Consider the following 72,089-nt stretch of genomic DNA (forward strand, 5'->3'; position numbering starts at 1 on the left):
TGCCCGAGCTTACTTGCCCTATATGCATTGAGAATACACAGGCTTTTTCTTTGAGTCATTTTTGCCTCGGATGCCGCCTTCTTCTCTCGATTTATTTTTCCCTCTATCTTGTGAGGGTGTGTGAACACACCCTTACACTCAAACTATTTTTTTTTTAAATTCCCTGTATTCTTCTCTGTTGACTGCCAAGTTCTGTTTCCACTATCAGAGTTTTTTTTTTTTTTTTGGGGGGGGGGGGGGGGGGGGGGGGGTAGAGAGGAGCTCGTTTTTGTTGGAATTAGGGTTGTAGAGAAACACACACAGCTTGGAGAAGACGAAGGAAGCTCAAGGTACACAATAGAGAGTGTATTCCTTAGTGTGCAATGGAAAGATAGATAGCCCTAGAGTGATGGGCGTATATACAATGCACGGGGGAAAAAACCTCCTAAAGAGGGAAAAAATGCCCCGGCGGTCCTAGTGTGTTCACACACATCACTACCACATGTATATGGTAACAAATCCCCCCTGGAGTGATGCGGTGAACGAGAGCTGGCACATGAGTAAAGGGAAGTGCCATGCCCTGAGGACAGGATTAGTCCACAAAGGGGAGTAAGCCCAAAGCTTTGCGGAAAGCTTCAAGCTTCTCACGAGACAATGCCTTTGTGAAAAGATCTGCAAGGTTGTCCTGTGTTGGCACATAAGCCAAGCTGATCTCTCCTGCTGAGAGCCTCTCCCTGACATAGTGGTAATGCACCTCAATGTGCTTTGTGCGAGCATGAAAAACTGGGTTCCTCGCAACTGCCAATGCGCTCTGACTGTCAGTGTAGATAGTGTTGGCAGTGTCCTGTCCAACACCCAAGTCAGCCATAAGGCGTCTGAGCCATACACACTCAACCGTAGCTGTGAAGACTGCCCTGTACTCAGCCTCACAACTCGAAGTGGCCACAGTAGGTTGCTTCTTGCTCAACCATGATATACATGAACTGCCAAGCATGAAACAAAAACCACTTGTGGACACTCTCGTGTCAAAACAACCAGCCCAATCTGAGTCCGAAAAAGCATGTAAGTCTGGCGGCAATGATCCCCCCTTGGGATAAAACAAGCCAAGATGTAAAGTGCCACTAAGGTAGCGGAAAATCCTCTTGACAGCCTGCCAATGCTTAGACCCTGGGCTATGCATAAACCTGCTGACCTGCGAGACTGCAAACTGAATATCTGGCCTCGTGTTGCATACATAAATGAGGCAGCCAACAGCAGTTTGGTAAAGAGTGACATCAGCAGGATCGCCAACATCATGTAGACTCAACTTCAAACCTGTTTCCATGGGAGTGGCAATAGGTTTGCAATCCTCAAGTCCAAACTTACATAGCAATGTCTCTATGTAACTTTTCTGACACAAGGCAATACCACCATCACACTGCTTAAACTGTATACCCAAGAAATGATGCAACAGCCCCAAATCTTTCATCTTGAAAGTAGCATTCAAATCAGCCTTAAATTCAGCAATATGTCTCTCATTTGGTCCAGTGATCAGCAAATCATCAACATAAAGAACCACAATGAGAAATACATCATCCTCACGCTTTACATACAATGTGCTTTCTGTTGGACTGTTACGAAAGCCTCGTTTAACCAAATGAGTGTCAGCTTTCTCATACCAAGCACGAGGAGATTGCTTCAACCCATACAAAGCCTTCTTACATTTGCACACTTTGTCCTCTTGTCCTTTTATGACAAAACCGCGAGGCTGCGTTACATAAACTTCCTCAAATATGTCACCATTCAAGAAAGCAGTAACAATGTCTGATTGATGTACATCCCAACCAAAATGAGCTGCCAATGCACATAGAAAACGCACAGTAGTCATACGACAAGTGGGAGCAAAAGTCTCTTCATAATCTATGCCTTTTTGTTGTGCATAACCCTTTGCAACAAGTCGAGCCTTATGGCGATCGATCTCACCATCCGGCTTGCGTTTCAACTTGTAAACCCACTTGGTACCAATGGCCTTTTTGCCAGGAGGCAAATCACATAAAGTCCATGTGTCATTCTCTATAAGTGCATCATATTCTGATTTCATGGCAGCAATCCAATTTTCTGAATTCTGTGCGTCATCAAAAGACAGAGGCTCCTCAACATCATGTAAACTAGACACAGCCAAAGCATAACAATCTGATGCATAAGATGCATGGCGAGAGCCGGAACGAGTACGACTAGATAAAGGTGCATCCAATTTACTGTCACGCAAAGTGTGCACCAGCCATTTTGGCATACCTCTAGCCTGCTCATTTTCAGCCCTTTCCTCATCAAGTACATCATGTACATCTGCATCAGTAATAGGTTGTTCTAAAACATTTTCAGAAACCCCCATAGGCTGTACATTTGCCTCATTGGAACTTACATTCGTATTTCCACCACTGAAAAGAGGCAACAAAGTGTCATAAATGTCCTGTGAGCTTACATTACTGTCTCTAGTACATGACAGCAAGGGTTGAACAGAATCTTCCACAAACACTACATCCCGTGAAACCAAAATACGTTTTGTTTGCGGATGATACAACCTGTAACCTTTGCTTTCAGCACTATAACCAACAAAAATACATTTGACAGCCTTATCATCCAATTTTCTGCGCTGCACTTGTGGCACCAAAGCATATGCCAAACAGCCAAAAACACGCATGTGCTCAATAGAAGGTTTTCTATCATGCCATGCTTCATATGGAGTAATAGACTGCAAAGCTTTCGTAGGACACCTGTTAAGTACATAAGTGGCACACATGATGGCCTCAAGCCAAAAAGAATGCGGCAAAGCTTGACTTTTGACCATACATCGTGCCATTTCCGTTAGTGACCTGTTTTTCCTCTCAGCAACACCATTTTGCTGAGGTGTATAAGGCACTGTACATTGGTGTTTTATCCCACGACTAGCCAGAAATGCATTAAATTCATGAGACATATACTCCCCCCCTCGATCGGAACGGAGGGTGCCCATAGTACATTTTGAGACATTTTCAGCCATAGCCAAAAATTGTTTGAAGCACATAAAAACTTCGGACTTCGCTTTAAGCGGAAATACCCACGCATGCCTGGAGTAATCATCAATGAAAGTCACGAAGTACAGGTAATTGCCCAAAGACGGAGTTTGCATGGGCCCACAAACATCACTATGCACAAGCTGTATCCTGCATGTGGCCCTAACTGAACCATCCTTTGGAAACTTAGAACGCTGCATTTTACCCAAAATACAGCCTTCACAAACATGTTTGATAGGTGCTTCAAGAGGCGGCAAAGAAGCAACCATATCAGATTTCTGCAAACGCAGCAAACTGGCAAAATTCAGATGACCAAAACGTGCATGCCAAAGTTTTGCATCTGAAATAGCCCTTGAATCTGCAACAGCATTTGCAAAATTTTGTCCACACTTGTCATACAAAGTGAGCTTATATAGCCCACGGCACAAAAGCCCAGATGCAACAATTTCATCACCAAAACTGAGATCATGAACTGTACATCTGTCATCCACAAATTTGACTACAAGTCCAAGTCTAGCAAGTGCGGATACAGACAAGAGATTCTTCTTGATCCCAGGTACATAAAGTGCATCAACAAGTGTGAAGGAACTGCCATTAGCAGCAGTGAGCACAATCTTTCCAACTCCCTGAACTGGATAAGAGGCGTTGTTGGCACAAGTGACTGAATTCCCATGAGGGACAGACTCGAGAGAGGTAAACAATTCACGATGTGAGGTAATGTGCTTTGTAGCACCACTGTCGAAATACCACACATGTGAATCTGCAGCAACTGACAAGCATGCATCATGGACAGCAGGATTGTAAGTGCAGTCTGCGCTAAAAGCCCATTCTGCATCAACATCAGCATCACAATCTCCTTTCACAGAAGACTCAACAATGGCTGCATTTGTAGTGGAACCAGCATTTGCAGTGGAACCACCCTCTTTCTTCTTAGCCTCTTTGGCCTTCAACTTAGGACACGACTTGATCAAGTGATCATTGGCTTTACAATAATGGCAACGCATCTTCTTTTTGCCCTTATCACCAGAATTGCCAGACGAAGTGCTGCCAGCAGAAGCATTAGGAACAGAATTTTTGCCACTCGCAGCAGAACCATAAGAAGTGGCTGCATTACTGTTACCACCCTTTCTTTGAGAAGCAATAAAAGCCTGTTCAACTGCACGCTGCCTAGTCCTGTTTTTTCTAGAAAGTGACTCTTGCAACAGCAATGTGCATAATGCATCAAACTTGACAACTTCAGGATTTCCTTGGGTCATCAGTCTCCAAGTACTAGCAAAAGTCTGGTAGGAATCTGGTAAGGCATCAAGAACAGTCTGCACAAGGGAACTGTCAGAAATGACTTCACCTGCAGAAATGAGTTGCTCATTGATATCCTTGACACTAGCAAGGAAAGTGTCCATATCATCTTCCTCATGCATAATCTTCGACTCTAGCTCTTTACGCAGCAAAGCAATTTTAGCCTCATTGCGGCTTGCATAAAGACCTGCTAGAATATCCCAAGCCTGTTTTGCAGATTTTGCTGAACGGATGTGAGGAATAATGGTGCGCTTCATAGACAACGCAATCAATGCATGAGCCTGCGCATCCTTAACATCCCAACGAGCTTGTTCTGCTGTAGGCAAAACAACTCTAACAGCTGCAATCCTTGCAGCAAGACCTGCAACATCCTCAATATCGCCTACATCTTCAGAACCAGGACGTACATCAATGCCCTGCACAATGTTCCAGACACCTTTTGACACAAGAACATGTTGCATCATATAAGCCCACATAGGGTAGTTGTCCCCATCCAACCTGTCCTCAGCAGTAAACATCTTGAACACATCTGTGTTGTTGTTGTCAGCCATGGTAAATGCTGCACCTGATGTGAAAACTGCCCGAAAATAGGAGAAATGGAGCGGGAACAACTTGTGCTATATAGCACAAACCGTAGAAGACTATAAGGCACCTGTTATGCAGAAAACGGCACTGACAGAAAATCTGCACAAAATGACGAAATAACCTGTGCAGTACTGCCCGTAGTGGAAACGGAGGTCGAAATGAGCCCAAATCAAAATTCTGAGCATACCGAGCCCTCTGAGCTCTCCCAAAATATTTGTCGACCTGCGAACGCTCGCCAAAGCTCACTGAAATCGGAGAAAGTGAGCAGGCGTGTGCTGGAGCAGCTGGCGACTAAGCCCGGGAGGTCGTGACCTGCTCTGATACCAATTGTTGGAATTAGGGTTGCAGAGAAACACACACAGCTTGGAGAAGACGAAGGAAGCTCAAGGTACACAATAGAGAGTGTATTCCTTAGTGTGCAATGGAAAGATAGATAGCCCTAGAGTGATGGGCGTATATACAATGCACGGGGGAAAAAACCTCCTAAAGAGGGAAAAAATGCCCCGGCGGTCCTAGTGTGTTCACACACATCACTACCACATGTATATGGTAACAGTTTTTGCTGCAAGGTGTGTGTGTGTGTGTGTGTGTGTGTGTGTGTGTGTGTGTGTGTGTGTATAACATCACCACATGCCCAATTTCTATCCAATGTTGCCCATTGTCGGAGTATGCGTCTCTCCATTGTCGATTGGGAAAGCGTTGGGCTTCTGGTTGTAGACGGAGATGTAGTCTAGGTGCAAACCGAGGGAAACTAGTGTGGCTAGGGATGATTAAGTGTTAATAAGATGATATAGAGGCGTTTAGAGAGAATTGCAAGAGAATAACACAGATCAAAACAAAGTTAATTGGCTAAAATCCAAAATAGAATAGATATTAACACTTAATTAAGCTGACAATCAGAAGACATGTCCATTAAACAGATATTTGGAATCCCTGATACAAATTCGTTGCATATGCCAACATCGTTATGCCTACTGATTTGAGATCACCTATTCAGATAACCCAAACCCGATGCAAACAACCCACAGTTTCCCATAAAAATATCATCCTACTTAGCCCTTCTCGTGCTTCCTTCTCCTCAATATCCCTCTGCTTTGCAAGCTCGAGAGAGCTTCCAAAAAATTTCTTCTTCTTTCACCTGCTTGCTCCCCTTTGTTGCATCAAGCTCTCGAGAAAGAGAGAGAGTGAGAGAGAGAGAGAGTTTTGAGCCCTTCTTCTTCCCCATGCACTTCACCTGCTTCTCTTCTTTCACTTCTTGCCCTCCCTTAAAAAACACACTACGCTTGTTCTTCTACGTCTCCTTCTGCTTTCCAAAAAACCTTCCTTCTTCCTCTTCATCCCCTCCCAAAGAGCTTCCCCCAAAAAAAACATCTTCTGCCTCCAAAAACTGCCCCTGAAACCGTAAAAAAATTGCCCTTAGGGCGTGTGAGCCATCCCCTAAATCTATTTTTGGCTCTCCCGTTCCTATTTTTAGTCCCCCTCCTTGGCGTGTGGCGAGCCCTTTCGCTATTTTTGGGCCATTGGCTTGCCCCCAAACTTCCCACATGCTCTTTGTTTTAGGGAAAACTACTCACCTGTTTATGCTCACAAGCACGACACAGACAACATACTTATCATCCGATGACATGACTAACCCGTAGGTGCTGAGACCAACCTACACATACGCACTTCTATGATGCATCAATCAATAACCCTTGTTGATTGCAACCCACTTTATCCCTAAATGCTCATAACACCGTTTACACATCAAATGAACTCGGAATCGCTTCAAACTTGCTAGGCATCATCCTCTCACTAGGATATACTTACCTATCAGTCTACTCTCACCAAATTTTAACCCTAGTTATCTCGAATACAGCCGTGATAGACTCACAGGTCATAATCTAAAAGTGTGTGAAACCTAAGTCTATGAGTTTCTATGCATAGCTAATCTCTCCCTCATTCCATAAAGTAGTTGATTGTTGAAAACAGACACTGTTTGTGCTACTTACAAGCAAAACAAGCTCATGGAAGGATTGCTCGCGAACACCTCGAAGATGCGAATGCGTGGCGTGGGCGCGTATCTCTCAGAGAGGCTACCGTGATGGTGTGGTCGCTTCGTGAATCCGGTGAGGGAGATGCGCGTAGTGAAGAGGATAAGATCACACTCTCTCTCCCTCTCTCTCAGACTCGTACGACATAGGACTAATCATTCAAATGTTTTTAAAAAAAGGGTTCTAAGGTGACCTTTATACTTTAGTCACCTTAGCTCAAAATGTACACGGGGTTTTAATTGAGTTCTACTCATCATAATTACAAAGTGGAAACGCATCTGGGTCTCGGCCGACTAAATAATCTTTACATAATCTAGACAAGTGGATCAAAATGATAAGACGTCTTTGACATAAAAATGGGAATTTGATAGGCTTTACAAGGTGGGCTCATTACAAAAGTTGGACAAGTTGGGCTCCAACACTCCCCCCCTCCTAGTTCATGTCTACCACGACATGAAAAGCTTTGTATTCAATGTCTTTGTCTTTCTTCCTAGTTTATTTGATGTAGAAACGCATCGTATCTCATAGATTCGCTCTCCATTAATGGGCCAAATTTTTTTGACTTGTACATGAAGAAGCCAGTGTAAAATGCTTCTTCGAATGTCTAGAGATGGTAGCTGGGCAAAAACATGAGCCTTCTGAAGTATGCGTACAAAACTGGCTCTATAGGTGGCCCACTTAAATCATATGATAGCTCTGATATGTTTCTTTCCGTATTCATGAACTCTGAACTCCAGCTCTCTGAAAATACTATGAGACAGGCCAAAAAAGTCCAAGCTATTTTACAAAGTATTTTGCAGGACAGGTCGAGAGAGCCTCCGAATCCCGCAATGGCACCCTGAAGGGTTTTCACCATGTAAGAACCGGATATTCTCTCTCCTTTGGCCGGTCCTGGCAAAACTGGATAGTTCAGCCATGTGGGATTTCTGCTTTGTAAGGCTTTATGTTGGCTGTAAGTATAAGTTCTGGGTGTTGGGAAAAGAGTTCTATCATCTCTGAGCTCAGGTGGTGCATTGACTAAGTGGATCAAGTTCTTAGGATGATCCAAAAGCCACTGACGCCTCCACTTTGGCTGGCTATCTACGATTCTGCTTTGTTGTTCCTGAAACTGTAATTCTCCTTCAAATAGTGGCACTTGTTCTTTCTTTGCTACCTGCCATTGATGTGACAGTGTTTCATATTTCAGCAGAGCATAGGGTAACATCGGGGCATTCCACTCTTTCGGTAGCTCTGTTGTTGTCTTGCCTGATCTGGAGAGTCCTTGTAGCATCTCCTTCTCTAGTTTCATGGCCTTGTACCACATCATCTCTGATTGCTTTTCCATCTCTGATTGTGTGATTGAATCTTCGTCTTCTTCTTGGTTGGTGGAGCCAACTTGATCATTCTGTGTATCTGTGGCCCCTTGGTCCTCTGATCCTTCCTCATATTCATCATCTCCCCCATATATTTCTGCCAAGCCAGCCAAATCCGTGGCCGCTTGCACTATGTGCACCCGCACCTGCCCTTGGGGTTGTCTTGCAGTTTGGAGACTTGCAATTTTTGCAACCATTTTTCGATTATTGATTTGGAGTGTTTGAAATTCCATCTCCTTTTGGGCTGCAGCCTCTTCTAGATCTTTTACTCTGTTGTGTAAATTTTCATTTTCTTCCTTGATGGACATGGAAACGAGGCTTTCTATTTCATTGTCATGAGCTGGCCCTTGTTGTTGTTCACTTTGTAAGTCCGAAATTTTCTTTTGCAATTGATCCTCAGATCTAAGCGCACTTTTGGCTATCATTAATCTCTGTTTTCTTTCCAATCCTAGCTCTCTCTTCAGTGCCGCCACTTCTTCTTGTGGTTGGACCACCGGTGTTTCTAGTAGCAACATTTTTTGTTTCTTTGCTCTTTCTATCTCCCTTGCCTGTATGTCTATTACTGCTCTCAAATCCTTCACTTCAATTTTTAAGTCATCGATTACGACTTGCAAATTTTTTACTGTCTCCATGGCATCTTGCTTTTCTGCCATCAACCTTTGGATTTGTTCATCTTTGTCATCATTGACATCTTCAAGAAACACATTGATTGTATCTTCACAAATGAAATTGAAGCTTTCTGACTCCTGTAAATTTTCCTTGAGGAGGTTTACTCTGCTTTTGAGACCCAAGATCTCAACATCTTTAATGCTGATCAGTTTAAGGTTGTCATCTCTTTGCTCCTGCAACTTTAGAACCTCTTGATGGGTTGTTTCCAATTTCCTTTTGTTTGCCCTGTTCTGATCGGCTAACAACCGGCTGTGCACTCTTGTTTGGTTTAGTAGAGTCTCCATTGACTGTAAATACAGGTTTATAGTAGCTTCCAACTCAATTTCTTGAGAGGAGGAAGCTTTTTCTCTTGTCAGATCTACCTCTATGTGCTTGCCTTTATCAATGTTCGATACTGTTCCAATGTTTAGATGGCCATGTGTCCTTTCTTCTTCTTCTCCATTGGGTGGTGTAGAAACTCTCTCATCACGATGTGAGCTCTCTGAATGCGGAGGAGAGTCAAGAGGTGGAGTTGATTGCCTTTCACTTGTCTTTGGCCTTGGAGATGGAGGTGGTGTTTCCTCATCTCGTGTAGTTGGCCTCAATTGATCTCTCAGGGTTTGCAGATCCTCCTCTTCAAGTGGCAGTTCTGGCTCATCCGTAGCAATCCTCTCTTGGATGTATCTCTCAAACCAGTCCAACTCAAAAGCTGGATTGTGTTTATTCTTTGTTCTTAATGTGGAAGTGCTACTAGAGGGTCTCCAAGTGGCACCTACATCGCCTCGTAGAGATCTTTCTAGTACAAAGCCTTCTAGCATTCTTTCCATATTTGCTACCTTCTGCAATCTGGTGTTGTTCTCCATTTCCGCTTTCCGCTTCTTTAATCTCAAGTCTTCTTCTTCAGCTTTTCTTTCTTCCTCCATCTTTTCCTGTGTACTTTTGGTGACTCTTTCCAGCCTGCGTCCTCCAATGGTGTTAGTAGAGGCCGGTACTCGCCTTTGTGGTCTGTCTTCAATATTCTCTCTTAACATCAGCCAATCGTTCTATTGAGGAGCAGGTGGTAGCTGATCTGTTGCTCCTATAGCACGGTATATCATTCTGATGAGTACTTCTCCTCCTGCAATGTAATTTGGCTTGTCGTGCTGTAGCTTTGTGACTTACTCAAATAGATGATGCATGATCTATATAGAAATCATGTGTCATTCCCATATCCCAGGTCATTGTTGTTGAGATGACCCTGTGTGGTGTAGTGTATCTAGGCGGTCTCTTGCTATAGCTCAACAAACATTGACTATGTACCTGTGTCAGTTCTCTTACTTCTGGGTTTGCTATGAGTTCAAAAGTAGACAGTTTGGATCTTTGTAGGTAGACTGTTAGATTCTTCCTTCTTTCTCTCATGTTGGCTCCCTGATCAGACAATTTTAACACTTCTTTGATGATTTCCTTCGTGATCTGAATCTCCATCATCTCATTATCCATGCCTGCAACCCTGCAACTTCCGTCTTCTTGGATAGTCTCAATTACTTGTTGTACCCTTTTGAAATCTATCCCCACTGGTGGTAGGGAAACAAAGTTCCATAAGCCAACTTTCTTCAGCCATGACCTTTGTGGTGATCTTTTCAGGTAGTTTTCTGCCTCCTTGGGGATCATTACTGTATCCACTAAATCTCCTTTGTCATCCACATAGGCACCTTGGTAGATTTGGAAAGCTGATGCCTGTTGCACTTTTGCAGGTATCCATGTGGTTGCTGGATTTAATGAATTGGGTAGAAGTGTATAGGGTATTGCACCCTCCTCTACCAGGTTCTTGCCTTTTATTTTTCCCGAACAAGCGTCCATGGATCCTGTATTCACAAGTAACGGTTAATGTACAAACATAGTACTTCTTTTCTAAATTTATTATCACTGCATCTAGGTGATCCCTCTTAGTCCCAAGATGAGTTAAGGAAAAATGTTAGCAGATAGGCAAGCTCTTTTAGTGTCTGACTCTGACGGCTTCAAATTAACGTTGTTGATGAAGGAGAACATGTCCAAATGCCTTGAAATTTTGTGTGGTGTATGTGCATAGGGCATGTAAGGTCACCCTATAGTCACAAATTGAAAATCAACTCATTTGCAAATTCTGCCCGGTCTATCGCGATGGACAGACTATCTTTTGACAGGAGATATATTTTCCACATGTGACTCCACCATTTGGTTCCTCATGTCTTGTTCATGATCTGATCCCATTTCCATCTCAAGTGGATGTCAAGTGACGCCCCTTTTGGATCAACTTTCATTTTTTCAGATTCCCTCCAAGGAGATGTCGGTCTATCTCCCTCATTTTGTGTTGTTTTGGGCTCAAACTTAGTGGGTAGCCCTCTTGCATCATGCTGAAGCCAACTGTTGATTCCAATTTTTGATCAGATGGCCCTGTGTCATTCTGCTTAGTCTATCACGATAGACTAGGACTTAGTGTCATTTTCTTATATTTGGCTCTGTAGTCATCTGTCTGCCTTCTCCTAGTTGATGTAAGGTCCCTTGACCCCTCACATGTGAATTTTAACTATCTGCCCTTGAGGTGTCTTGTTCTGACTCTGAGCTGCTTTCAAGTCTATCTCTTCTTGTCATATGAGTCCATCTTGTCTCAAAATTGGTGTACTGCCTCCATATGCTTCCCCAAGTCTATCCTTGTGATAATTTTTGAAAAGCCTCCCCCCAAAGATAGAGTAGTCGGTCTATCGCGATAGACTCAGTTACTTGGTCAAGATAGAGCAATTTTGCACTTTGATTTGATATCTGGGGTCATTAGTCCTTGTTAGTACCCTTTATGAAGTCACAATCAAAATTTTACATGTCTAAGTGTATGAGAAATCCTATCGTGATAGACTCAACATCTAGTCATTTTTACAAGTTTTTTTGATGTTAGTTGACCACAATGGTGTTAGTAGGCTCTCCTAGACACACACATTAAGTTTTAACCAATTTGGAAAAGTGGACTCCCTGTTTGCAGCACTTAGCTGTTTCTAGAGTCGGAGTAGACCACTTAGGTGATGGTCGCCATTATTTTTTGTCATCGTATGACTTAGGCTGACTTTCCTTTCCTTTTGACCTTCCGTCAAAGCAGTAGGTTGTTTTTTTGGTGCTTACATCACCAAGAACGACCATTTGGATGTCTTTCTGGCCTGTTGCTGGCGTTTTCCCTCGTGGAAGAGATTTTCCTTGAGTGACCACATTCCAACTCATAGTTGACCTCTTTTGGATATACCTTGTCAAATTTGGGGTCATTTGGTCACTTGGTCGGCCCGTTAGAGTATCGTGACGCTTTGCACAGTTTTTGTCAAATAGGGACTTTAGGCTCGGTTTTGACTGACGTTTTCATGGTCTAACCATTCAGTTGGTTTTTCAAGGTTATTGGCTTGCTGCCTATGAGTTTTGGCTCATTTCCAATCACTTTGGGTCAACTCCCCTTCTGTAGGCCCTGTGAAATTAGCGTTTTTTGGGAGGCTTCCTTCACGCTTTTCGAGGTTATAGGTTTGATGCCTATGTTGTAGGCATTGTGCCTTTCAATTTTGGTTCCATTTGGTGGCCTCTAGGTCTTCCTAACAACCGGTCTACAGTATGTGTGCACAGGTTGTGATGGTGGTGCTGGCGAGATTTTGCGACTAACTGAAGTAAACAACACGTAGAGTCAATATTGAGGAGCATACCTCTCATATCTGATGTTGATCTGGTGACCATGCGTGATGGATGAGCTCCTGGAAGTCTGAGATACTGTAGGGAGCTCTCTCTCTCTCTCACAATGGAAAATGACTCAAATGAGAGATTTCTAGCCTAGCCCCCTATATGGAATCGAGACTCCGACACGAAATTTTCCCATCTTTTACATGTGGCCATAACTTTTTGCGAGATGTGGTTTAGGCTCGCAAATTTTCTAATTTGGACCTCGTTTGCTCCAGTTCTACAATTTTTGCAGATTTCTCCTTTTGGAGGTCCCGTCATGACGATGGTCATTTTTGCCCTGTCAAAGTCGCACTCCATATTTTTTTTGCGTCTTCTATATCTTGCTTTGGTCAGGCGTCTCTTCTGTTGTGTTTGTATCTGGATTATGGATTTTTTTCTAAATTTTTTGCTAGAAAATTGCTAAAATAAAGCAAATAAATCCCAAAATAACCCGAAAATAGCAATTCTAACCTATAAAAATATCAATAAATAGCAAAACACTTTGTAGCTCACTTTTCTCTCATCTATGTACATTCTCGCTCTCAATCGTCAACCTTGGCCTATTTTTTGCTATTTTTCGACGGTTTTTGGCCAGTTTTGACTCGCTTTATAGTATATACACATCCCTAGGGACTCATATATGATCATTTGGTCCCCAATTCTGATTAATTACGAGGGCATATTCTTTTTCCAAAAATCACACAATAAAACGCAAAAATGGTTGAAAAATTAATCACAAACATTGACCTCTAATATATGACGTGAGTCCGCATTTGGAATGCCTTCCCCCCTCCTGGTTGGAGTCCTCCCGAACGATAGGGTATTGCCAAGGGTATGTGTTGTGCATGGGTGTTAACTCGTGCTAATGCAAGCCTTGTAAAGTAGCACAGTCAATGCATTTAGAAAACATTTATGCGGTGTAAGAGGAAGGTATAGGCGATACACTTATTGGCATTCGTCGCTGAGGTTTCTTGTGGTAACCTAAGGTGGCTGTCAGATTTTCTTGGCGATAAGAAGTTGTAATTCTGCCACTCTTTGTTTGATGGTCCTCCAAGGTGTATGAACTTTTGGTTGTGCCTCCGCTGAAGTCAATATGGTTGTATTCTTTGTTGCATGTTCGGTTTGAACTGTCTTTCGTTTCCATATCTTTGTGGTGACTTTGGTTGTACAGATCCTCGTGTTTGTTGTTGTGGACGCTGCGTGTTTTTGTGTGATGGTTGTATGATCTATCTTGTCATTCGACAACTGTAGACAACTGTTCGTTGGTCTTCTTCGACATCCATACCTATGTTGTTGGCTCGTTCTGAATTGGTAATTTTGGATGCCATACCAATATAGTCCGTTGCGGATTCTGTTTGTTAATAATTGTTCTTTGAAGCTTTGCTAGCTTTTGGTGTTTTGTCTTTTCTTCTTTCGACTCTTTTACAGGAATTAAGTTGTCTTGCTTGAGCCAAACTTGATATTTCTACCCTTGATGAAATTGTGCCTCGGCTAGATTTGTACGTCGTACCCAAACTTGTCTGGTTCCCTGCATGATTGTTGGTTTTTGATAATACATTTCTTGCCATCCAAACTTTGATTGTTGTTGATTAATGCATTGCGGATGTATTGACTCATGTCTCCACATTGAAATATATCTATCATATGATAAGAAGGGTTCTGAAAAGTTTTGATTTCTGAACAGTGCTTCATTAGTATCCAAATCAATGAATACCCTGTTAGCTTTCATCCATGACACTGCTAAGATACACGGCGTTGCTGATCTAATTGGTGGCAGGACATGGAACTTATTAGTGTACTTGTGTCCTTGCACTATGATTGGTAACATAATAGACCACAACGTGGTCACCTCATCACTCCATGCTACTTTCAACCTGTGTGTATCTGATAATTTTGTCATTGGTCCAAGTTTTTGAAAGAGCTCAAAGCTGATGACATTCAATTTTGCTCTAGTGTCAAGCAATGCATAGATTTCTACTTGTTCTGTGCCTGCATATGCTTTTATGTAAGGACTACACCTTGTATTTTCTAAAGTGTCAATGGTGTTCTCGTCATGAGCCATCAAGTCTGTGATTGTCTTGGCTAATTCTTCGTTTTGTATATCCTCTTCAATTGTTTCAAATGTTGAAAGAGGATATTCTTCAGTCATCATTGGTGTGACCATGTTTATTGTCCTTGGAAACTGCTTTCGCTTAGCAATGCATTCCTTGGCCTCTTGTTGTGCTTGGTCATGAACTCGTTGATGTTCTTGTCTATAGGCTTTGCCATAATGCACTTGAAACAACATCCGAGGAGTTAGAGGTAGATGATACTTTTTCAAACGACACCCACTAATCCAATTCGGCATTTCTTTTCCATCTAGTGTCGATAGTTTTACGGCTCTGCTAGACGAGATTTCTTGGATCAAATAAGGCCCCATTCCTCTTTTCTTTAGCTTCTTGGCATGTTGTTTAAGGGTGTATACCAAGACATAGTCCCCCATTTTAAAAACCTTGTTTTTGACATGTTTGTCAAAAAACTCTTTCTGTTGTCTTTTTTTTGCATAAATGGCTGCTACTGCATTGAGTCGTAACTCATCTAATTTTTCAAGGTCATCTAGCCATTCTGAAAGCTCATGGCTCGTCCAGTCCAATTGTTTAGCTACCCTTATTGTGGAAATCAAAAATTCAATAGGCAATATTGCATTTAACCCATACACCATATTAAACGGTGTAGCATTGAGGGTTGTTTTATATGCAACTCAATAATCCCACAATGTTGAATATAACATTTGATCCCAATTCGTCCTTGTTTCACTAACCAGTTTCGTAAGAACTGTACACAAGATTTTGTTGGTGGCTTCCGCTTGGCCATTGGCTTGTGGATAGTAGGGTGCAGATTTGCGATGAATTACAATAAACTCAATCACTCACAAGAGATGTTCGATAACTTCATTTACAAAGTGTGTCCCTCTATCACTCACCAGTTCAATTGGAAGGCCATATTGTGTAAACACATATTCATATAAGAATTGTGCCGCGCTTCTAGCATCTGCTTTCGTTGTGGCTTTTTCTTCCACCCATTTGGTCATATAATCAATGGCCACTATGATGTATTGTGCTTGTGAACGATAAGCTGGTGGAGTAATAGGACCAAAAAAGTCCAATTCCCATTTAGCGAATGCTCGAGCACTCATCATTGGTCTTAAATGCATGTCATCTCCTTTAACTGGCACCTTAGTACGTTGACATTCATCACATCTTTTCAGGAATTCTGCTGCATCTTGAATCATGGTCGGCCACCATATGCCTACAACCATAATGATTTTTACGGTTCTCTCCCTGAAAAATGATCTCCTGCTATGCTTGCATGAGCTTGCTCCAATAATGGAAAGTAGTCATTTTCATGAGGAACTAACCTTAACTGGTCATCTGTTTCTCTTTTATACAATTGGTCATTAATGATGGTATACCTATTCGCTTCGATTTGTAAAGCCTTTTGTCTGGCTTTAGACTAATCTCCTGGTAACTCCTTATTAGTCAAATATTCCACAATAGCATGACTCCATGCGGGTGCTATTGTCACTTGGTATAATGTGGCATAATCCATAGTGGTATTGGTTGTGTAGAAGTTGCATTTTTTGATGTAATTATCTACATCGCCTACCATTCTAGGAAAATACACTCCAAGTCTTCTTAATCGTTCATAGGTCATTTGATTTCCTCGATGGAATCCCCCTGTCTGTGTATGGACCTCCTCTGGATACGCGTCGTACTCCTCTGGGCCTATACAAAACCTTAAACTCCCATCATTTCCATGATGATGCATTCTTCCCGCAAGCATTGTGTAATTTTGTGCTTGTCTAACGTCTTCCACCGTGTGTCTGTCGTCAAGATTCATTCCATATGTCAACAACGGAATAATTTGCTCTGACCATTTCGGTACCATCTCTATATTAAACAGGTATGCATCTGGGAGATCATCATCTACACCAATAGCCTTTTCGCCATGTAGTAATTGAGAAAGGTGGTCTGCTCTTTGATGAGTTTTTCCTTTCTTTACTACTACTACCATAAATTCAAACTCCAGCAACACAATGAACAATCTTACAATTCGTCCCGTGTTACAAGGTTTGTTTACTAAGTAGAAAAGTGCTTGATTATCCACAAAAAATGTGAATTTGTTCGCAAGCAAATAATTATGAAATTTCTTTACCGCGTATATCATTCCCAATCCTTCTCTTTCAGTGGTGGTATAATTCTTTTCTGCACTGTTGAGTTGTCTACTAGCATAACTGATGGAAAAATCTGTATTACCCTCCTCTGGTTGTGCTAATATACAACCTATTGCAAATGCCGAAGCATCTACATGTACATGGAAAATCTTTGACCAATCTGGTGCTTTTAGAATTGGTGCAGATACCAGTCCATCTTTTAGTTTCTGGAATGACTCCTCACATTCGTCGGTCCATATGAAGATCGTGATTAGACTATACAAGGGTTTTGCTATTACAGCATACATGTAGATAAAACGTCATTAGTATCCACAATGTCCCATAAATTATTGTACCTCTCATACAGTGTTTGGTCTTGGCAATTCTATGATTACCTTTACCTTGTCTTCATCAGTGGTAATTCCATTAGCAGATACTATGTGGCCTAGGATCTTACCTTGCCGTACCATGAATACAATTTTTTCTGGAATGAGGCAAATCCTATACGTTCTGCATTTTTCGAATACCTTTCTAAGATGATCTATATGGTCTTCTCTCAACAGAGAATAGACACACAAGTCATCCATGTAAATATCCAATAATATTCGCAAGTATTCTTTAAAATCATGTGTCATTAATCTCTGAAATGTGGCTGGAGCATTGGTCAAGCCAAATGGCATTACCCTAAATGCATATATGCCCCATTCTGTTGCAAACGCTGTTTTGTACTGATCTTCTAGTTTGACCCCCAATTGGTTATAACCAGAGAATCTGTCCCCATAAAGCTATAGGCCTTCTTGCCTGCTACTCATTCTAGGACGTGTTCTGTGATAGGGAGAGGATAATTGTCCCTTATTGTTGCTGTATTTACCTTCTTGAGATTCACACACACTCGTAATTTCCTGTTTTTCTTAGGTACCACCACGATCGGCGACACTCAGTCAGTGTGTTCTATCTCATAAATAAATTCAGCATCCATAAGTTTGTCTATCTCGTCCTTGATCCTTTTGGAGAATGTCTCATTGTACGTGTACGGACGTTGTTTGCTTGGATTTCCATCCGACTTCAGAGGTATCAAATGTTCACAAATGTTAGGATCCACCCCCTTCAAATCTTTGTATGACCAGGAAAATACATCATGAAATTCTTTAAGCGTTTTGATTAGTAAGTCCTCTTCTTCCTGGCTTAGATCTGTGGCAATGTAAGTAGGTCAAGGACTTTCTCTCGGCTCTGCTAGGTCTATTTTCTTGGCGTTCTCTGGCCCATCATAGGACTCGTTGGATTTAGGCTCTCTCATCGGTTGCTGGACCACCAATTTTCTCTCTTGAATGGTGTACTTACAATAGTGAGGAGGTACATCTATCTTTTTACTCCCATCACTAGCATTTGATCCATCGCTACTTTTTATTTTTGTTGTCCATACATTTTTCAGGTTTTGTTTCAAATCATTGTCTTTCTTTTTCCGCTCAACTTTCATTATAATTGGATCTCCAAATTCATCCAATATTTCCCTTGCAACTCTTTTTTTTGCCTTGCTCGTTTTCTTAAGTTTCAACAGTCTTGCCTTAAAACCTAGGTCTTCAGCAACCTTAAGAAATCTTGGTGACACTTTATCCTTATCACAATCAATAACATGAATGTTCATAAGGATATGTGTTTTACTCCTGAACTCAGGCATAGGTCTAAGCCTAGTTGCTATACTGTTATGGTGTCACCTACTCTTATATCTTTTTGGCGTCTCACACTTTGGTTTGGGAAGTTGTAAAAGACGTCATTGTCTTGATCCTGATGGTCGTCTTCCTGCGTATTTTCCGACTTCTCGTCATCCGCATTAATTTCGTTTTCACATTGATCAGAAGAATCATAAAATTCTTCTCCATCCTGCTCGATGTTTTTTGTGGGGATGTCCACATAACCCACTATCTTAATATCAAGTTTCGTTTTCGTTTGATTGACCCTTGGATTCTCGGTGTCTCCTTCGTTCTCGTCTTCCTCCACAATTTTTCTCAACATGTAGTATGGTACGATATCATAGCCATTCTCGTCACAAAATTTTGTGGGAGTGACTTCATTGACGCATACATCTAATGTAGCCAAAATTTGAGACCATTCTAGGGGTTCAAGCTTCTCTTCAGGGAAGGGTTCTCGTATATAGGCATCGTCTTCCAATACCCTCTCTAGTGTCCTTTCATTGTGGTCAAATTCACTACATTGAGATGCTCTGCACATCCATATCTCCTTTTTCTTACAGAACCACGCTGGGACTTCTGATCCACTAATGGTGTGGCTGAGTCGAATTCTTCGATAGGTGTTCTCGTGACATCATGGTAGCTATGATTCCTCATATTTACACATGTAGTGGTTTCAGCATGTCTTAGATACAAATAATCATACCCCCAGTCCTGCCCCATCTTGAGTTGCCTCATGAACGGCCTACCAAGGATAATTTCATAATTATTTTTCTTGCCGAAATCTACTATGGCAAATGTATTTTTGTACTCTATGTCACATGAAGATACCACAATTGCCTCAAGAAATCGTATAGGCCTTTCTATGTGCCCATCCGCTAGTTGCAATTTCATTCTAGTTGTTCGTATTGCCGGTTTTCCCCATTTTTCTCATAGTAATTTGGTAGCAATGGCAATGCGAGCTCCACTATCAAGTATGGCCTTAGTCTCTATGCCGTTATACTTGACTGGTAGAATAGTGTTGCCATCTTCACCCTCACAATACTCTCCAACCTTGTTGAGAGGCAATGGTCTAGTATTGACTCTCTTCGGTTCTGTGTCATTAAGCTCAGTTTTGAAGAACTTAAGAGGCGTCCTTATACCAAAATTTTCAAGACATTTGACCACTTTCTTCCACATGCTTGGCCTATTTTTAACAATTTTGTCAATGTGATTGTACATGTGAGGTCCCCACCCCGCCGTATCAACCAGCGAATTTGATGGTGAACCTGGTGGCCACTAGATCTATTGCGGAAGCAAACAAAATGGTTCAGGGTTCGACTAGCGATCGATCTCTCATCACAAGGTGAGTCGAGTTCGAGCCTACTAGCAGGGAGATCTAGCTCCACCTCGCAGGGGAAGCGTACTGTAACTATCTAGCGATCCTAAGACCCACCTTCCAAGAGGAGAAAAACCCCGAGTGCCTTTTTCCCTATGTTTCAGAGGTACGTACTCTCGAGATCACTGCTCTAGGTGCAATGAGTATTACTAATATCGAAGTAATCACTATGGGGACAGAGAGTTCCCGACCAATCAGGACCACCCATCTCGTAGGCATTGGCAACCTGAGCCAAGCCCCCACTTTCCACCCCCATACTCACACTTCCTTGTGTGACCTAATTACCACCACAAAGGTTGTTCAACATAAACATTCCTCGTTTTTTTCTCCGAAGCACATTGTTCGTTAAGACATCCCTTCAACCAATATTGTAAACAACACCAAGACAGTATTCTAGTAGAAATTCTACTCAAACTTATTCATTAAAATTCCAATGTTCTGGAGGTACAACATCCCCCCTCCAACGAGAGTTCACTCCTCCCATTGTCGCCTAGCTGCCCATACAAATAGGTATGTCCACCGCATAGAAAGCACGTCATGGACACTCCCACCGCATAGAAAGCAAGACGTGGGTTCCCACCGCATAGAAAGCAAGTCGTGGGTATCCACCGCATAAAAAGCAAGTCATGGATTCAAGAGTCCTTAACGAGGAACTCTTCTCCCTGTGATCAGTAGGGGGGTCATGACTGATTCAACATTGGAAATAAAATGAACATGTCGAGCTAAATTTTCCCTAGCAGACATTCTTTCCTAATTGCAACCAGCATATCCATCAATCATTTCCTTCCTACTTTAGAACTTAATGTACAATGAATTCAATGCCGAGGTTTCCATCGGATTTCTCCAACATGTTTGGGGATATTTTCATTCCTAACTAAATGTGTGCAATGTTAAATTAAACAACTTGAATGGAATTATGATCTACCTCTTCCATTTCTTCGTGGATGGCCCGTGAGATGGCCGGTACTTGTTCCTCCATGGGAGCTTTTCCCTTTCCATTCACCTTGCTCGTTCCTGCTTCATGGTCGTGGGCTCCACCAAAGCGAGTCCTCTTAACCGGGGCCATTTTAAACTCACTACTTTAAGTAATCAACTTGGGGAAAAGAGCTAATGTTCGTAAGCATCATAACAAGCCAAATGATAGATTAACAACATCAAACAATGCCTGCTACATGAGAGGTTTAGATTTTTCCATATAGCAATCATTATGGATGACACATAATCCTATAGGAACCGGCTCTAAAGATAATTACTCGCCTTACATGATTAAGAATAATAGGATTTCACTAATGGAATTACCAGAGAGATGAATTAAGCACGATTAATCTCTTTCCTAGCAATTAGAGGGTGCAAAATCACCGCATACATAGGTGTGAGAAAAACCACCTCTTAGAGACTTAATGACAGATTAAGCTTACCTTGATTATATTTTAATGCATAACAAAGATGGATCTAAATCAGCTACAATATTAATGCGTGATAGAAAGAGTGATTCTCATCAGTCTACACAATTACCGGCTTACCGATTAATTTCTATGCTACCTAGAGAGAGAAAATTCTAATAATCGTGCACTAATCATTAATTAAGAGTGATGAATGGCTGATAATTCATCTATGGGATGATGATTACATAATAGAATATGGTTAACACTAGGTTGGTAATGGGACACTTTTATGTCCTGTTAAGTGACCATTTTCCTTGAGTTATGTCAAGAGTTTCAAAATGGATTTTGAGGTGCTATCTATCTAGAAATTTGTCTCATGAGCTGAAAAAAACTCGACATTTTTTTGGAATATCAATTCCATCTTTAACCTTGTCCTTGCACAACATTTCACAACCTAAACTGTGTGAAAAAACGGGTCATGTTTTTGGCTTTTTTCAACTTTTTGCAACTATACCACTCTAGAATTCATGTTTGTGAGGTCTACAATGCTAGAGAGCTATCTTTAGTAGTCCTCAACATGTCATGATGCTTCTAGGGAGAAATAAATGTTAAAGCTGTAAGTTATGCCCAAATTACAAAAATTATCAAATCCTATTTTTTAGCCAATTTTAGCTCTTCTATGATTTTTTTGGTGGCTTTCATGATATCCAAATGAAGTTTTGATTTTCTATGTCGCATATTGTAACATAAAGCTAATATTCCTTGAGTTTTGGGGCACCTAATACCCTATTTTACATAGTAGACAACAATGGTTGATTTTTTCAATTATAGAAGAAAACAAAACATTCAAGTATATCAAGTATAGCTTTTTCAATATTGTTAGTTTCTTGTGACAACGACATGCATTTTGTAGGTAGTAACCATATCTAGTCATAAGGATCAAATTTGGCTAGATATTGAATAGTTTCTTTGGGATTCTACAACTCATAATGTTGAACCCAGTTTTTTCATGTTTGTTGTATTTAGCACTTCATCTTTGTCCCCAAGATTCCCCTTGGTAAGAGATGTATTATTCTTTTGACATGCTTCATGGCTCCTTATGAACCTGAAGGAAAATAGGGAACTAAGAAAACATGCATATATTATTTGTATTGAGCGTGGCTATAGAAACTTTGATGATAGGTTTGCAGAATGGTAAAAATTCAACTTTTTTGTACCTATTTCTTTTGGCAAAACAAAAAATAGTAAGTGAGAAGCAATCATATGTTCTGATCACCAACCCGTTGAAGTTAACTAGGGAATTTATCTCAAGTCCTACAAAAATCCCTAATCTTATTTTTATGCAACAAAACATAAGAAATGACTGTTTTGATGAAAATGTACTGGTCCATCAACTTTGGAGGCTTGGTGTGACCAAAAGATGAGAAATTTTACAAGTTTCTTATTTTTTCCATGTGTAGTAGGCCTTGAACTATAACCTCATGAAAGGATTTTACAAAATGAGTGGATCTACTATGGTTTTGGAGGCTTTTTTCAAAACCCTGAAAGGACACTTTTATGTCCTGTTAGGTTACCAACCTAGTGTTAAGGAGAATTTAGAGAGTAATTATAGAGAATTACGACTAGGAATAAGCATAATAGACGAGAAATTTAGATGGTAATGAAAAAAGATTTGCAGAAAGCATTAATTAAACCGTGGTTACCGTGATTAAGGGCTGATAAACCTCTCGATTCTCTGATCTAATCGGGATTCTTGAGGCGAGAATTCGACAGCACCTCCCTCCTTGCTTCTCCTTCAAAAGGTGTGTGTTCCGGCAGCACCTTCCTAGAGTGTGTGTAGGTGTGTGTGTGTACACTGTGTGTGTGTGTGAGCATATGTGTGTCTGTGTGTGTGTGTGAAGGTCTTTAAATAGGCCTCCTCAAGCTGAAAATCGATCTGGGTTGCTAAATGCATCTGGGAGCTTCTCCAATTAAGCATGGCAAGTCCAGTTCCCTGTCCACCAAGTGTCAGGTTGGCTTGGTTAACTGGTTCTGAGACTGAGTTGCTGGCTTGGAAACTCTCCCAGGACTCCCACAAAGCAAGAGGGTGCCCCCTAGCTGCTAAAGCTGATCTGGAGTGGGCTGGAACCTGTTCCCACATAGTCCCGGGCCCCCAGTGCCTTCGCGGACAATTTTGAGAAAATTTGATTCTAGGCTAAAACGGGTCATACGAGTCGGATTTTGATGCTGAAAATTGCTATAGCAAACTCTAACTAAGGAGTACTGTCCCGAGTACCTGCCATATTTAGCAGTCCTCGGGGTCCGAAAATGTTTTTTTTTTTTAAATTCAGGGTACGGGTGCAGTTTTTTGAGACGATCAAAACTGGACGGGTTGGGTGACCAAAAACTTACTATTTTTGGAACTTTTTACAAGAATTATTTTAATTCACATTTCGAAGCTTTAAAACATTCTAAACATCATGGCACTGACAGAATTTGGAAAACTGCTAAAAATAGTAACGTATTCCATTATATTCAGTTCATGGTACAAGGGTGCTCTTTTTGATCGGGGTCAGAGACCTTACAGTACACTTGACCGGAGTGGACAACAAGTCTGTCAAAATTCAACTGTCCAATTGATTTGACCCTCCTATACTTTGAGAAGGTACCCTTAGAATTTCTGACCTTGCCTCGTAGTCTCCCATGTATGGCAGAAAAGTTATGAGTGATGCTGGTCTGCTATCTTTGGATGCAACTGAACCATTATCCCCTTGAAATGATTTAGCGTCTAAATCCTATGGAGGCTTATTTAAGTTCAACTCCGAGAAAGGTGTTGACTCAACTGTTTTTGTCTCATATTTTTCTTGAGCTTTTCTCACCGTTTCCCATAGCTCTTCAGGCAAATTTTATTCCACAATGGGTGTATATGGTGAGAAATATTTCAATGATTCATCAGTGCTATTAGGTACGATTCTTGCATCCTCTACATCAGGCAAGGATTTAATGTTTTCTATCTTGTCAGATACCCTTTGTTCAATTTTGATAGGTGTTTCATTTATTGGTGGTTTGATTATTCTATCCCTCACTTCCATAGGTGGAGGCTCTAGTAAGGCTTGTGCAGTTTCAATTAATTGCTTGCACATCTCTAGTCTCTGTTTTTTTATCTCTGGATATGGATATGTCATCCACCTTTTCTCTAGAGTCTGTCTGTTTTTAAATCTTGCTTCATATGCTTGCAAGATTTCATCTAAGGGTTCATTGACCTTATCTAGCAATAGAGACCCTCTTGAGCTTGCGCTCCTTGGTCCCTCCGTCGATTTTAGAGAGTCAGACTCTCTTTGCTATTTAAGTTGCTCTCGAGCCATTGTTAGCTCAGCTTCTACATCTTTCTGTTTTCGTTCATGTCTAGCTTTCATTTTTTCTCTTCGTTCTTTCCAAGGATTATCACGACTGACGCTAGACTTGTTAGTCTTGATTTCCTTTTGATTTTCATCGTTACTATTGGGCTAATTGTCATCTTTCCTTGTTTGGGCTCTCGTCAAGACCTTAACAGGAATCATTGTTTCGTTTTCTAACCCCCCAATGGAAGGCAGTGCTCCCAACATATTCAAAGTAGTCTTTGCTCCTTTGCTTAGGTTCTTAGGGCAATCAAGAATCAAGTGAGTAATTACACACTCGGTGCAATATGCGTTGACCCTAATGATTTCATCATGAGGACAGCCCCTCAGCCAATGGTCTCCACCACACTTGTAACATGGTCCCTTAGGCTGTTGAGGTGCTCCTCGAGCTCCTCTTTGTGGGTGTGCATGCCTCTGCCCGCTCATGCCTCCGTTGGCTATGAACAACAATGTTCGTTTATCCATGCTATATCTCCCTTCTCCTGCTGCCTGTGTAGCAGTTGGTGGTCCTGTAATTCCTATCATGCTCCATGGTTCTGGTGTGGAGGGTTCTTCTGGTGGATAATAGACAGGATTTGTAGTATATCCATTGGGATCTTCGTAATATGCATGCATAGGCACCAAAGCCTTTTCTTCCGATTCAGTTATGGTTGGTGTGTATCTTATGACGACTGGTTGTAATCCTGGTAGGGGTGGTTGTTGCCCCAACATTGGTTGTGGTCTTTCTACGCTGACAGGTCTTGGTAGGTTGCCTGTTTGATACCTAGTCATCGATGGAATTCGAGGAGATGCTACCTGAGCTTAGGGAGCATATGGTCGTTCTCTCACATATCCCTCCATCCCATGGTTTGTCCATTTTTGTTCAATCGCACACCATTTTGGCTGTTTAGCTTGTGGTTTGGCCTACAAGTTAATCTTTTTTAGCACTTCCTCTACAAGCTGCTCTTGGATTACAGCTACTTCTCCTTTTGGTGTTGTCTTAGCAGACTTGCTTCCACTTTGTTGCAAGGAGGAATCATCCTTGAACTCACCCTCTTTGTAGACCGCACAGTTGTCTACAAGGTAAAGAGCCTCCTTGGGTAAATCATTCAACGTCGTGCTCCTCTTCATATGTAAGTATTTCTGGGGATCTGCATTCCTTATTCCTTGGATAAATATAAGCATAAGTTTGGACTGAGTTTGCAGTTCTTCCATAGGGTAGAACTTAACATATCTTTTTAGTCATAGGACTGCCTTTCGCACAGATTCTCTATCTTTCTCTTTGAATTTATGGATTTGTGAGACTCTATTAGAAGCTATTCCCCTTTGTGATAATTCCTCGCGATAAACTGGTCAAACACTTCCTCCATAGACTCAAAGTCTCTTCGCTCCACAGAGTCAAACCAAGTAGCAGCATCATCCTCTAGGGTTAGTCCAAACCCTGCAAATTGGGTAGGAAATTCTAACACCTCTTCAGCTCTAATTACACGCACAAAGGCTGCTACATGATCCCTCGGATCTTTGTTTCCCGTGTATTTCTTGTTTACCCATTTTTGCACTTGAGAAGGTCTAATTCTATGATGGTCCACAAATCTCATCATTGGATCTCCACGTCCTAGTCGATACACCTCCTCCGGTCTTCTGTAGTGGCCACGTTCCTCTCACACTGGTGCTCCTAAGCCATAATTTCTAACAGTTCTTGCAAGAGATGGTTCATATCTTCGAACTTGTTCTATGGGTGGTCTTCCAGGCTCTGTTGACCCTTGAGTCTTTGGCCTACTCTCTCCTTGATACCGTGAATAGAGTGGTGGTTCTTGTAAATCCCTTAGCCCTCGTGCGGCTTGATAACCATCTCGGTTTTGGTCTTGTTCTAATGTTGCACTCTGTCAAATCCATGCCTGCAATGATGGTTGGGTTGCTGGTTGGTTTTGGTAGTTGGATGTTGGCTGTCGGGTCGAATGCGAGGTTGCATCATACTCGTCTGAGAATGGATTTGTCGACTTGCTAGGGGTGTAGGTGGCTCTTGGCATTTGTTGAGGGGCATATGTTGATGCTTCTGAAACTGTTGCCTTTTGTACCTCCTGTGGGAGAATACGTTTGTATTCCCGCCCGTACCTATCAACAAAAACAATATCCTTCCCCATAGCAGTTTCATAAGAGAATAAGTAAAGAACCTTGTCTTTGCTTAATTCGTTTGGGTAGGGTTCCTTGCATCGAAAGTATGAGACTATTCCCTCGCTCTCATGCTAGTAAATCCCCACATTCTCATTATAGGTTGAGACCCTGGTTGTTTTCTTATCATACATAAAAAGCGCTTATGGTCTATCAATGGCGGTTCTTGGGTTTCTGAAACCATTTTCCCTTTTGCCACGTTATCTCCATATCTGTTGTAATCCTCAGGGTTACTAACTATCACAGATAGTGGTTCCCCTTTTCGTCTCGGAATCTATCTCCATCATCATAGACTCGAATTATCTCCAATCTCTGAGCCGGTCTTTCTTCAATACAAATACACTTGCGTCCTCAATAGTCAGAATAAACTAAGGCTCCCCTCGAGTTTGTTCCTTCTAAGAAGATTATAGTGAACTTGGTATTGTTTAAAGGATTAAGGGATGTGCTTCCCCCTCGCATTGGTCCTTCACCGTAGAAACCTCCTAGCTGTTGACTCCCCATCATGAAGAAGGACTTGTCTGATGAAGTGTCAGTATCACTACCCTCCTCAATGATCGGTGCTAATGGGTCTAGTTTTGTCTGAGTTACACTCTCGTCAGTGGACGTGGTGCTTACTTGACTTTTGACACTTTTAGCTCCTGACTTAAAAAAGGCTCCTGACCTTAAATACATAAGAATGAAAGCTGGGTTGCAAACTTAAAGCTTACCTGAACTCCTTCTTCCTGTGCGACTCTGTGATCATCTCCTTCTGGAGTCTACACAAGTATGGTTAGTTTGTTCACAAGGGTTTTCCTTGAACCAGGAAAAATCTTTCAATTATGTACAACAACCACTTCTTCTTTTTTTTTTAATGACAACTGGTCAGTCTTCTTGTGGTCCAATTTCAAATGTGAAATGATGGTTGGAATCTATGTGAAGAGTATGTCCTAGCAGTATAGTCACAATTTGCAAAAATTGTATGAATCACCCCTTTCTGAGTCTATTGCGATAGACTAACAGATTACTCAGCATAAGTCAATTTAAAATTGTGACTTTACCTTTGAGTTCCCCTTACTCTCTAGAGTCTATCCCTCAAGTTTTATGAAGTTTGGACACTTGGTTTGGGTTTTGGGCCAATTTTAGTGTTTTTGTCAGGGCCTGATTCTCTATCTGGGCCTTAGATTCACTTTCAGTGATCTAAACACCTTGAAATTTGGTGTGTATGCTATTTAGGCTTTGCTTAAGCTCTCCCTAGGAGGAATTTGAAAAATAAGGTCCTTAGCCCCTACTTCCCGAGTCTATCGCGATAGACTCAGCAAGTTCTCCAGTGTTGGCCTTTTTCACAAGTTATCTCCACAGCTGGTTCCCCCACTCCCTGGATAGTGCATTGACAAGTTTGTGCCCTGCTTAGACATTTGGTCAAAGCCTTCATGCCCTTGTCTCTGAATTCAGACTCTAAAACACCAGTTTTGAAGTTTTGTGGTCAAGATGGTGTTAAAATTCACTCATTTTTTGTGAGCACCCTTGTATTGATATGTTAAACCTGTGGTATGAAGGGTTTTTTCTAGTTTTTAGTCTATCTATAAATTCACTAGTCTATCGTGATAGACTCACCAAAGAGAAATTGGGATGTGATTTTTTTACTGTTTTTGGTCAGTTGTGTTCCCTGTGCCGATATAAGTCTATCCCCTGAGTTTCATTGAATTTGGACTTATTTTGACCTTGGACTCAAGCACTTGACAAATTTCACTTTTCTATGGAAATTCACAACTCAAATGCACTTAAAGTGATGCAAATTTGATGACACTTCATCTTAAGCTTGTGAATATCAGTTGTACCACATGACACAATCAGTTTACCCCAAGCTAGTGGTTATATCTCTTCTTGGCCTCTCTAGGTTCACTTAGTGTTTTCTTATGACAATCACATGTTTCTTTTTGTTGGTTTTGGTCGCAATTTTAACGTTTTCTCAAGCGTTGGATCATAAATTCAAATGTCTACTCTTTTCACCCCCTTAAAGAGTATATGGTGTGGGTTTTTCTTTCAAGGCAAGAAAACAGCCTTATTGTTTCTTCTTTTTGTTTGTTTTGCATTTTTATAACTTTTTTCTACACTATTTCTACACAACCATAACAAGCACTCAAAACCATAAAACCATAGCTCTACATTATCCTACATAATTAGATCTAACTAGTCACAGACCCTCGGCAAGACACAGGCTTCTTGGCTATCCACTATACCTTAGGATACCCTATCCTTGATCTTGTTCTAAAAGTTTAAGCTCTCTCTAGTTGAAACTAAAGTAAGCTAACCATCACACGAGTGACATAGATCTCCCTACTTAAGGTCTTGTGTCCCCAGTAGCGGCGCCAATGTTTTAGGGCAAACTAATCCTCTGTTCATGCTCACAAGCACGACACAGACAACATACTTATCATCCGATGACACGACTAACCCGTAGGTGCACAGAGGCAATCTCGTTAGCTTGTCAGGCTGAGACCAACCTACACATACGCACTTCTATGATGCATCAATCAATAAACCTTGTTGATTGCAACCCACTATATCCCTAAATGCTCATAACACCGTTTACACATCAAATGAACTCGGAATTGCTTCAAACTTGCTAGGCATCATCCTCTCACTAGGATATACTTACCTATCAGTCTACTCTCACCAAATTTTAACCCTAGTTATCTCGAATACAGTCGCGATAGACTCACAGGTCATAATCTAAAAGTGTGTGAAACCTAAGTCTATGAGTTTCTATGCATGGCTAATCTCTCCCTCATTCCATAAAGTAGTTGATTGTTGAAAACAGACACTGTTTGTGCTACTTATAAGCAAAACAAGCTCATGGAAGGATCACTCACGAACAACTCGAAGATGCGAATGCGTGGTGTGGGCGCGTAGCTCTCGGAGGGGCTACTGCGATGGTGTGGTCACTTCGTGAATCCGGTGAGGGAGATGCGCGTACAGAAGAGGATAAGATCACACTCTCTCTCCCTCTCTCTAAGACTCGTATGACACAGGATTAATCATTCAAATGTTTTTTTAAAAATGGTTCTAAGGTGACCTTTATACTTTAGTCACCTTAGCTCAAAATGTACATGGGGTTTTAATTGAGTTCTACTCATCATAATTACAAAGTGGAAACGCATCTGGGTCCTAGCCGACTAAGTAATCTTTACATAATCCAGACAAGTGGAGATAGGATTTACAAGGTAGGCTCATTACAAAAGTTGGACAAGTTGGGCTCCAACACTCTTCCTCTTAGTCGGGGCACCGACGACGTCGTTGGTGCTCCCACTTTCCCTTCCAAAAGAGATTTTCCCCCAAGGGCATGTGAACCGACCACCACATAGGCTTGCCATGTCATCAATCACAAACCCCGTCCACTACCGACAACAACAACCAACGCAGGCAATTGGGTGCTCACCGACCCAACGATCGGGCCGTCAAACCCCGGTGGAAGTCTTGGTTCCTGGCTCGAGCATGCCCAAACCTTGCCATCTTTTTACTTTCCGATTCACTCCAACCGAGCCAATTAAAACGGAAAAAATTCACCAGGTACCACCCCTTCGACAACTGCCACCAGCCTCAAACTTTCGTATCTTGCTCATCCAGTCTCGATTCGAGACGCTGTCGCTTTTTGCTAGCTCCATACACCGCATAGATGGCATAGAATCCCTGACGAAGCTCCAAAATCATAAGATGGATCATCTCTCGAGATGGCCAACCTGGCTTAAACGTAACCCCCGAAAAAACACCGGCGGTATCTTGGCATCTAGGACTCTGATTCTTGATCTAAACAGACTGACACGCCCCATAAATCAATCACTACACACCCATGGTTCCAAGCTTTCAAATTAAAAACCAAATATCTTGCAATCCATAGCTCCGTTTGACAAGCTGTCGGACTTGTTCCCTCAATCCTTCAAGCTCTACATATCAGGACCAAAAACCAGCATCTCAAACATTCTTCACTTGCCACTTTGTAGCCCTTTCTATAGCCTTTTGGTCTAGGAAACACACGTAAAGCATACAGCTCTGTCCTCTTACTGTCATGAGAGTTGTTAACATTATTCATAAGATTGGCAAAACCTCGAATCTGTATGCAGATTTGCATCTCTCACCCCCATGCCTGCAAAGCGGCACGACATCCACCCCCTATAAACCTGCACATCCTTCGGTATGTGCCAATCTTTAGAAGTCCTCCAAGGCAACATCATAATCAAAAGACGCTCCTTCATCATCTAAATTCCTATCTTAAGACACATTGAAGTCTCCATCTTCAATTTGAAGCTCTATATCCCTTTTCTTATACAGTTTGATACGTTTTCTTGCAAGTGAAACCTTTAGCTCTGTACCGTCCATTTCACATAAGTTGTAAGTTGCATTAGGAAAATCATGTTTGATTCCATAAAGGTCAAACCACCGCTTAACTATTTTGCTCATAGCTATGTATTGATTATCTAAATTGCTATCATAAACAAGAACCCAATCCCCTTCTTGAATAGCTCTTGGTCGTAGGCTGTGTCGTTTATCAAAAGCATCCTGGTTCTTTAAACAAGCATTTCTCAGTTTTTCCTTTGCAGTTGCCACATCCTCATTGGTCCTTTCCAGTTGTTGAATCCTCAAAGCAAGTAGATCTTCTTTGCTCATTTCTGTATCCCAAGGCAAGATATTCCATGTAGCTACTGTCTCCTCAAGAGTCATAACGGGTTTTTGACCATACATCAACTCTGAAGAAATGAACCTTGTAATAGTACTGTGTGTGGTATGGTCAGCCCATAAAGCATATGGTAGTAATCGAGGCCAATCACCAATATTTCCTTTGCATGCTTTAGCCATTGCCTTGATAATGGGGGGATGTCCCCTCTCACTTTTACCATTTTCTTCCGGGTTATATGCTGTTGTGAGAGATAACTTAATACGTAGATGAGCAAATAATTCTTTGGCCTCATCAGCATCAAGTTCTCCTCTATCTGTAGTAATTTTACCAACACATCTATATTTGCAAATTACATCTTCAAGTAAAAACTTGCATACCGCACTTGTAGCTTTGGTTCGCAAAGCCCTCCCTTCAACTTGGTTTGTCAAATCTTCCCTGGCAAGCACAATATACCTCATTTGCCATAATCCTGTAGGAATTGTATTCAAATTGACTACCCATTTGAAATGCATACACATTAGATATGTTGGATGTAACCCATCACGGTGCTTTACATTTGAGTACATTTGACACGCATTAAAAGTTTCAACAAAGTGTACCACATCTTTATACATTCCCTTCCACCAATATCGATCTCTGATTTTAGCAAAAGTGGCCCAGACTCCCTTGTGACCTGCTCATAATGACTCTGGAATTCTTTAAGTACTTGGAGTTCTGTTACCCTATCACAAACCACTCGTTGAGGGGTTCCTCTTTGCTTCTTTGGATGTTTCCATAAAAGCCCATCCTCTAAGAAATATCCATAAGCCTTCTTACGGATTCGCCTAAACTCTTGCTTGGTCCAGTCCTCCTGCTTCTCCAATGTACTTAAATATTTCCCAATCCACAACCATTCACCTTCATATTTATCTTGTGCAAAATATTGTAATGAAAAAACCATGGTTTTACATTCTACATGTAGTTTTGAAGAGGTAAAGAACCTTAAGCCCACATCTTCATTTTTTAAAATCATAATATCTTCATCCTCAAATCTGGCCCTGGACAACATGTCAAACAACTACCGGATTATCCTTACCTACAATGTGATGAAACTCATGATTTAATGACTTTATATATGCAATCCAATGTAGAATAGCTATATTTGGTGTAGAATAACTTGTAATCATCCCAAGTAATGGCAAGCAATCTGTCTCGTCTATTACAGAAGAACCAATAAAGTACTTCTTGTCGCACCTTAGGGCAGTTTCTACGCCCCAAAGTTCACTTTTTACTTGAGGATATGCTCTCTGTTGAGCACTTAATACTTTGGCACCAAATCTGATAGCACACCTTTTCCCCTCCTCGTCATCTTGTCCAATAGCCCTGTGGGACTCATGTTAACCATCGCAATGATTGTCTTTCCACTTTTGTAATCTATTTTCCTTAATGTAGGAGCTTCTTGTAACATCTTCTTCAATTTTTGAATAGCCTTTGAGTGTTCTTCTTCCCAAACAAATTTTTGTCCCTTTTTGAGCAATTGATATAACACCTCTACAACATGTGAAAAATGGGGTAACCATATCAGGTATAAAACACACACACCTAAAAATATTTGCACTTTTGTAATTGAATTGAATGCCTCTTTCATCTTTTGAATAGCATCCACTTTGATAGGGCTGGGTCTTCTACCAGATGGTCCACATAAGCGGCCCACAATCAAGACTTCTTTTACCCCAAACATAGACTTTTGGCTTGAGAGTGTAAGGTTGACGTTGTGAGCGGGATGGAAACACACACAATGCCTCTATAATGACCCGACACACACTCTTGGGATGATACACACACATATTATGGGGCACCACTCGGCTTACACAACCAGCCTGGCCGAGACAGGAAACACACAGACGCAGTGAGAAGAGAGAGATTTCCCACTTGCCCACTCAACACTCACACATACACACTCACACACACACACTCTCAATTCAGCTCAAAGGAGAAAAATTGATGTTTTTTAGACTCAATGAAGCTCAGCCTAACACCAATGGGGCAAATAGTTTACACAGTATTGAGGAAATACACCAGATACAACCACAAAGTTAAGCAGAGGCTTCACTCACCAGAGAAGATTACACAGAAAAACAGAAGAAAATATGTGAGGAATTTGGCAAAATGGACAGCTCCATTGCGTCCGGAACGCCCAAAAACCCCACTCTACAATGTCACAGTGCTCAAATCCGACCTCGGATGAGCAGTTTAGGGCCAAAAAATGCTCCAAAAACAGCAAAAACACACTTGCGGCTGTTCCTCCTCTCTTCTCCATGTTTTTTTCTGGTCTTCTCTCATTTTTTTCAGTTCCCACACTTAGCTTTATTAGTTGGGCACCCGTGGCCTTTTAGATGACCTCAAACGGACCCTGAACAGGCCAAAAACTGACCTCACAGTGCATAGTTGTCATCCTGCTGCATCCATGCGCACACCTGGCACTCATTTCTTTTCAATAATGTGTCTCAAAACCACGTGAAGTGGCCCCAAAAAGTGGTCCTAATGATGACCTTTCTGCATAACTCTCACAAGAAAACACCCACGTTGTGTCCGTATTCATCCACGTGCAAGTATTGACCCCATTCGTTCTCTTGACGCCACTATATGCCATCTGACGCACCTGCTTACCTCATGTCATCGGTCCACGGATAGCTTCCTCGAGAAGTTTTACGTGCTACCAACTCCTCCTTATTGTAGAAAAAACACACTGGTATTGATAATAGTGAAAATCGTTGTACTATGTACACCCTGTCCTACTTGCACACATGTGGGCCCCACGTAACCACCTGGCTATGGAAATTGGGTAATCCTTTATTCGATGCACCATGCATGTGTATGTAAATATGCACAATCCCTTGCTCAAAAAAACTCCTGACATAATTTGCCCATCCCCTAGCCTGCTAGATCATTCATGATCAGCAACAGCAAAGAGAGATATGAGACTCGCCGCATCACAGGTCTCCTCATCCTTCAACAACATTGCTTGCTGCACAGAAAACTCATCTTGCTCGACCATCATCAACCTGGCATGATACAATTTAAGACGCAATCCATTTACCCTTCACTTATGTAGAAACCCATCCAGGCTAGCCAACTGATATGTACCATTCGGGGAACACTCCACTACCTTGAAAGGGACTTCCCACTTAATTTGAAACTTCTTTTGGAAGGTGTTGTCCAGCTTACTGTTGTAGTGCAAAACCAAGTCTTGCTTCTTGATACCCTTACTTTTGACCTTTTCATTTATCTTTTCCAAAGCCCTATCTTGCATCTGCCCATAATGTTCCAATGCACTCATCCTATCCAGCTGAACCTCTTGTAGCTGTAAGAGCCTCTCTTCGAATGCATCACTAGGTGGCCCAAGCAAATTCTCTAACATCTTGACCGCAGGCAACTCTACTTCCACAGGCAATAGTGCTTCTTTTCCATACACCAAATGAAATGGATTAAACCTTGTACCTGTCTTCACCGAAGTACGGTAAGCCCATAATGCACTAGGCAATTCCAAATCCCAATTCTTTCCTTGGTGCTCTATCACTTTCGAAAGAATCTGTACCAACTCACCATTGAATCTTTCATTTAATCCATTACACTGTGGGTAATAAGGAGTGGTATGCTGGTGCATAATCTTCATCTTTGCACATAAAAAATCTAGCAGTTTAGCTCTAAAGCTAGGCCCCTTATCTGAAAGTAGCTCCAGTGGCACCCCAAACTTTCAACATATTTCATCATACACAAATTTTGCCACATCCTTTGCAATGATTTGTTTTACTGCTATAGCCTCTGCCCATCTAGAGAGATAGTCCACTGCCGTCAAGATATAGCTTTTGCCCCTGCTTGTGATAGGTAACGGGCCTATTGCATCAATCCCCCACTTTTCAAACACATCAAACGCCATAATGGTTTTTCGTATCTCTGGCTTCAACACTCTCTTCCCAAATGCTTGACACCTATTGCAAGACCTACACCAATGGTGAACATCCTTATGCAAACTAGGCCATACATACCCCTCTTGCAAAATCTTATGCAAGATGATCTTTAGAGCAAAATGGCCACCACATGCGCCTTCATGATTCTCTTCCAACACTCTATAAATCTCCTCTCACCAAGGTACACGTCTCAACACGAGATCAGACCCTTTCATGTATAAGACATCACCCATCAATTTGTACCTGTATGCTCTACGCACAAAACCATACTTCTTAGACTTCTGAATCTCCTTTGGAATGATTCCTGTTAGCAAAAACTCCTCTTCTTGAGCCAAACTTTCCCGACCATGATAAAGAGGTAAAGTGGTCCTCAACACAAATAGCTCCCCAATCATGCCTTGAGCTGCTTCATGTGCCTCTCCATTTAGAGCATGTTCAATGTGTCTGAGGCTCCATGCTTCGAACTTTTTTAACAGGCCTTTAATTCTGAAGCACATTTCCTTCAATGAGGTGTTCTTCTCTTCCAAACACCCATCACTTGCTTCACCACTAACAAGGCATCACCTTTTATGCTCAACCTTCGAACCCCATGCTTCAAACAAATGTGTAATCCGGCTTCCACAGTAGCATATTCAGCCTCATTGTTACTATGAGCATCCAATTTGAACCCTCTCTTGCATACTAGCTTCCCCTCTAGATCATAAAGTGCTATACCCCGTGAAGCTGCATCATGGATCTTTCTGTATGAACCATCAAATAACAACACATGTCAATTGCTGATCTGTGGTACTTCTTCAACTACCTTTCTCACCACCTCTTCCTTAACAATAAGGGGATTCTCCTTGTGGGTCAACAAATCAGCTAGGGTAGCCCTTGTACTATCTTCCACTAGAAAAGAGAACTCAAACTCTTGCAGCTCAATTACCCATTTCTTCACCACATTTGACATGTTAGTACCATTAATTAATTGTGGAAAAAAGGAATAACTCGTCAAGAAAACAAAAGACCGTGGTAGCAAGTAATGACGAAATCGTCGACAAGCAAATATTACACTGGCCATCACTACCTCTACTTCCGAGAACTTTCTCTCCGCTACCAACTTCACTCGGCTTGCACAATACACTGGCCTCATATAATGGATGCCCTTCCCCTTTTGCAATAGCATGGCTCCAATGGCATCATCCCCTACTGATGGGTTAACATAAAACACTTTCTCCCAATCAAGAGCCTGCATGGTTGACAACCCCCATAACACCTCTTTCACCTCTTGAAACACTTCTTCACACTTGTCATCCCATTGCAATGGATCATGCTTTGCCACTTGATGTAATCGATAAAGAAGCTGCGAAGACAATGGAATAAATCGTGCCATGTACTTCACTTTGTGTATAAAAGTTGCCAATTGCTTCGTACTCGTAGGTGATGGAAGAAGAATAATAGACTTAACCTTTTCTGAATCATCCTCAATGCCATTTTCTGACAACATATGGCCCAATAACTTCACCCTTGGCTGTGTTAGATGACATTTCTTTGGATTTAGTTGTCCTCCACATTCATCATATCGAGCCAATACCATCTGCATCTTCTCATGGTGTTCAGCCCTACTGCTATAAACACAGAAGTCATCCATTAAAGCTTTAACACAACTACCAATGAATGGTTCCAACACCCAATTTTCTCTCTCTTGATAGAAAGAAGGTCCATTTGACAACCCAAATGGCAATACTGTGTAGCAATAGCAGCCCCATGGCGTAATAAAAGTGGTCTTTGTGAGGTCTTTAAGAGCAATCTTCAATTGAAAATAGCCTGAAAAACCATCACACACACTGTACCTCTCATAACCTTCCACTGAATCCAACATCTGATCGATGAATGGAAGAGGATATGGGTTCTTCTTAGTGGCTGCGTTTAAGGGTTTAAAATCTACACAGATTCTCCACTTCCCATCCTTCTTTGGACTGACTACAACTGGACTCACCCATTCTGTGGTCTCCACAGGGACTATGAACCCTGCCTTCATTAACTTGTCCACCTCTTCTCTCAAGGCTTCCATTTTCTCCTGACCCATCCTTCTTAGTCTTTGCCGCACTGGCTTAGCACCTTCTTTTAGCTCTATATGCATCTCTTCTCCCTTGAACCCTCTGATCTCTTCATATGAAGTAATGAACAAATCAGGAAAACTAGCCAGCATGTGAAAATATATATCCTTCTCCATAGCTGAGAGGTCTCCACTGATCATTTGTGTCATCAATTCTTCTTTGACAACTCAACCTTGGTTTGCATCATCCCTTCAATCACTTCATAAGGCCCTTCACTTTCATCTTCAACCTCATTCGCAAATGCAACTAAACCAAACTCCTAGATTTCTTTGTCCATCAAAAGAAATGCAACATCAGCATCCTCATCACTGCTGGTAGTGCTATCACTATCCTCATCAGTCACCGGGGAAGAGTCTTCATCACTAGACTCATCCTCATCTTCATAAAGCTCCTCTAATCATTTCCTTGTGTCCATATTATAAAGCCTCTTGGTACCTGTCTTTCCATAGAGGCTAATCGTACCATGTCGCCAATCTTGAACAGCTCCCACTGCACGTAACCATGGTCTGCCCAGTATAATAGGATATGCTCCCAACCCTGCTGGCATCACATGAAAATCAACCACTGCCTTTGCATCATATGCCTCCACTTCTAAGCTCTTTACAACACCCAAGCATTTTACTTTTTGATGGTTTTCCAATCTGACCCGAAAACCTAACACCCTAGCCACTGTGAGACCCATCTTCTCAACGCATGAGTGTGTTATGACGCATATTTGGGCTCCGCCATCCACATAACCTTGTCCCAAATTTTTCCTTTTATGCCACACATCTACTTGGACAAATATCTGGTAGCTCATCCATTGCCAACACCTTTACTAAACCTCTCCCTGGCTCTTTCTCCATTGGGTTAACCATCCTCTTCCACTATCTCTTTAGATTAGGCACCCTCTCTATAAGCTGCCCAAAAGTAACATCTGCCTTCCTGCTCGTCAGATACTCCTTCAAGTCATAGCTTAATTGCCCATCCCCTAGTGGAAAATCTGAAACATGAAACTTTCGACGAGCTCTCCTCTTCCTCTTGGCCTTGACATCCTCGCCTTCATGGCTCTTTCCTTTCTTCTTACTAGGACCTGGGGCACTTCTTCCTTCCTTATCCTCTATGGTCCTCTTTCCAATAGGCATCACTAATGTATCCTCTAGCTTTGATGCCTTCTCCAAGGTGACTACACTTAGCACTTTTGTCTTTCCCTTTTCCTCCTGGGTCAGTCCACTGGTTCCTTCATCTCCCTTAATTTCGATGCCATAATCATTTGACCTAGTTAGCACCTGTCTTGGCAATGGATACATGTCTCCCCCATCCTTGGTGGCTTATCACATTGCGGGCTGATGTGACCCAACTCTCCACAATTATAACATGTGGGTGTCTGCCTCCAAAACCTACCATTGCTTTGTCCAACACCATTCTTAGGCCTTTCTTCACCTCCTGGCTGATTTGCAAACCTCCCTTGACCTCGATTATTTCCCACTTGACCAAGCATGTTTAGGCTGAGATTCTTCATCAAATCTACCACTTGCCTCATGTCTTGCCTTAGCCCATCATCCTACGCCGATGTAGTGACCACTGTTGGCATAACCTGAGTAGTAACAGGAACCACTGGTTCATGATGAACCCCTGACATGCGACCTTGTAAAGACTCTATAGGCTGAAATTCAGACCTCATGGGCAAAGACTCCACCCCTAGTTGGCTCATTTTCCTCAACTTCCACTCTTTGTTCCTTGCTACCTCTAGTGCATCTTCATATGTCCTAGGCTTCTTTAGCTCCATTCTCCAACGTATATTCTCCCAAAGACCAGCCAAGAACCTATCCTTCTTCATCATGTCAGGCGGGGGTACCTGTGGTGTTAAGGCCTTGCACATCCGCTCCCATGCCAATGAGAACTTACGTATGTACGCATCTACTGGCTCACCTTCCTATTGCACCAAACCTTGTACTTCTTGCCACACTTTGTCAGGATCTTCTATCTTCACAAACTCCACTTCCAACCCATGCCTTAGATTGTCCCAACTCAATATTACAGGTGGATCAGCCACATGCAACTCCTCTTCAAATGTTTTGGACCAGATTCGTGCATCACTCTTCAAACAAATTTGGAGAAGACGTAACATCTGTGCAGGGTCATGAATCTGGTTGCTAATGCAGGCAACCTCCATCTTTTCCAAAAAATCTTCCACATCTTCATCAATTCTTCCATGAAACTCCAGATAAGAGAAAGCCATGGCTACCCAAGTTTCAATGCTTTGAGAACCCCTTTGAACACACGTGCAAGAACCCAAAACTTTTACTGACTCAATTCCCAGAAACTTCAATGGAGCTCAACTTTAGATAAGGACAAACACATGCACATCAAATGATTTTTCATAGTTGATCATCGGAATTACAACAGGCAAAGGACATTCCAAGATCTCTCTTAATCTTCTTGGCCCGAACATAAAGACTATGCGCTGCTAGAAAAAGATCTTCCTGGACACATGAACATTAATCTGGATTCTTTGAGTTAAATGAAAGGGAGTGAATTGAGGGCCATTTTGATCATCCATTAAATCCAACCATGTAGCTCCCAAGAAAGCACACCTGTCTTATCCTCTGATTTTGCCAAAATTTCAGCAGCATCACAGCATAAATGGTTCAAAAAAACCAAAAACCAGCCATCATAACTTGGAAAAATTTTGGCAGAGTTTCCCCAGAAGTAGAGCAGTAGGAACCCAAAATATAGACTGTATATGTATGCATAAACTGTCAACAATAGAACCCGAGCATCAAATAGGACTCACTAGTACATAGCCTATGGCGAGGTCACAAAAAGGGTGCTCCAGCTACCTGTATCACCGAAACGATCTCCACATTTGAGAATCCCCCAGCTCAATAAAAATCTCACGCTATCGACCCTCACACGAAGGCTTATGCAAATCGCGTATAGTCAAGTCTCAGAAATGACTATCTTCCAGACCAAGTCTCAAAAATGGCTAGGACTACCAAATACAACCAAGTATGGCTCCACAAATGTGTACAATGGCAGTTTCCACAAGTAACGTACAATCCTGCAGACAATGCGCTCAAATAGGCGCCAAGTGATGCATACCCACAACAACTCCAAGTGATATCACTGCTAGTATATCACTGTACTCTAGCTACCTGTACCTATGTGAATCACCTGTACCTGTACGTGTCCCTGTAACCTGCAACCTGTAACCTGCAGCCCCGAACCTCGAATCTTGAAGCTCGAAGCAGAAGGTACTCGAACAAGATCCTCCCTGGGGGCGCCAAAAGAATGTGAGCGGGATGGAAACACACACAACGCCTCTATAATGACCCAACACACACTCTTGGGATGAAACACACACACATTATGGGGCGCCACTCGGCTTACACAACCAGCATGGCCGAGACAGGAAACACACAGACGGAGTGAGAAGAGAGAGATTTTCCACTTGCCCACTCAACACTCACACATACACACTCACACACACACTCTCAATTCAGCTCAAAGGAGGAAAATTGATGTTGTTTAGACTCAATGAAGCTCAGCCCAACACCAATGGGGCAAATAGTTTACACAGTATTGAGGAAATACACCAGATACAACCACAAAGTTAAGTAGAGGCTTCACTCACCGGAGAAGATTACACAGAAAAACAGAAGAAAATCTATGAGGAATTTGGAAAAATGGACAGCACCATTGCATCCGGAACGCCCAAAAACCCCACCCTACAATGTCACAGTGCTCAAATCCGACCTTGGATGAGCAGTTTAGGGCCAAAAAATGCTCCAAAAACAGCAAAAACACACTTGCGGCTGTTCCTCCTCTCTTCTCCATGTTTTTTTCTGGTCTTCTTTCAGTTTTTTCATTTCCCACACTTAGCTTTATTAGTTGGGCACCCGCGGCCTTTTAGATGACCTCAAACGGACCCCGAACAGGCCAAAAACTGACCTCGTAGTGCATAGTTGTCATCCTGTTGCATCCATGCGCACACCTGGCACTCATTTCTTTTCAATAATGCGTCTCGAAAACACGTGAAGTGGCCCCAAAAAGTGGTCCTAATGATGACCTTCCTGCATAACTCTCACAAGAAAACACCCACGTTGTGTCCGTATTCATCCACGTGCAAGTATTGACCCCGTTCAGCCGCTTGACGCCACTAGATGCCATCTGACGCACCTGCTTACCTCATGTCGTCGGTCCATGGATAGCTTCCTTGAGAAGTTTTATGCGCTACCAACTCCTCCTTATTGTAGAAAAAACACACTGGTACTGATAATAGTGAAAATCGCTACACTATGTACACCATGTCCTACCTGTACACATGTGGGCCCCACGTAACCACCTGGCTATGGAAATTGGGTAATCCTTTATTCGATGCACCATGCATGTGTATGTACATATGTGCAGTCCCTTGCTCAAAAAAACTCGTGACAATGTCTTCAAACCTTGATAATATCCTATCACAATCAACAATATATGGTTAGCCACAAACTGTTTGCACCCCCTCTTATCCTTGGCTTCATCTCTTTCACCCTCTTCACACCCTTTTATCGGCACATCGTCAATTAAAGGCATAGTAACCTGAGGAATGAAGTCCCACAACACTTTATTCATCCCATTCATCATGTGTGCAACTGAATTAGTTGCACCCTGTGGCAAGGTACACATTCTTACTAATCCCAAAGGAGTACACATGGTTGTTAGATCCCTACTTTCCATAGCCAATTGAAACTGATCATAGCCCAAATACAAGTCTCCCATAGAATAGATAGCTCTACCTGCAAAGGCCTTTGCAAATTCATCAACCACTAGACCTGTTCCTACATTTTTTATACTTACCTTGTTTATTGGCTGCATGTCCTGTATAAACCTCAATGTACCATTCTTCTTGGAACCATAAACCATCTGTTAGAGTAAGGAGAACAAGAGGGCTCCAAAATGCCCATCTTAATCTTTTCATTTAGCAAATGAACTAGCTTAGGAGGATGGGCCTTTGGAACAGGATAGACCGTAAGTTCCAAGGCAAGTGTGGACAATATATATCACTGTAGGAGCTACAACACTAGGATCAACACAACCGATTTCACCTAGTTGGAGCCTTCCCATGCTTCTTTAAAATTTGTTGAAATTATTCTATCTCTTCTCGATTTAGAAAATATGCATCACTAATCTTTAGTTCCTATAGAGTTTCTTTAGTAAATGAGTGGCCAATTTTACCTGGATCTTGGAGAATAGGTTGTTGAGACGCTTTCTCCATAACTGTATCACTTTCTTTTGGCAACAAAATGGCCACTGGTCTGACCTTCTTTGCCCATTGTTTGTATTTTGTATTCACTTGTACCTCTTCTGCATCTAACTCTTCTTTGAATTGCAAAATAAAATCATACATGTTTAGAGAATTTACCTTAACCATATTTAAAGTAGCTTGACCATTAGATTGTATGACTGCATCCAATTCTCCCATTGTATCCACAAACGTGTATTCTTCAAAAATTCTTGAAATTGTTTCATCTGGATCCAATATTTCACATCCTTGAAATATGCCTTGGACATCGCAAACATGTTTCCTCTCCCATTTGCACAAATCATTGAACTTTTTGTAAGACACCGAACCCTCTGAAGCCAATCCCAGAAATCTGTTGTCAGCGAGAACTTATCCTCCAAAGCACCATCGTAGTCCCGCTTTACAATGGCACTTGGAAAAAATCCTAAAAACCCCTATTCTCTTTGAATTTTTTTGTCAAATTTGGTAATGGATGATCTCTTAAGGTATCAATGTTCCTAGCATGATCTACACAAACAATTAGAAATTGAACTGCTTTCTTAACATCACGCCTTCTGATTTGAGCATATGTGAATCCATTATTTAAAACCTTGGTTTGCATCCTCACTGCCATAATGTAAGGCTATCCTAAGATGATTGGATATGTAGGGTAATCTTGTATGAAAAAAATTTGTTCATTGCTTATGTCCCCTATGGTTATTTTAACATTAGGTCATACACCATACAAATCCCTTGATAGTGCAGTGGAAGCTCAGATACGCCACCCATCTTCCACATCAATAGGCCGCTTTCCTTTCAAGAACAAACTCTTTGACATAAGGTTTACTTCTGACCCATGATCTACCAATGCAACAACCGGCTCTTCCGAATCACCTACCTTTACCAAAGTTTCAATAGCAGCCTTGGCCCAATGATTCCGTGTAAAATGACTGTGAGCTACATCTTCTCCATACTCATCCTCATGAAATATGACATGCTTTACCCGTCTCGGAATCTCAATGTTGTCCACTATGCTTCCCCATTCATCTTCAGCTAGTTCTTCTTCATTAACACTACCCATAATAGCTTGGATTTGTTCATAAATGCTCTGGAGTCCTGTTGGAATTAGGGTTGCAGAGAAACACACACATCTTGGAGAAGATTAAGGAAGCTTAAGGCACACAATAGAGTGTGCATAACTTAGTGTGCAATGGAAAGATAGATAGCACAAGAGTGATGGGCGTATATACAATGCACGGGGGAAAAAACCTCCTAAGAGGGAAAAGATCTGCAAGGTTGTCCTATGTTGGCACATAAGCCAAGATGATCTCTACTGCTGAGAGCCTCTCCCTGACATAGTGGTAATGCACCTCAATGTGCTTTGTGCGAGCATGAAAAACTCGGTTCCTCGCAAATGCCAATGCGCTCTGACTGTCTGTGTAGATAGTGTTGGCAGTGTCCTGTCCAACACCCAAATCAGCCATAAGGCGTATGAGCCATACACACTCAACCGTAGCTGTGAAGACTGCCCTGTACTCAGCCTCACAACTCGAAGTAGCCCGAGTAGGTTGCTTCTTGCTCAACCATGATATACATGAACTGCCAAGTATGAAACAAAAACCACTTGTGGACACTCGCGTGTCAAAACAACTAGCCCAATCTGAGTTCGAAAAAGCATGTAAGTCTGGCGGCAATGATCCCCCCTTGGGATAAAACAAGCCAATATGTAAAGTGTCACTAAGGTAGCGGAAAATCCTCTTGATAGCCTGCCAATGCTTAGACCCTGGGCTATGCATAAATCTGTTGACCTGTGAGACTGCAAACTGAATATCTGGCCTCGTGTTTTATACATAAATGAGGCATCCAACAGCAGTTTGGTAAAGAGTGACATCAGCAGGATCGCCACCATCATGTAGACTCAACTTCAAACCTGTTTCCATGGGAGTGGCAATAGGTTTGCAATCCTCAAGTCCAAACTTACATAGCAATGTCTATATGTAACTTTTTGACACAAGGCAATACCACCATCACACTGCTTAAACTGTATACCCAAGTAATGATGCAACAACCCCAAATCTTTCATCTTGAAAGTAGCATTCAAATCAGCCTTAAATTCAACAATATGTCTCTCATTTGGTCCAGCGATCAGCAAATTATCAACATAAAGAACCACAATGAGAATTACATCACCCTCATGCTTTACATACAATGTGATTTCTGTTGGACTATTACAAAAGCCTCGTTTAACCAAATGAGTGTCAGCTTTGTCATACCAAGCACGAGGAGATTTCTTCAACCCATAAAAAGCCTTCTTACATCTGCACACTTTGTCCTCTTGTCCTTTTATGACAAAACCGCGAGGCTACGTTACATAAACTTCCTCAAATATGTCCCCATTCAAGAAAGCAGTAACAATGTTTGATTGATGTACATCCCAACCAAAATGAGCTGCCAATGCACATAGAAAACATACAGTAGTCATACGACAAGTGGGAGCAAAAGTCTGTTCATAATCTATGTCTTTTTGTTGTGCATAACCTTTTGCAACAAGTCGAGCCTTATGGCGATCGATCTCACCATCCGGCTTGCATTTCATTTTGTAAACCCACTTCCTACCAATGGCCTTTTTCCTAGGAGGAAAATCACATAAAGTCCATGTGTCATTTTCTATAAGTGCATCATATTCTGATTGCATGGCAGCTATCCAATTTTCTAAATTCTGTGCTTCATCAAAAGACAGAGGCTCCTCAACATCATGTAAGCTAGACACAGCCAAAGCATAACAATATGATGCATAAGATGCATGGCGAGAGCCTGAACGAGTACGACTAGACAAAGGTGCATCCAATTTACTGTCACGCAAAGTGTGCACCAACCATTTTGGCATACCTCTAGCCTGCTCATTTTCAGCCCTTTCCTCATCAAGTACATCATGTACATCTGCATCATTAATAGGCTGATCTAAAACATTTTCAGAAACCCCCATAGGCTGTACATTTGCCTGATTGGAACTTACATTCGTATTTCCACCACTAAAAAGAGGCAACAAAGTGTCATAAATGTCCTATGAGCTTACATTATTGTCTCTAGTACATGACAGCAAGGGCTAAACAGAATCTTCCACAAACACTACATCCCGAGAAACCAGAATACGTTTTGTTTGCGGATGATACAACATGTAACCTTTGCTTTCAGCACTATAACCAACAAAAATACATTTGACAGCCTTATCATCCAATTTTCTACGCTGCACTTGTGGCACCAAAGCATATGCAAAAAAGCCAAAAACACGCATGTGCTCAATAGAAGGATTTCTATCGTGCCATGCTTCATATGGAGTAATAGATTGCAAAGCTTTCGTAGGACACTTGTTAAGTACATAAGTGGCACAAGCCAAAAAGAATGCGGCAAAGCTTGACTTTTGACCATACATCGTTCCATTTCTGTCAGTGACCTGTTTTTCCTTTCAGCAATACGATTTTGCTGAGGTGTATAAGGAACTATACATTGGTGTTTTATCCCACGACTAGCCAGAAATGCATTGAATTCATGAGACATATACTCCCCCCCTCGATCGGAACGGAGGGTGCCCATAGTACATTTCGAGACATTTTCAGCCATAGCTAGAAATTGTTTGAAGCACATAAAAACTTCGGACTTTTCTTTAAGCAGAAACGCCGATGCATGCCTGGAGTAATCATCAATGAAAGTCACGAAGTACAGGTAATTGCCCAAGGACGGAGTTTGCATGGACCCACAAACATCACAATGCACAAGCTGTAACCTGCATGTGGCCCGAATTGAACCATCCTTTGGAAATTTAGAACATTGCATCTTACCCAAAATACAACCTTCACAAACATGTTTGACAGGTGCTTCAAAAGGCGGCAAAGAAGCAACCATATCAGATTTCTGCAAACGCAGCAAACTGGCAAAATTTAGATGACCGAAACGTGCATGCCAAAGTTTTGCATCTGAAATAGCCCTTGAATCTGCAACAGCATTTGCAAAATTTTGTCCACACTTGTCATACAAAGTGAGTTTATACAGCCCACGGCACAAAAGCCCAAATGCAACAATTTCATCACCAAAACTGAGATCACGAATTGTACATCTGTCATCCACAAATTTGACTACAAGTCCAAGTCTAGCAAGTGCAGATACAGACAAGAGATTCTTCTTGATCCCAGGTACATAAAGTGTTGAGCTTATATGTGAAGCTACTCAATATATGGCTTCTCTATATATGGCACCCAGGTCCCCTCTATATATACATCATCTCATGTGTGTATTCTACACACTTTGGGGTTCTACTTCTGTATTCTCTCCTTCTCTCTCAACATGGTATCAGAGCAGTACGTTTTTGTTTTCGATTTTTCTCCTGATCAAAATCGATTTTTCAGAAACTACCAGCGAGAGGGATCGGAATCGATGTGTTCTACAACTTTGCAGATGGAAGTTTTTTCAAATTCTGCACCGATTTTGAGTTATTGTTCACGGACTGCGTACATACCTAAAAAACAGCTTCCGCGTTTTGTTTTTGATTTTTCTGCTAATTGAATACGATTTTGCAGAAACTACTCGCGAGTGAGATCGAAATCGATGTGGTCTACAACTTTGCAGAAGAAAGCTTTTTCAAATTCTGCACCGATTTTGAGTTATCGTTCACGGACTGCGTACATACCTGAAAAACAGCTTCCGCATTTTGTTTTTGATTTTTTTGCTAATTGGAAACGATTTTGCAGAAACTACTCGTTGAAGAGACCGGAATTGATCTGGTCTACAACTTTGCAGAAGGAAGTTTTTTTAAACTCTGCACTGATTTTGAGTTATCATTCGCGGACTGCGTACATACTTGAAAAGCAACTTCCGTTTTCTGTTTTTGATTTTCTGCTAATTGAAAACGATTTTGCAGAAACTACCCACGAAAAAGACTGCAATCAATGTGGTCTACAACTTTGCAAAAGAAAGTGTTTTCAAATTCTGCACCGATTTTGAGTTATCGTTCGCGGACTGCGTACATACCTAAAAAGCAATTTTCGTTTTTTGTTTTTTATTTTTCTGCTTATTGAAAACGATTTTGCAGAAACTACCCGCTTGAGTGACCGGAATCGATGTGGTCTACAACTTTGCAGAAGGAACTACCCGCGATGGGGATTGGAATCGATGTGGTCTATAACTTTGCAGAAGAAAGTTTCTCTAAATTCTGCACCAATTTTGGGTTATCGTCTCAGACTGCGAATATGTTTGAAAATCAAAATTTCACTTTTTGCTTTTCATTTTTCTCATAATTGAAAACTTCTCAATTATATTTTTCTTCATCAATCATATATTTGTTACTGACGTTGATGATCGTCCAAATTCTATCGAGCTATTGTTGGTACATGATCTTTTTTTATATGATATACTCGTTCATTGATTCTCGTATAATTATTCTTTTGAAGATATAGTTTAAGTCGTTTTATTGATAATTTCTCATTGATACCATAGTGATTTTGATGGTACCATGATAATGTTTTGTTAATACTTTGGTCATGGTGATTTTCGTTGATACTGTCATTGATACCATGGTTATTCTCGGTGGTGCCATGATGATATTTCGTTGATACCATGGTTATTCTCGGTGATTCCATGATGATATTTCGTTGATTCTATGGTGATTTTTATTGATACCATGATGATGTTTTGTTGATACCATGGTTATTCTTGGTGATACCATGATATTGTTTCGTTGATACCATGGTTATTCTCGGTGATGCCATGATGATATTTCGTTGATACCATGGTTATTCTCGGTGATGCCATGATGTTGTTTCGTTGATACAATGATTATTCTCGGTGATATCATGATGCTTTTCGTTGATACCATGATCATTTATTCATTTTTATTGATATAATGATGATATTTTGTTAATTCTTTGATGGTATTCATTGATCACTACATTGATAAATGTTGTTTTATGTAGTATATACACATATCATTTGTATCACGTAATCACACATTTTGTACTTTTACGTTTATACTTTATGTACCATATGTCGTCGTGCGTATATATGTCGTCAAAAGAGTGGCGTCGCGAACCATCTCTTATGGCATTGTGAACGAAATTATTTCATTAACGATGCTAATAATTTTCATGACATGTTTTTTTTTTGGAGTCTATGATCTATGTAAGATTGATCAAAGAATTGATTTTATGAAGACAAACTTGGTGACAATAAAAGATTTATGAAGATATGTTTGGTGATGCCATACTGATAACAACATGAAGACATGTTTGGTGATGCGATATTGATGACAAGCTACACAGCAGATTCATGGAGACACTTTTGATTACAAGCTAATCGATAGCTTTTACACCTCTTTATTGAACCTTTGTATTCATTATTGTATTTGATAGGAGTAATGTAACTCCTCATAAAACATTCATTGTAAAAGGAGTGATGTAGCTCCTCGTAAACATTTGTATATTCAATGATTTTTATAATATAACGGTGGGTGTATATAGAGCTGTGGGTTTTTCCCTTGATCCCCTAAGGGTTTTTTCATCCATAGTTAGGGACCCTTATTTGAGCCGGGGTGTTGAGCTTATATGTGAAGCTACTCAATATATGGCTTCTCTATATATGGCACCCAAGTCCCCTCTATATATACATCATCTCATGTGTGTATTCTACACACTTTGGGGTTCTACTTCTGTGTTCTCTCCTTCTCTCTCAACATAAAGTGCATCAACAAGTGTGAAGGAACTGTCATTAGCAGCAGTGAGCACAATATTTCCACCTCCCTGAAGTGGATAAGAGGCGTTGTTGGCACAAGTGACTGAATTCCCACGAGGGACAGACTCGAGAGAGGTAAACAATTCATGATGTGAGGTAATGTGCTTTGTAGCACCACTCTCAAAATACCACACATGTGAATCTGCAGCAACTGACAAGCATGCATCATAGACAGCAGGATTGTAAGTGGACTCAGCGCTAAAAGCCCATTTTGAATCAACATCAGGAACACAGTCTCCTTTCACAGAAGACTCAACAATGGCTACATTTGTAGTGGAACCAGCATTTGCAGTGGAACCACCCTCTCTTTCTTCTTAGCCTCTTTCGCCTTCAACTTAGGACACGACTTGATCAAGTGATCATTGGCTTTACAATAAGAGGAAACACATCTTCTTTTTGCCCTTATCACCAGAATTGCCAGACGAAGTGCTGCCAGCAGAAGCATTAGGAACAGAAGTTTGGCCACTCATAGCAAAACCATAAGAAGTGGTTGCATTACTGTTACCACCCTTTCTCTGTCTACAACTTTGCAGAAGGAAGTGTTTTCAAATTCTGCACCGATTTTGAGTTATCGTTCGCGGACTGCGTACATACCTGAAAAGCAATTTTCGCTTTTTGTTTTTTATTTTTGTGCTTATTGAAAACGATTTTGCAGAAACTACCCACGGAAAAGACCGGAATCGATGTGGTCTACAACTTTGCAAAAGAAAGTGTTTTCAAATTCTGCACCGATTTTGAGTTATCGTTCGCGGACTGCGTACATACCTAAAAAGCAATTTCCAATTTTTGTTTTTTATTTTTCTGCTTATTGAATACGATTTTGCAGAAACTACCCGCTTGAGAGACCGGAATCGATGTGGTCTACAACTTTGCAGAAGGAACTACCCGCGATGGGGATTGGAATCGATGTGGTCTATAACTTTGCTGAAGAAAGTTTCTCTAAATTCTGCACCAATTTTGGGTTATCGTCTCAGACTGCGAATATGTTTGAAAATCAAAATTTCACTTTTTGCTTTTCATTTTTCTCATAATTGAAAACTTCTTAATTATATTTTTCTTCATCAATCATATATTTGTTACTGACGTAACTTTGCTGCAGAAGCCAGTTACACATCGTTCCGATTCAGTCGGGCCGTTGATGATCGTCCAAATTCTATCGAGCTACTGTTGGTACATGATCTTTTGTTATATGATATACTCGTTCATTGATTCTCGTATAATTATTCTTTTAGAGATATAGTTTACGTCGTTTTATTGATAATTTCTCATTGATACCATAGTGATTTTGATGGTACCATGATAATGTTTTGTTAATACTTTGGTCATGGTGATTTTCGTTGATACTGTCATTGATACCATGGTTATTCTCGGTGGTGCCATGATGATATTTCGTTGATACCATGGTTATTCTCGGTGATTCCATGATGATATTTCGTTGATTCTATGGTGATTTTTATTGATACCATGATGATGTTTTGTTGATACCATGGTTATTCTCGGTGATACCATGATATTGTTTCGTTGATACCATGGTTATTCTCGGTGATGCCATGATGATATTTCGTTGATACCATGGTTATTCTCGGTGATGCCATGATGTTGTTTCGTTGATACAATGATTATTCTCGGTGATATCATGATGCTTTTCATTGATACCATGATCATTTATTCACTTTTATTGACATAATGATGATATTTTGTTAATACTTTGATGGTATTCATTGATCACTACATTGATAAATGTTGTTTTATGTAGTATATACACATATCATTTGTATCACGTAATCACACATTTTGTACTTTTACGTTTATACTTTATGTACCATATGTCGTCGTGCGTATATATGTCGTCAAAAGAGTGGCGTCGCGAACCATCTCTTATGGCATTGTGAACGTAATTATTTCATTAACGATGCTAATAATTTTCATGACATGTTTTTTTTTTGGAGTCTATGATCTATGTAGGATTGATCAAAGAATTGATTTTATGAAGACAAACTTGGTGACAATAAAAGATTTATGAAGATATGTTTGGTGATGCCATATTAATGACAACATGAAGCCATGTTTGGTGATGCGATATTGATGACAAGCTACATAGCAGATTCACGGAGACACTTTTGATTACAAGCTAATCGATAGCTTTTACACCTCTTTATTGAACCTTTGTATTCATTATTGTATTTGATAGGAGTAATGTAACTCCTCATAAAACATTCATTGTAAAAGGAGTGATGTAGCTCCTCGTAAACATTTGTATATTCAATGATTTTTATAATATAACGGTGGGTGTATATAGAGCTGTGGGTTTTTCCCTTGATCCCCCAAGGGTTTTTTCATCCACAGTTAGGGACCCTTATTTGAGCCGGGGTGTTGAGCTTATATGTGAAGCTACTCAATATATGGCTTCTCTATATATGGCACCCAGGTCCCCTCTATATATACATCATCTCATGTGTGTATTCTACACACTTTGGGGTTCTACTTCTGTGTTCTCTCCTTCTCTCTCAACATAAAGTGCATCAACAAGTGTGAAGGAACTGTCATTAGCAGCAGTGAGCACAATATTTCCACCTCCCTGAAGTGGATAAGAGGCGTTGTTGGCACAAGTGACTGAATTCCCACGAGGGACAGACTCGAGAGAGGTAAACAATTCATGATGTGAGGTAATGTGCTTTGTAGCACCACTCTCAAAATACCACACATGTGAATCTGCAGCAACTGACAAGCATGCATCATAGACAGCAGGATTGTAAGTGGACTCAGCGCTAAAAGCCCATTTTGAATCAACATCAGGAACACAGTCTCCTTTCACAGAAGACTCAACAATGGCTACATTTGTAGTGGAACCAGCATTTGCAGTGGAACCACCCTCTCTTTCTTCTTAGCCTCTTTCGCCTTCAACTTAGGACACGACTTGATCAAGTGATCATTGGCTTTACAATAAGAGGAAACACATCTTCTTTTTGCCCTTATCACCAGAATTGCCAGACGAAGTGCTGCCAGCAGAAGCATTAGGAACAGAAGTTTGGCCACTCATAGCAAAACCATAAGAAGTGGTTGCATTACTGTTACCACCCTTTCTCTGTCTACAACTTTGCAGAAGGAAGTGTTTTCAAATTCTGCACCGATTTTGAGTTATCGTTCGCGGACTGCGTACATACCTGAAAAGCAATTTTCACTTTTTGTTTTTTATTTTTGTGCTTATTGAAAACGATTTTGCAGAAACTACCCACGAAAAAGACCGGAATCGATGTGGTCTACAACTTTGCAAAAGAAAGTGTTTTCAAATTCTGCACCGATTTTGAGTTATCGTTCGCGGACTGCGTACATACCTAAAAAGCAATTTCCAATTTTTGTTTTTTATTTTTCTGCTTATTGAATACGATTTTGCAGAAACTACCCGCTTGAGAGACCGGAATCGATGTGGTCTACAACTTTGCAGAAGGAACTACCCGCGATGGGGATTGGAATCGATGTGGTCTATAACTTTGCTGAAGAAAGTTTCTCTAAATTCTGCACCAATTTTGGGTTATCGTCTCAGACTGCGAATATGTTTGAAAATCAAAATTTCACTTTTTGCTTTTCATTTTTCTCATAATTGAAAACTTCTTAATTATATTTTTCTTCATCAATCATATATTTGTTACTGACGTAACTTTGTTGCAGAAGCCAGTTACACATCGTTCCGATTCAGTCGGGCCGTTGATGATCGTCCAAATTCTATCGAGCTACTGTTGGTACATGATCTTTTGTTATATGATATACTCGTTCATTGATTCTCGTATAATTATTCTTTTAGAGATATAGTTTACGTCGTTTTATTGATAATTTCTCATTGATACCATAGTGATTTTGATGGTACCATGATAATGTTTTGTTAATACTTTGGTCATGGTGATTTTCGTTGATACTGTCATTGATACCATGGTTATTCTCGGTGGTGCCATGATGATATTTCGTTGATACCATGGTTATTCTCGGTGATTCCATGATGATATTTCGTTGATTCTATGGTGATTTTTATTGATACCATGATGATGTTTTGTTGATACCATGGTTATTCTCGGTGATACCATGATATTGTTTCGTTGATACCATGGTTATTCTCGGTGATGCCATGATGATATTTCGTTGATACCATGGTTATTCTCGGTGATGCCATGATGTTGTTTCGTTGATACAATGATTATTCTCGGTGATATCATGATGCTTTTCATTGATACCATGATCATTTATTCACTTTTATTGACATAATGATGATATTTTGTTAATACTTTGATGGTATTCATTGATCACTACATTGATAAATGTTGTTTTATGTAGTATATACACATATCATTTGTATCACGTAATCACACATTTTGTACTTTTACGTTTATACTTTATGTACCATATGTCGTCGTGCGTATATATGTCGTCAAAAGAGTGGCGTCGCGAACCATCTCTTATGGCATTGTGAACGTAATTATTTCATTAACGATGCTAATAATTTTCATGACATGTTTTTTTTTTGGAGTCTATGATCTATGTAGGATTGATCAAAGAATTGATTTTATGAAGACAAACTTGGTGACAATAAAAGATTTATGAAGATATGTTTGGTGATGCCATATTAATGACAACATGAAGCCATGTTTGGTGATGCGATATTGATGACAAGCTACATAGCAGATTCACGGAGACACTTTTGATTACAAGCTAATCGATAGCTTTTACACCTCTTTATTGAACCTTTGTATTCATTATTGTATTTGATAGGAGTAATGTAACTCCTCATAAAACATTCATTGTAAAAGGAGTGATGTAGCTCCTCGTAAACATTTGTATATTCAATGATTTTTATAATATAACGGTGGGTGTATATAGAGCTGTGGGTTTTTCCCTTGATCCCCCAAGGGTTTTTTCATCCACAGTTAGGGACCCTTATTTGAGCCGGGGTGTTGAGCTTATATGTGAAGCTACTCAATATATGGCTTCTCTATATATGGCACCCAGGTCCCCTCTATATATACATCATCTCATGTGTGTATTCTACACACTTTGGGGTTCTACTTCTGTGTTCTCTCCTTCTCTCTCAACATAAAGTGCATCAACAAGTGTGAAGGAACTGTCATTAGCAGCAGTGAGCACAATATTTTCACCTCCCTGAAGTGGATAAGAGGCGTTGTTGGCACAAGTGACTGAATTCCCACGAGGGACAGACTCGAGAGAGGTAAACAATTCATGATGTGAGGTAATGTGCTTTGTAGCACCACTCTCAAAATACCACACATGTGAATCTGTAGCAACTGACAAGCATGCATCATAGACAGCAAGATTGTAAGTGGACTCAGCGCTAAAAGCCCATTTTGAATCAACATCAGGAACACAGTCTCCTTTCACAGAAGACTCAACAATGGCTACATTTGTAGTGGAACCAGCATTTGCAGTGGAACCACCCTCTCTTTCTTCTTAGCCTCTTTCGCCTTCAACTTAGGACACGACTTGATCAAGTGATCATTGGCTTTACAATAAGAGGAAACACATCTTCTTTTTGCCCTTATCACCAGAATTGCCAGACGAAGTGCTGCCAGCAGAAGCATTAGGAACAGAAGTTTGGCCACTCATAGCAGAACCATAAGAAGTGGTTGCATTACTGTTACCACCCTTTCTTTGAGAAGCAATAAAATCCTGTTCAATTGCATGCTGCCTAGTCCTATTTTTTCTGGAAAGTGACTCTTGCAACAGCAATGTGCATAATGCATCAAACTTGACAACTTCAGGATTTCCTTGGGTCAACAGTCTCTAAGTACTAGCGAAGGTCTGGTAGGAATCTGGTAAGGCATCAAGAACAGTCTGCACAAGGGAACTGTCTAGAATGACTTCACCTGCAGAAATAAGCTGCTCATTGATATCCTTGACACTAGCAAGGAAAGTGTCCATATCATCTTCCTCATGCATAATCTTTGACTCTAGCTCTTTACGCAGCAAAGCAATTTTAGCCTCATTATGACTTGCATAAGGACCAGCATAAATATCCCAAGCCTGTTTTGCAAATTTTGCTGAACGGATGTGAGGAACAATGGTGCGCTTCACAGACCAGTCCCTTCACCATGCATCATACAGCTCACCTACCAAGTCCCATGCAAATTGGACCACATCAAGCCATCATTTAGCCAAAAAATCGCTAAGTTGGAGTCCTTGAGAAAGATATGGACTTATCCATAGGAAAGTGCTCCAATCTCAGAGAAACTTGACACAAGGCATGCACATAGCATATACATCATACCTCAATGCTCAAATGTCAATTTTACAAGAAAAGACATCATACGTATTGAGGGACGCTTTTCAAATTTTGGACCACCTTTCTCTTGTTATACGCTTCAAGACTTCATGGAGGAGGAGGGACTTGATGCATTAAAATCACATAAACCTATGTATTTACTTTGTACATGGCTATGTTTTTGACATATTTGGATCTCAAAAATAAAAAGAGGTAGAAACAAACCCTATAAAAACAAAAAATTCAATGGATGTTGATTGTACCTGACGGTCACTACAGGTGAAGAATAAGACTCAATAGTGAAAGGGAAGAGAATCTTATGCATTATGGAGTTGGAGTCAACAAAATATTATCAAATTCAAGAATAATTCACTTGTGGACACAAGGCTTACACATGGAGTCAAGAGGGGACCACCTACTGAAAGACTTTTGGAAGGGAAAAGACCGACACATATTTTTTTGGGATTTTTCTCTATTTTTTCCATTTTGAATTGGAAACGTTTTCAACAAAAAAGTGTTAAGCATTGAGCCGATCTTTCTGTCCCTATTTCTTTTCTAACTTTTTGGAGCTACGGTTTGAGAGATATAACCAAAATGGTGGATCCTACATGGGAAGAAGTCATGGTTATCCAAGTCCACACACATAATTTCTTATAGGTTTCTCTCAATTATTACTTGATTTTCTCTTATTTTATCAAGATTCTCTCAAAGATTATAAAAAATCTCTTGGACTCAAGCTATGGAAGAAGGCATGGTAACAAAGCTCGCCATGATGAAGGCGATTAGGAGGAAATTGGTCAATAAGCAGGTCACACGGAGCTCTCTCTTTGGGGGAATGCCTTTAAATGAGGTTACTTTGTAGAGTAACTCCTCTTGCTCATAATCTCTTCCCTAATCACTCTCTTGGCCTATAAAAGGAGGCCTTCTCTTTTGTAAACAAACACACAATCAAGCTCTAGCACTCGCACTCTCATATGTACATCCTTATGTATGCATCTCTTTGCACATATAGTTCTACTACGGTATAGTATTGGCTATGGTCCTTCGTTTTGGTTTCTTAATGGCCAAGAGGTTAGAGTTACCATGTACACATGAGTTTGTGGGATGTTGATTATGTGCAATTCCTCTCGTAAATGTTTGTATGGTGTTTATGAAGCCTATATTGATGAAGCTCCAATAATCTCTTCCTCTCCCTCTCTCTCCTTCTCTCACATCTTCCTTGTGCTATGTGCCACCCCCCCTACCATGCGTCCTAACCGCATTCCAAGCTAGGTGGTGCCCCTATTGTATACCTCCCATGATGAGGCCATCGTGCATAGTCCTGGTGTAGAGGTCATCGGGTCTATTTTGCATCTCTGTCTCTCATTTGGTGCCCCCACAGAGGAGGGATTTGCAAAGACCTTCAGTCAACAAAGAGTAGCGATGCATGCCATCAATCATGGATGAGTGGCTACAAGAGTTTTCAAATTGGAAGACTGAAGAATAGGAGACTATAGAAGCACTCGAGGCCTTCATCAAAGTAATACTATCAGGTTGTAGTGTCATCGATATCCAAGAGGTAAGCTCCCCATCTTGCATTTCTCGTGCTAATCGCAAATCAAGAGCATTAAGAGGGAGGGCTATGGAATGTCAGCACTATTGTCAACCAAAGCATTTTGTCAATGAGTGCTGACAGAGGAGGTGAAGAAAGAACAATGAGTTTTGCTTTTGAGAACCGCATCAGCACTCTCACATTAGTCAGATTTTGTGTAGAACCAAGTGTTTTCTCTTCAACAGCCAGAGAAGAGTCGTCAACTACATCAACCACAAAGTCAAAGTCACAAAGCCTAAATCATTTGGTGGAAGCAAGTGGGCCTACGCTCTCTCTAGGCCTATAGAGTTCAAGTGAAGTATGACCACCCAAGTGTCACCACCGTTGCATGCAAAATGGAAAGCCGATTGAGGTAGACTCTTCTCGCCCAGTCAATTTTGAACCTAGTATGGAGGATTATGTGGGCTTCAACAAGAGGTAGAGGTCTGTGGTGAAGGTGTCACCTCATCACACTTAAGGTATGCAACTCTAGTCTTTGAAGCCTTTCCTTACATTTTGAGCTGCATCACTTCTCAGCTAGAGAATCTATATGTGCATTTGGTGCAGCAAGGGCATGCACACAACCACAATCAAGATCAAGGGAGAGGACAACAAATGCAAAACCAAGAATACCACTGCTATAATTATGGAGAAGACAGCCATGGTATGTATTAGTGTCAACATGCAAGGAGGCAAAATTTCAACAGAGGAGTAAGACAAAACTAGGTTTCACCACCGAGAGCAAGACCACCACCATCATGGACACCACAACAAGCACTACCTGTGAAAATTCTACAACCACCCGTTCAACCACATCCACCACCACCATGGACACCACAACAAGCACTACCTGTGAAAATTCTACAACCACCCGTTCAACCACATCCACCACCACCATGGACACCACAACAAGCACTACCTGTGAAAATTCTACAACCACCCGTTCAACCACATCCACCACCACCACCACAACCTCTCATTCCACCCTTACCCCCACGACCAATCGGTAACTAGGCAGTAAGTGTCATCAGTCTTGAACGTAAGGGAAAGGAGAAAGTGAAAGAGGATATGAAGGGAGTGGCAAAAATTAAGACCAAGGTTAAAGGAGTAGATGACATGGGGGCAAATCATGCTAGGCATGGTGAATCTTCCCAAAAGGAAGAAAAGATGAAAACTAAAGGGGAATATAGCAAAAAGCCATCCAAGTCACAATGTGAAATAAAATGACTTTTAACTTTGGAAACTACTTCCTAATTGGCCCATCTCGCACCTTAGTTTGGCAACACTCGAAAAAAGGGAGCCACCTGATTTTGTCTGCTCTCTTCGGGCTTGTCCTCTTGAAGGGAGGAGGGGGGGGGGGCACTAACGACATCACTAGTGCCCCTTGGAATTTTTATTTTTTTCACCCTCCAAGTTCTCAAAGTATTTGAAAAAAAGAAAAATAACCTTAGCGAGCGAAAAATACTTAGGTGACACGATGGAAGAAGGAAGAGTGACAAGTGTGCGTCGTGGGTTGGGGGGGGCGAAGGGCGAACAAGAGAAAGCAAATGAAACAAGCTTACACCAAACGCGTTTCGCTTAATTAGCTCATCAGTGGTGTAAACTGAAAGGTGGATATGGAGGAGGTATATATAGTGAAGTGTGGCTCAAAAAACTGTAACAAGTACCATATCGAAGAGGGATAGAGCTTCTGAAAGATAGGTTATGACCCAACTTAAGCGGGTACTTACAAAAAAGAGGAGAGAAAGGAAGAGATTTACTAGGGTAATAAAGATTGTGAAGGGGGTAGTAGAGGGGTGGCAAAGTTGTACAAAAAAGGGGGAGACTAACCCAAGGAGTTTGACTGTGCCTAGGGAATGGGCAGAGTTTAGAGGGGTTGCATATACATCAGAGGCAAAACATAACCGAATTCTAGTTGAGGTGGGTTTTAGTCAATAGAGGGTGGAGTTCTTTGAGAAGGGGGGGTGGGGGGGGGGTGTTGAGCCAGCAGAGGAGCACACCCACATTTTTGCTCACACTCATCATTTTTGTAACCATTGATTGTAATAAATGTCTTTCCGACATTGATTTTGAATTGAGCCATTCATTAAGTAACGGGACTCAATTGAGTTTCCAGCTTGTAATCCCGAAGTAATTTCACTTGCTGATGTAATTAGTTAGAGATGTTCTCACCTCCAAGGCTGAGGTATATAAGCCAAAGTTTTTGTAACCTAAGGAGATTCAGATTATTAATCAAAGTGAGTTTTTGAGCGTCATGACTGTGTCTGAGAGAGAGTGAGTGAGAGAGAGAGAGTCTTATCTACTTGCTACACGAGCTACGGAGCTGCCATTGGAGAAGCGACACCGCCATTGTGTTAGCAACGGCGAGAGCTACGCACTGATACCAAGAGTGCGCGCTATCGGCTTCTATGTGTGGTAAGTTCCTACGAGCTTCAGTGTGAGTTTTCTTCCAGCTCGTGTGTCAGAATAGAGCGTGCAGCATATCTATAGAACCACAACGAGTAGAGCTACACATTAGTACCATCAGGGTCAGGTTTCGATCACCTGTATTTTTTGGCTTGTCTTCATACGCGTTTACCGCACGGAGTGGTTATAGGGTGATTTTGCAGTTCAAGTATTTAGGGTGTTGTTCTTACCTAGTGCATAGACTTCCCCTTGAGTTTGAGATCGATTCAATGATTCTAGATCCTGTTTCGTATAGCATTCGTTCGTAGTACGGATTTCAGTCACTTGCGTATTTTGGAACTTAGATTTGATTTCCTTAGTAGTGATTGTCATTAGAAGGTCGAGTAGGTGATTTGACACCCACCTAGTTGTTTCCATGCGCCTGCGGGTCAAGCTCCGTCCTCGTCTGACAAATTCTGTTGTTGGTTGAGTTCTCGCTATTTAGCTTCCGCTAGCGGCGTAACCGCCTTAACATTTGGCGCCGCTGCCGGGGACGCGAGCCCTAAGTAGGTGACCTTAGACTAATCCTACGAGGTGCGTCATATAAACTACTTTGTATACTTTAGTTAGAAAAGATCTAGGAGTAGTGGACTCCGAAGATCTCAAGAGATACTAGGAAGTGGGGTATTCGTGGGTCTTCCATGTTGACAGTATGTTTAGTTTAGCTCAGATTTGTTTGTTGTTTTGTCGGTGTTGAGTAGTTGTTGATAGAAGAAAAATTTGCTAGTCCGTGAGTGACAGTGGATATCTTTAAAGTCACAATTACCAAACCCATTTTATGATTAGGAATAGCTTAGGTAGGACTTCATTTGATCTTGATCTAGAGCTAATAATCACTGGAGTATTTGCTTGATATGGTTGATTGCATGTTAGATCACTAAACCGTCGAGTTAGTAGTGAAACTTGCAATAAACAAAAGTCAGAGAAATTTTCTGTGTATCTGGGAGTTTCTGAGCACTTGAGAAAGCTTTAGGAAGGATTCTGTGCCCAAAAACTGGAAATCTGCAACTTTAGACATCATACGCGTATGATGTCTAAATGACCAAATAGAGACCAAAACAAAAATTTTGACTTTACCAGAGTGTTCAAAAGGGGGTTATACCCTAATTTCAACTTAAAACAAGAGCATTAACACTCAAAGAAACCCAAAAAGACAAGTCGGAGTCCAAGAAACGCAAAGAAGAGGAAATTTTGGATTCAGATCTTGTTTTTACATTCAAACCTGACAAAAACACTTGAAACTCAATTATAAACATTGGAAAAGGCTTAAAACCAAGAATAGTCAAAATCTGAGACAAAAGACATCATACGCGTATAATGTCTTTTGTCACATCCATTGCTTATTTTTGATATCTGACCTGACAAGATTGTTACAAGCACTGTAGAAAGCATAAATATCAAGTCTTGACCCAAATTGATGAAAAAGACATCATACGTGTATGATGTCTTTTACCTAATTTTGGACATATTTTGATACTTTGCCAACACAGATCCATTGTAATAGCTGTCTAGAGGTTATATTTCAAGTTTCATCCCATTTGGATCATAATTGACCCAAAACAAGTCAAAAGCGGAAAATTGCCAAGAAAAGCCTAAATTAGCCATAACTTGCTCAAACAGAGTTCAAACTGAATTTTGTGAGTGGAAAGAGCATAAGGGGCCTACTGAGAGTGAGCATAACCAAAATAGTCTAAATCTGTGAAAAAAAGACATCATACGCATATAATGTCTTTTTCAGCATAACTGCAACAAAATTCTCACTTGATGAAACAGAAGTTGTCCAACTGACAAGATTAAACAATTGACCAAGTATCAGTCAGTTTGGATCAATTTTGACCACAAAAACTTGGGAAAACAAATTGCCTAGACGGAAAAGTTAAAGTCCTTTAGGGGAATTGATGAATTTGAGATCGGGCAGGAATCTCTAGAATAACCAACCAAAACAAGGGGAACAAGCAAGTGTCATATCAACCGAGGGAAGTGTAAACCAAAGTTGGGTGCAACCATTAGGGCCGATCTTTGAAGGAAGTGTTTCTGATACTTCTTCGGAGAGATCTTACGAGATTTTCACCGAACACTTGGAACACTTGAACCTGAACAACAGAGAAAATATGGCAGCAGGATCATCAAACCCTTCCACCACAATGAAGCTATTGTTCATAAAATACCAGTACGAAAATGAGCAAGGTGCCAAGATCTACAAAGATGGAATGGACCGCTATTGTGTAAAGATAGAGGAGAGACCTAGTGAGTTCAAGGACTTAGTGCCTGTGAGCTATAGCGGAGATAGATATCTAGATGACGAGGGTACCATGTACTTGGTAGTCCTAAACCCTAAAATTGTGGACAAGTGGGGATTGATGGGCACCAAAGCCAAAGTAGATGAAGAACTTGAGGAGAAAGCACCAATAATGAACTTCCCTGATGCGAGGTTAAGAAGAGAGAATGAAACTACAAGGATCAACACTGATAACATCTATGTGGGGCTATACAAATATAATAATGGGGAGCAAGATCTCTATTATAGATGTGAAGAACCCTACACCGGAGAGTTGACAGACCAAAAAAGACTTTATGTCTTTACCTACACAGAGGGATCGTAAGTGAAAATTGCCGCTTACGACAAGTATGGGAGGCAATACTCAACAATGGGCAAGAAAGAATTAGAAGGATATACATACTTTGGGGGACCACTACATCAGTATTATGTTACTTCTAGCTCACAAAGACCAGCACCAACAAATGGAGGGCAAAACCCAATGACGACAGGAGGACAAAGAACTCAGGCTGCTGACTCTTTCAGTCAACCTCAGTACTCGAAGCCCGGACCAATGGGATCATTACATTCCAGAGAGTCAATGGATACGAATCGAGGTAGTGCAGTTCCAATCCCCACATATACCACTCCAGGTCCAAGGTTCGAAGCGGAACCATCACATTTACCTCCTAGTAGTAGATTCAGGGCAGGGGAACCGACAAGGGTAACCCATGAAGTCCATGATGCTAGAGAAAGCTTTAGCCGGGACACAGGAGCAATGAGATTGGTAGCAGACCATAGACGTATGAGACTATCTCAAGTAGTGAAGTGTATGCCAAAGAAGTATGGTGGTTCAGGAGATCCGTATGCCCATGTGTCACTCTTTAAGCAAGTCCTAAGAGCTGAGTAGATAACAGATTTCCATACACAATACGAGGGATTTGGTCTTACTCTAGAAGGTACGGCATTGACATGGTTTCAACCACTGAACATAGGGGGATTCCATGACATTGACCATTTGCTAAGAGAGCTTGCTGAGGAATTCTCAAAACGAGGGATTAAGCACAATACGGTCTCACAAATATATGCTTTTAAACAGAGAGAACACGAAAAAGTGAAGGAAGCTTCACTTCGCTTCAAACAATACATTGAGAGATTTCCAGTACGTGAACGACCACAAGATGACAGACTATCTGTTCTCTTTATTGAGGGACTGAGAAACGACACTCTCAAGAAGGACTTGCACTTGAAAGCTTGTACAAGTTTCGAGCAAGTAACGAGAGAAGCATTGTACTTAGTGGATAACTGTACGGTTTATGGAGAGGTGTCAACGGATACAGATTTTGCATCCAGTAGCTCTTCCTCCGTAGAGAGCGAGACTACCACTAAAAAGAATGTTCAAACAACAACCATGCCAAATGTAGAGCAAATGATAGAAGATGCTCTAAAAAGGATGGCACCATACCAAAAACCATTGCCAAAAACACTGAAATGGTGTGCTATTGAACAAAAAAGGACAAACCATCCAACAGAGGAGTGCTATTACAACAAAGGGTATGTAAGGGAGCGTCAGTATGCACCTCCTGCTCAATTAGCACCACCTCAAGTACATCCAGTACCTCGATACCCAACGGGAAATGTACCAGGACCTATGGGGATCGAAAGATCGCAACCGGTATTGGGACAACAACCGCCTTTACCAGGAGCAAGACCAGTGGGCATTAGATATGCACCAACCTTAGAGAATCAGGAAGAACAAGCCTTAGTGCCTGCTCAAGCCTATTACGAAGAATCTGGTGCACACATGTCTCCAACTATGTATTACCCACCAAAAGAACCCAAACAACCAGAACCATGGGGCATGATTGTGAATGTTGGAATACCAACAGTTATAAGTGCTTCTGATGAAGAGAGATACAATTTGGACGCAAGAACATTGATGTTCATAGCTCATGGAGGGTTAACAGGACGAAGACTATCCTATCCACAAAGGACGAATCAAATGGGACCAAGACCAGCACTAGGACCCTGTTACAAGTGTGGAGGTGACCATCTGATGAATGTTTGTCCACATACGGAAATCATTAGAATTAACGCTTATTGCACTGAGTGTGGGGTTACTCACTTCATTGAGGATTGTTCAAAGAATCCAAACAAAGTGCAAAAGCCGACATTGAATATGCTAGAAACTATTCCTACCAGCAGTGGGTCTAAAAATGAAACTCTGATACCAACGCTAGTTGTTACTAGAGCTCAAGCTAAGAAAACCACTAGAGAACCTGAGAATGGAAAGTTAGCGACTGAAATGGTTAGTCCAGGACCGCGGAGTCAGAAAAACACATGGAAATCTAGAAAAGCACGCATGAAGTTGAGAAAAGAACGTGAAGACGCTATTCTAGCTGAGGAACTAAAGCGAACTAAAGATAGATTAGAAAAACGTGAGAGTCAAAACGGGAAACGAAAGATGAGTCCGGAAAGAACGAAACAAAAGAGTATCAAAGAAACAACGACCTTAAGCTCAGGGGGATCAGTGCTAGTCGACAAAGTACACGAACCATTGGACGCACTGATGAGAGCTTACGAAGCTAGGTTAAAGAACAACCAAACACAAGAACAGAGGTGGATGACATACCCAAACGCGGAATTGGAAAAGCAGAGACTTGAAATGTGCCAGAGAATGATCGAGACTGCACAAGCCTTATTAGAACCACCAAAAGAAACAATGAATTGTGGAATGGAAAACCCAATTCAGCAAGAGACTATTGTTTCACGGGTAGCTGGAAAGACTCCCAGTGCACAAAAGCCTGGAAATACACACAAGGATGACCGCATAGTGTTGAACACAACCGATCGGGAGATAGACAGTTTTCATCCAGTCATACAGAGGTCTTACGGAAGAGATGAGGATTACAATGAATTTTGGAAACAAGTGAGTGAGGCAAACTTTGTAAACGAGCTAAGTTGCCAAGCTAATCAGACAAATTGGGAAAAGGACATCAGGAATCCTCCCATAGTGGAATTTGAGGCAGGATCTCAAGTGGACTTGGATCTGCAATCTTACTGGGGAGATGGGGGCTCTGTTAGAACAATGGAGAGCAAACCTCATTCACTGAATACCTTACCTTCATACTTAGGAGAGTATGAAGCAAAATCCGAGATTAGAGCACTTCCGTCACGAAGAATCTCATAAGAAAAAGTCATGGACTCGCAACGATTGATAGAGATCTTGTCAACACCAGTGACATGCACTATCACTCTAGCTGAGCTTTTGAGGCTAAGACCACATATGTGGACCACTGTAGGAAAATTCTTGGAGAAATTTGGGGTAAAAGACCCAACATGAAGACTGCAAGAGGGTATACAAGAGCTGAGTAAACCACAAAAGAACGCTAAGCCTGTACCCTTAAACAAGGTCGGAGAGTATTGCGATGGTGAAGAGGGGAATACAACCTTACCAGTTGAATTCCAAGGAGTGAAGACGATGGCAATACTAGACAGCGGAGCTGGGGTAGCCATTGCTACAAAAGAAATCAGGAAAAAATGGGGGAAACCAGCAATAAGGAAGACTAGGTTGAAACTCCAATTAGCAGATGGACACATGGAGAAACCTATGGGGTTATTAGAGAAAGTCGTAGTGACTTCTTGCGGCATTGAATACGAACATACTTTTGCTATTGTCGATTTTGGCAAGGAGAATAACTATGATATCATATTGGGAAGACCATTCATGAGACAGTTGAAAATGGTCCAGGATTGGGGCTACGATCACATATACCTGAGAAATATGGAAACCACTACACGTGTGAACCTGAAAGAACATAGCTACAAAGATGTGAATCGAACACCGGTGGAGGAGTTTGATTCTGCTACTTTGGCGGGATCCGAATTTCCAGCTTGGTTAGGTAAACCCAAGGAGTTATGGATGTGTGGAGCCTCGAAATGTGGAAGTCTGAAACGAGAAGAATGTGTTTTAGAAAGGGCTATCGAAGACGAAGCTTATATAGGAGAACCCTTTCTAGAGGACACGCTTGAACCATTAGAATGGACACACATTCTAGCAACCCTAGATATTTGTGCAATTCCGGATGGTCCCACAACGAAATTTTGCGACAAGGACGGGTACGACATGGTTCCGTACTTCATGCTGAGAACTACACTCGAAAAAGAAACTGATAGAATAGATGACTTGGAAAAGCTAGACGAGCTTCGCCTAAAAGCAGTAGCTTCTATCTACGCTCAAAAAAGGCGACAAAAAGAATTTTTTGATAAGCATGTGCGGACTAAAGAGTTTAAGGTTGGGGACTATGCCCTAGTTTACACTCTGAAACAGCATGCTAAGAAGCTTAAAAAGCGAGGGATGGGACCTCTGGTGATTAAAGATCTATCACCAAGTGGAGCCGTCAAGCTTGCTACATTAGACGGAGAAGAAATGCCCAATTGGATTAGTGGATGGAAAACTTTACGAGTTTCCATCATGAAGCAATTCCTTGCAAGCGATGCAAAGGACAAAGTGCTCACCAAATGGTGGAGTTTGAGGCTTCTTACTCATGAGTTTATCAACAAATATGTGGACAAGTTTTGGGATTTACATCTCAAGGCTACTGGCTTTCAAAACATAGACTTCGCCAAGCAAGGACAACAATTTTGTGCGGGATTACCTGAAGAAATGGCCGAGTATGTCAACTCCCAACCGCCTGGTTCTATCACCAAAGTAATCCACCACACCATGGTTGCTTCCCGCATCAATTTCCAACAAGGGTCTAGACGAAATGTCAAACCCATGGAAAACAAAGACAAAAATGATGCAAAGGGAAAAACCAATGCCCAAACTTCTTCCCAAGGCACTTCCTACAACAACAACAATAGGTACAAGGAGAAGTGAGTTTACAAAGGTAAAAACAAACTCTCTCATGAAGAGCTTGAAGCTTTTTGCAAGGACCATAAGTGTTTTTAGTGTGGGGAGCAAGGACATGGCTATCGTTCTTGCCCCAAGAGAAATGCTCACAATGAGACTCCTAGGGCTTCCACCATTGAAGCTCCAAAAGAGGATGCTCATTGCAAAGGATCATCTCTCTCCTTATGCTTGGGGAAAGGTAAGGGAGCATGACGCCTTCATCTTGTTTGACCCTGGCTTTACTCACAAATTCATATCAACGGAGTTGGCCACCAAGCTGGGCATTCAAGCTTTTGAGATGGGAGATATTGTAATGGCTGACACATCTTTCAAGGGACAGCAAGCCTCCGTTACTCCCTTGATTGGGAAGTTGAGGCTTCATGTCCAAAGCTATGTTGACAAAGAAGACTTTTTCATCTCTCCTCTCCAACATGAGGATGCTATCCTAGGGGCACCATGGTTTGATGGCATAGCTAACATAAAGTTCCCTGAGAGGAGAATATACTTCACCTATAGGGGAAAGAACATGTATATAGATGCTAATGAGTCTGGTCGTACTATACCACTTGTAAATCCTCTTGCCCTTGATAAATCAATGAAGAGCTCAGTTTTTGCGTACATGATTTTTATCAAAGAGTCCCTAAAAGGTCCTAATGTTTCATCAAAGGTGAATGGCAGGAATCAAGAAGAGTTAGACTTGTCTACCTTTCAAAAAGGATTCCAAGATGTGTTCATCGATGATATCCCTAAGGACTTACCTGCAAAACGAGGGGATGATGACCATCAAATTGAGCTCCTATTAGAAAGCTCACTACCTAACAAACCTCCTTATCAAGTTTCCCAAGCTCAACAAGAGGAGATCATGATGCAAGTACAAAAATTGGTAGACAAAGGGATGGTGAGGCCTAGTTCCTCTCCCTTTTGTTCTCCAGTCCTTTTGGTGCAAAAGAAAAATGGAACATACCCCATTTGTGTTACCATATACATGTGGTAGTGATGTGTGTGAACACACTAGGACCGCGGCGGCATTTTTTCCCTCTTTAGGAGGTTTTTTTCCCCGTGCATTGTATATACGCCCATCACTCTAGGGCTATCTATTTTTCCATTGCACAGTAAGTAACACTCTCTCTATTGTGTGCCTTGAGCTTCCTTTGTCTTCTCCAAGCTGTATGCGTTTCTCTGCAACCCTAATTCCAACAATTGGTATAAGAGCAAATTGCATCCTCCCGGGCTTAGTGGCGAGCTGCTCAAACACACGCCTGTTCATTTTCTCCGATTTTAGTGAGCTTTGGCGAGGATTCGCAGGTCAACAAATTTTTTGGGATAGCTCGTAGAGCTTAGTCTGCTCAAAATTTTTATTCGGTCTCATTTCGGTCTCCACTTCCACTACAAGCATTGCTGTACAGGCTATTTTATCATTTTGTGTAGAGTTTCTGTCAGTGCCATTTTTTGCATAACATGTGCCTTACACTCTTCTATGGTTTGTGATATATAGCACTTGTTGTTCCCACTTTGTTTCTCCTCTTTTCTGACAGTTTTCACATCAGGTGCAACATTTACCATGGTTGACAACAACACATATGTGTTCAAGATATTTGCTACTGAGGACAGGTTGGATGGGGACAAATACCCTATGTGGGCTTACATGATGCAACATGTTCTTGTGCCAAAGGGCATATGGAATATTGTGCAGGGCATTGATGTACGTCCTGGTTCTGAGGATGCAGGCGATGTTGAGGATGTTGCAGGTCTTGTTGCAACATTGTTGTTATTAGAGTTGTTTTGCCTACGACAGAACAATCTCATTGGGATGTAAAGGATGCGTAGGCTCATGCATTGATTGCATTGTCTGTGAAGCGCACCATTGTTCCTCACATTTGTTCAATAAAATCTGCAAAACAAGCTTGGGATATTTTGGATGGTCTTAATAAAAAGACGCAATGAGGCTAAAATTGCTTTGCTACGTAAAGAGCTGGAGTCGAAGATTATGCATGAGGAAGATGATATGGACACTTTTTTTTGCTAGTGTCAAGGATATCAATGAGCAACTTATTTATGCAGGTGAAGTCATTTCAGATAGTGAGGCGGTCCGGGGCGGGCAACAAGAAGAGCAACCTCTAGACACCCTTCAAGGCTCCCGTGCTGCTCAATGGGGCTGGGGCACAACACAACACAAACCAAAACAACAAACCCACAGCCAAATCCCAACTACACAAGGGGCACCACCTAGTTTAAGAGCGAACTAGGATGCAAAAGAGGAGAATTGTTAGAGCAACCCACAAACAAGCAAGGAATTTACACTAACCCTAACACCAATGGAACACTCTCACACACTAAAACACGAGAGGGGGAGAGAGAGAGAGAGAGAGAGAGAGAGAGAGAGAGAGAGAGAGAGAGAGAGAGAGAGAGAGATAGTGCTCCGGCTGCTTTGAAACGTATCGGCAATGATCAAGCAAACACAACTATATATTTAAGAAAGAGAGAGAAAGGGGGAGGGGGTGCTTGTTGCATTAATACCTTCTTACAAATTTGTCATGACAAATCAAAGTGAGATTAGTATTTGTTCAACATAGCTTGCGTAAATTTCACCACAACACATCACAAGAAAAGCCACCCCAATCACTATCTTAAGGCCAGGGGAGTCCTCTCCACCCTGTCGCCCTCTTACAGTATGTAGGATTTATGGCTAGATTGATGACAACACCAGAGACAAACTATCAAGAACTTAACAAAAAACACCAAGACACTTACGCATCATTGTTGTCCATTACTTCACGTTGGAAGGGAGACAAAGTATCCAAGCTTAGTCCAAATCCACCCTCCTTGATTCAGCAAATGTTGGGCTTACACTAGTAGGAGAAATGATAGATTTCCTACTCTCAATTGAATGATCACTCTCTCTCTTACAATGGCATAGAGTTCCTTGCTAATCCCCTATTACAACACATGCACATGCATAAGACAATGAGCTTCTACTCAAGAGCTCCTTCTAAAGAGGTTGAGCTTGGCTTCTCAAGCTATAGCATAGTGCTCTTGCTTATGGCTCCCCCTGTTTATGCTAGCTACACCCTCCTTTTATAGCAATTTTGAAGGCTAGGGTTACTCCTCTAACCATGGTTCGGTTAGATTTTCAGCAATTTATCTAATTTCTTTTGCTTGGAATTTTCAAGAAGTTGGTGGGGAAAGAGAGAGGAGAGAAATGGAGATGATAGGACTTTTCATAGTGGGTTAGTGTTAGTAGAGTTAGTATTAATTTACAAATGGAATTGGATATTTACAATGGGAGTATCCATGTAGGATACAAATAAGGAAGAAAAACTCTTAAGAGGTAAGAAAAGGTGGATTTCTTACAAGGTTGATGCTCCACGTGTCTTGAGTAGGGCCAATTTTGACGCTTGTTGACGGTCCACTAGCTTTGACGGTACATTTTTTCTCCACTCTTGACCTTCCTTGAGAGACAAGGTAATTGAAGCTGAGTAATCAACCGCCATGATGCTGTCTTTTAAGAGAAGAGACTGAATTTTGTGGTTTTTTTGAAAGATATGGGTAATTTGGAGGAGGAAAAATGAGACTAGGTGGTCAATTTTGGAATGGAATTGTGTGTGGGAGGTATAAGTTCACCATGGTTTCTCTTATTCTTCAAGGTTGAGGAGAAGGTGAGTAGGGTGCAGACAGGAGGGGTGAGAGTGGTGGGGATGATGAGTGGAGAAGTGTGTGTGAAAGAGGAAAATGATAAAGTGGAAGAGAGAGTGTGGCTGCATAACATGGGAAAATTGGGGTCCACTAATAAAATCATAGCTCACAACTCGTAGCTCAAAAAAATATGAAAAAATTTGAAGCAAAATTTCAGCCCACGAGCTACAAATTTTTTTTGTATCACCTTTTCAAATTCGGAGAGCAAGTGAACTTTAAAAATTCAGCAAAACGGACCGTTTTTTTCCACTGCACAAGGTCCTTGTGGGGTCCTTCTTTGAATGATTCTTTTGAATACCTCCAAGAGTGAGCTCTCCATAGTGCATGTATGCATGCCACCTACCCTTGACCTTATTTGGTAGGTCTATAATTGAAGATATTATTGAGATCATGATATAAGTGAATAGTACAACTAAGAAAATCAAATATTGAGGGGTCTAAAAAATATGTACATGTCAAATATAAATAATATAAGTGGAAAAAATTTAAAGGGGTCAAAAGAAATCTCTCTCATTATGAGGCTACCATAAAAAGATAAATATTTTTGGTGTTCTATTTTTTTAGAAAAAAAAACAAAATAGATGTAGGAAGGGAAAAATCACAATAGTGAAAAAATATACACATAAATAAAACTAGTTTTTTTGGATTTTTGTTGGGGTGGAGTTACACCAAATATCAGAGAAGCTTACATGAAAATATTTCTATATGGAAGAAAGAGTATGAAAAATGGTAAGAAAAATTGTGGTAATGGTGAGGCAATGTACAAAGCATAAATAACACACACCTAGGTAGAAATATTTAAATAAATACCAAAATAATTATGAAAAAATCTTTTATTTAGGCCCTATATACAAAGAAATATTTACATACTCATGGGCCATAATATACTTATATTTTTTATATTTTTTATATTTTTGGCTCAGCTAGCCCAATGACTAGCTAATTGAGGGTTTTTTATTTCAGTAAGCAGATATAGGAAAAGTCCCCTAACTCACACGCACCTATATACAGTGAAAGGGTGAGGGTAACCACAGTGTTTGAGTGATTTGATAGGGTGAGGTAGCTTACTATGGCCACTATGGAAAGACAAAAAACGGCTATCATTAGCCCTCCCCCAGGATGATGGTATATTCACGTACCATCATAGAGCATCTTTTCCAAAGAGAGTGCTTCAGAGTCCTTGACGAGATTTTCATTGTTTGGCCCCTCAGAATTTTGGCTGGAGTACACTCATGCTTCATGTAACAATACTTACATGAGACAACGGCCTCTGGACAGATCTTTGGTAGATCCTTTGGTAGAAGGCGACTCAAATAGGGCTTCAAGCGATACCCGTTTACCTTCCTGGAGTGCTCTTTACCATTCAAGTCCATAAGCTGATAGTAACTAGAATTGAAAGCCTTCTTGACTATGTATGGCCCTTGCCATCTAGTTTC

This window comes from Adiantum capillus-veneris, chromosome 19, assembly GCF_014529385.1.
Source record: "Adiantum capillus-veneris isolate H3 chromosome 19, ASM1452938v2, whole genome shotgun sequence".
In the NCBI taxonomy this organism is placed as follows: Eukaryota; Viridiplantae; Streptophyta; class Polypodiopsida; order Polypodiales; family Pteridaceae; genus Adiantum; species Adiantum capillus-veneris.